Source organism: Nicotiana sylvestris, chromosome 10 (assembly GCF_000393655.2).
Source record: "Nicotiana sylvestris chromosome 10, ASM39365v2, whole genome shotgun sequence".
In the NCBI taxonomy this organism is placed as follows: domain Eukaryota; kingdom Viridiplantae; phylum Streptophyta; class Magnoliopsida; order Solanales; family Solanaceae; genus Nicotiana; species Nicotiana sylvestris.
The window spans coordinates 83478198-83550286 of NC_091066.1; the positions used below are offsets into that span (position 1 = coordinate 83478198).

General features: G+C 38.5%; 1 protein-coding gene, 1 long non-coding RNA gene and 1 pseudogene across 4 annotated transcripts; 1 reads left to right on the plus strand and 2 right to left on the minus strand.

Annotated features, from left to right (window-relative positions):
- Positions 1-16680: 16680 nt before the first annotated feature.
- LOC104237235 (uncharacterized) lies at positions 16681-22846 on the minus strand. Of its 2 annotated transcripts, none has more exons than XR_713582.2 (7): positions 22571-22846; positions 21221-21347; positions 19721-19855; positions 19361-19405; positions 18879-19011; positions 18685-18792; positions 16681-16920 (listed from the first exon to the last, which is right to left on the minus strand). It is a non-coding gene; the product is annotated as an uncharacterized lncRNA (long non-coding RNA). The 2 variants fall into 2 exon arrangements; XR_713581.2 differs by having other exon boundaries at positions 16683-16920; positions 21221-21322; positions 22571-22845.
- Positions 22847-23352: 506 nt separating this feature from the next.
- Positions 23353-29093, plus strand: LOC104237233 (uncharacterized; annotated as a pseudogene).
- On the minus strand, positions 26778-36258 carry LOC104237234 (WAT1-related protein At4g19185). Of its 2 annotated transcripts, XM_009791339.2 has the most exons (8): positions 36058-36258; positions 35679-35920; positions 33257-33319; positions 33023-33139; positions 31707-31992; positions 30776-30931; positions 27704-27855; positions 26778-27140 (listed from the first exon to the last, which is right to left on the minus strand). In XM_009791339.2, the coding sequence occupies exons 2-8, from the start codon at positions 35885-35887 to the stop codon at positions 26957-26959; spliced, it is 1167 nt and encodes a 388-aa protein (XP_009789641.1). In that variant the 5' UTR covers positions 35888-35920; positions 36058-36258; the 3' UTR covers positions 26778-26956. The 2 variants fall into 2 exon arrangements, with proteins under 2 accessions (XP_009789641.1, XP_009789640.1); XM_009791338.2 differs by having other exon boundaries at positions 35679-36258.
- Between the last annotated feature and the right edge of the window lie 35831 nt (positions 36259-72089).

Consider the following 72089-nt stretch of genomic DNA (forward strand, 5'->3'; position numbering starts at 1 on the left):
ACAACAACCACCACCCAGTATGATCCCACTTAGTGGGGTCTGGGGAGGGTAGTGTGTACGCAGACCTTACCTCTACACTAGGGTAGAGAGACTGTTTCCAAATAGACCCTCGTCATCCTTCCCTCCAAGAACTTTCCCACCTTGCTCTTGGGGAGACTCGAACTCACAACCTCTTGGTTAGAAAAAAAAAAGAAGTTTTAAAAAAAAAGTAGTTTCCTTCTTTCTAAAGTCTTTCATATGGAAAAAAAAAAAGAAATAAAAAATCAATCAAAAATCAAAATCCAACACGGGTTTCCTTTATTTTGAAGTATTTTTCCTAAAAATTCAAAAAAAAAGAATTAGAAAAAAAAATTATTTTTCTTGTTTAAAAGTCTTTCTTTCGTAAAAAAGGTGAAAAATTGAAGTCTAAATATATTTCATTTTTCTTTAGAAATACTTTTGTAAATTTAAAAATAAAACCAAAAAAAAACTCAAAAATCCAAAACATTTTCTTAAAAGTCCCTCTTTCAAAAATTAAGAGGCAACATCCAAAATTCAAATACATTTTCTTTATTCTTTAGAAAAAGGGAGAACAAATGAAAATTCAAAAAAAAAGGCTTTCTTTTACTTTTGAAATTCCCAAAGTTTAAATCAAAAGAAAAGGAATTTTTAGAAGTTTTTTTAAAAAAGAAAAAAGAAAAAATCAAAATCAAAAATCCAAAAAAATATTTTCTTTCTTCTTTTAAAGCATTTCTTTCGAAAATTCCAAAAGAAATAAACAAAAAAAATCAACAAAATATTTTTTTTCTTTTGCCTTAAAGCTTTCATGGTCTGAGTTTTATAAAAAGTAAAAAACAAAGAGTTAGTTTATTTACTCCATTCTCGATCTTCCCGAACTACGCAAGATCTGATTTATGCGGCGTCATGATACGTAGGCAATCCCCATCGGATTCGACCATAGCCATAAATAAATTGAGTAAAAAAGAAAAAAAGGAAAAAGGGAGTGACAAGAAATAAAAGAGTGACAAACAAAAAAAGAAAAAGAAAGTGCCAAAAATAAAAGAGCGGCAAAACAAAATGAAAAAAAATCAAGAGTGATTAAAGAGAGGCAGAAATGAAGAAAAAAGGTACAGAGTGAAAAGGGTTAGTTAAGGTCGGGATGAAACATGCAACCGTTCAAACACATGGTAGAAGCGTTTAACTGTTAGGTGCATTACATCCCAACGTGCGATTTCCTATATGTTAAATGTCTCAAAACTAACAAGGTTGTTGGGTGTGCAAATTAGCCAGGTTTTGGTTGTTGGTTTTATTGGTAGTCTAGCCTCCTCTCCTTCACAAGATCCAAAGAAAAGGTTCCTATGGCCTCTGAAAGCCATCTACGAATCATCGATCCTAAGGATAGCCCAGCATCGGCTATTCCACAACTAGAATCAGCAGCTGCTTAAGAGAATAAGATGTTGCGTCTCCGCATATTAGAAATGTGGGACGCCTGGTCTAATGGTAGAGAACTGCCAAGTGCAATCCCTGGGTTCCCTGAGTTGATCCCCAGGTCAGGTGAGGTTACCAACGCCCCTGTGCCTAACCTGCTCATCCCATGCGAGCACCCTCCAATACCGTCCAATGTTCCTGGCATGCCTTCTGTGGTTCGCCCCCAGGCAACAGTTTCTAGAGCACCTCCAATATTGTTCTCTGCAGCACCAGTCTGCACCAGAACACAACTAACTTTACCACGACCGTATGTTGAGCCTCCAATGTTCACCTTTCAGAGTCCACAGCTTCAATCAGAAATAGCATATGTGAACCCGTTCTCTTTCACTCAACCTCCACAAGATGATTTCTCAGTGGAGCAAGAAAAGGATGTTAAAAGCCTCGATCAGGAGGAAATGGCTCTGAAGATGAAGAGCCTGGAACAAAGCCTGAAAAACATGCAAGGTCTGAGTGGCTAGAAGAGTGTCTCATACTCTGACCTCTTTATGTTTCCCCGTGTCCACTTGTCAGCTGGCTTCAAGATGCCAAAATTTGAAAAGTACAACGGGCACGGAGTCCCGGTCACTCATCTGAAATGATATTGTAACCAGTTGAGGGGTGCTGGTGGAAAAGAGGATATGCTAATAGCCTATTTTGGGGAAAGCCTTACCGGAATCACTTCTGAGTGGTATACGGATCAAGAAATTACCCATTGGCACGTGTGGGATGATATGGCCCGAGATTTTATTCGCCAGTTCCAGTATAATGTGGATATCGCTCCCGATAGAAACTCTTTGTCCAATTTGAAAAAGAATATCACGGAAAGCTTCCGCGAATATGCTGTCAAATGGCGTGAGCAAGCTGTCAGGGTAAAGCCTCTAATGGACGAAATTGAAATGGTCACGGTCTTTCTACAGGCCCAAGAGGTGGACTACTTCCAAAACATGATGTCCGTTATGGGAAAGCCATTTGCTGAGGCTATCAAAATGGGGGAGATGGTAGAAAGTGGGCTAAAAACGGGTCAAATCTTGAGTCATGCTGCTTTTAAAGCCACAACACCAGATGTTCAAAATGGTTCAGATGATTTGATAAATGGAAACGGGAGAGAAGAAGGAGCCATGATGGTTTCCAGCTCGAGGGGGCTCGCAGTCCATTCAACCAATCATATATGCTTCCTGAGGTCCCTCAACACTATGATCTCCTTCAAGATGTTACTTATGATGTGGCACCGCCTCCCTATGTTGTGATGAATGCGCAACCCTACCCGCGGCCACAACATTATCCACAAACCGAGCTCCACCTCCCAGAAATGCACATCATTACCAAGCTCCATATAATCCTTAACCAAATGATCCCCAATACAATCCTCGCCGAAGAGAGCCTTTCAAAAAGAATCAGTTCACCCCTATTGGTGAATCGTATTCAAGCTTGTTCCAAAAGCTAATCAGGCTAGATCTATTGCAGCCAGTGGCCCCGAACAGGCCGAACCCCAAGTTCCCCTCGCACCGAGCTGATGCTAGATATGAATACCACTCTGGAGCAGTGGGCCACAGTACAGAGGACTATTGTACCCTTAAAAGGGCAGCTAAAGATTTGATTGAAGCTGAAAGAATTGTTTTTCAGGATGAAGAAGCTCTTGATATGATGAACAATCTGTTGCCTGCTCCCAACATTGAGCCAATAGTCGGAATGATTTGTGAAGATGAGGAATTTGATTCAGCACTGAAGGCTATTGCAGCCATTGCCGAGATAGGATAAAATCCAAAAAATGGTCGCCAAGCATGAAAGTTCCCTATCAGACGGGAGTCTCGGTAGCCAGTCTTGCTATCCTTTCTGCGTCTGGATTATCTTAGGGTGTGATCCAGATGCTTTACTTTATTGTCTTACTTTTCGATGTAAACCCTTCTATCTTCAAAAATTGAAGAAAAAAAATCAAAAAATTCAACTGAAATTAATATTTCATTGTACAAGAATATCTCTTTTCTTAATCTTGTCGTTTTCCTTATTCTCTTTTTAGTTCTATTAAATGCATATTTCAATAACATGACATGCTTGCGGACTTCATGCCCAGATCCTAAAATACTGTCAGACTTCGAAATAATGAATCAAGAATTAGATTGCAACGAAGATAAGTTTAAGGAAATAAAACAAAGAGTTGGAACATCTAAAGGAAAATTGGTTTCAGTTTGGAAAGGTCCGTACATTGCAACAAGAATACTACCAAAATAGTGTGTTGTACTTGGGACACATCGAAGGAAATATCCCTGTAACAACTGTCAATGCAAATGCAGCCAAAAGTTACTATGTTTGATCCTCCATATAGTATTAATATTCTCCGGTTGGGATGACGAAGGCTTTTATTCTCGCTACTCAAACACTATCAACCATTTGCAAACCCTTTGAGTCGGTTACTCTTCTTTGATTACCCTCTTTGGAACCTGAAAGTGTTATTAAAAAAAGTATTGGAAAAAAATGAAAAAAATGAAAAAGAGAGAAAAAAGGTGGAAGAAAAAAGCAAATGAAATGAAAAAGAGAGGAAGAAGAAAGAGAAAACAAACAAAACAGAAAAAATCAAAATCAAAAAAAAAGTTCCCTGAACTACGTTCGACTTGATTCCGAAAGGATACTTAGGTAGCCTCTCTGGGGTTCAGTCACACCAAAATAAAAATCCAAAGTCCCCCAAAAAGTGAAACTGGGGCAGAAGTTATAATGTTTCGGCGACGATCCCACCCAAAATGTTCCAAAGTTGTAACTCAATCCAAATCATTTTTTACCCAAACCCTGTTCAAGTCCTTCTGATCAATCGGTGAGAATGTTCTAGGACCGAAGCATACAGTTACTTGGATCCGATATAGTCAAAATGAGAGAAATAAAATGAGAGTCTTATTGGTGAAAACTCACACGGGCACCGTGAGGCGACAGTAAGCAAAGAAATCAAAATGAGAGAGTCTTGTTAGTCAAAACTCGCAAAGAGCACTATAAGGCGATGATGAGAAGAGAAATGAGAGAGGTCAGCTCGTGAAAACCTGCAAAGGTTGCCCCTGATCGAAAAGAGGATCCTTGCAACCATCGCCACCGACAGAGTCCTGGCAAGGTTTCCCCATTTCGAGGCAAAAGTTGTGATGAATTTCTGAAAGTCGAACGGTTTACACAGATCAGGCATCCAGTTCAAAAGGCATGTCATGTTCATTGAAGTCCGCATGTACTCCAGATAAGTCCTTTCCTTTTCCTGAAAGGGACACTTCTTGCTTTAAACTCATTCTCCATTTCCCTTGTTTGTTTTCTTCGAATCCCTTTCAGTCTAACTCTATTCCGAAACTAAGACAAAGAAGAGATAGCAAGATTGATTTACAGGGTTTTCGTGAGCCACGTGGGACTCAACCTTTTCAACTTCATTTGCCTTTATAGGAACTTTAATTTGATTTTCTCCTTCCGAGAGTTTTAAATTCGAATCATCGGCCGACATGGCCAGTCGAGGTCGACTTGATGCCCCTGACGAGGCCGGGTGCCTTTTTGTACATGAGCTCGTATCAAAACCATCTCGGGAAAAGTTTGAAAGCCAAGGTAACCAAATGATCTGAAATTAAAGTTGGAAGAAAGAAGCCAGAAATGAAATGCCCACAAAGGCAAAATAAAGTTGGAAAAGGTTAAGTCCCCCGTGACTAGCCGTTGCGACAAAGTTTGAGGAGCCAAAAGTCCCCCAATGCTCCGAAGTTTTAAAAAAAATAGAAAAAGAGAAAAAAAAGGGAAGTCAAAAGGGAAAGGCCTACAAAGGCAAAATAAAGTCGATAAGGTTGACTTCCACCGATCAACCGTCATGGCAAAGTCTGGAAAAACCAAAGGTTCTCCAGGGCCTGAAATGAAATCGGTCCTCAAGGAACAAGCAGTCGTAGCTGAGATCTTCATCAAAGAAGCCGGGCCAAGATCAAGTGATTGAAACAATCAAGGCCACAAAATCAACCACCGTTTCAAACTAACAATTGTTCTTTGTTTGAAAACATGAAACAAGTGCAATCCAAAGCAACCTTGCAAGAAGCAAGTGCAACCAAAAGAAACTGTGCAAAGGCTAGAAACAGTGTTGCAGCAATAATCAATCCAAAAAGGAAGTCTCTTCCAAATTCTTTCCTGCATTCTTAGTCATTTTTTCTCAAAAAAAAATAAGAAGAAAAAAATAAAAAACAGAGAAGAAAATTCAAAAACATGGTAGCCTAGGGTCTCCAATCTCTAGTTACATTTTTTTCCAACATAGGGTCTCCACTCCCTAGTTGATTTTATTTTAGACATAGGGTCTCCACTCACTAGTCTCTTTTTCCAACATAGGGTCTCCACTCCTTAGTTGATTTTATTTTAGACATAGGGTTTCCACTCCCTAGTCGCTTTTCCAACATAGGGTCTCCACTCCCTAGTTGATTTTATTTTAGGCATAGGGTCTTCACTCCCTAGTCTGCTTTCCCAACATAGGGTCTCCACTCCTTAGTTGATTTTATTTTAGGCATAGGGTCTCCACTCCCTAGTTGTTTTTCCAACATAGGGTCTCCACTCCCTAGTTGATTTTATTTTAGGCATAGGGTCTCCACTCCCTAGTCTGCTTTTCCAACATAGGGTCTCCACTCCCTAGTTGATTTTATTTTAGGCATAGGTTCTCCATTCCCTAGTCACTTTTCCAACATAGAGTCTCCACTCCTTAGTTGATTTTATTTTAGGCATAGGGTCTCCACTCCCTAGTCTGCTTTCCCAACTAGGGTCTCCAGTCCCTAGTTGATTTTATTTTAGGCATAGGGTCTCCACTCCCTAGTCTACTTTTCCGACATAGGGTCTCAACTCCCTAGTTGATTTTATTTTAGGCATAGAGTCTCCACTCCCTAGTCTATTTTTACAACATAGGGTCTTCACTCCCTAGTTGATTTTATTTTAGGCATAGGGTCTCCACTCCCTAGTCTAATTTTCCAACATAGGGTCTCCACTCTCTAGATGAAGTTATTTTAGACATAGGGTCTCCACTCCCTAGTCAATTTTCCAACATAGGGTCCCCACTCCCTAGTTGAAGTTATTTTAGGAATAGGGTCTCCATTCCCTAGTTTGCTTTTCCAACATAGGGTCTCCACTCCCTAGTTGAAGTTATTTTAGACATAGGGTCTTCACTCCCTAGTCTGCTTTTCCAACATATGGTCTCCACTCCCTAGTAGAAGTTCTTTTAGACATAGGGCTTCCACTCCCTAGTTACTTTTCCAACATAGGGTCTCTATTCCCTAGTTGAAGTTAGTTTAGATATAGGGTTTCCACTCCCTAGTCTCTTTTCCAACATAGGATCTCCACTCCCTGGTTGATTTCATTATAGATATAGGGCTCCACTCCCTAATCTCTTTTTCCCAAGGATACACAATCCTGATTTTATCGCTTTCAATAAAGAAATAGTTTAGATTTTTTTGTTACAAATAACTCACGATATTTTCCTAGTGAAAACTAAGGCAGAAAATTTCGTTCATTTGTTTGCTTTGGTGCCTGAACAGGTTTTCACTGTGAGGCACAAGGTTCGAGATGACCAAAAGAAGAAGTCTCAACCAAAATAAAAGAAAAGAAAAACAAGAAAAGAAGTTTAACTCTAAGTGTAGAAGAGTAGAAAAGATGCAAACTGCCCAAGATATGATTGAAATCACAAGCTTTGCATGTCCCGCCTTGATCCGAAAAGTTGAATAAAAAGGAACCGGCGGTTGCAGCTAACGAGCATCAAGATTCAGATCGCAGTCTGCATGAAGAACCAGCCAAGACTCAAGATCAAGCTTTAGAAAGTTTATAGATAGGAATCTTGTAACTCGTAGTTGATAGGCTTAGCTAGTTTAGCTTTTCATCTTTCATTTTGGTATAATAAGGAGCTCAGCAAGAAGAAACAACAACAACAGTAGTGAAATCACAGTTTCTCGGTAGTCTCAGCTACCAAAACTTCCAGAACTACACTGACCTGATTCCTTTATAGCCAAAGATATGTAGGCAACCTTTGAAGCAAGGTTCGGTCAGACTTTTTCAAAAAGATGCTTCTCATGGAGTTTCAAACGGGCAAAAATCGCTCGTAATTGCTCATTTTATCTTTGCCCGAAAACCCTTCGTGTTTCCGAGCAAAGAGGGGCAGCTGTGAGCATGTGATTTTTGTCATATATGAAATACTCCTATAAAATCCAAGAAAATAGATTTTTTCCAATTATTTGCCATTTTATAGGATTTTTATTAATTGTTTGCATTTTTGTGCACGTTTAATATTTATTAAAATTATGAAAATTTCAAAAAATAAACACCATGCATTGCATTTAGATTTTTGTTTTTATAGTTTTAGGATTAATTAGTTAATTATTTATTTTATTAAAGTTGAAAATAAAAAAAATGGCTCATTTTATATTTTTTACTTTTTAATTATTAGATTATTGATTTTTTCTCTTTTAATTTAGGATCAAGTAATTTTTATAATTATTATAAATATATAATTAGTTAAATTTTACAAATAAAAATAATTTAGGACTTAGTTTAGGGTTTATTTAAATTAATTAGTCTTTAAAAAATTTTAAAAAAAAGGTTTTTGGCCGAATTGGGTCATTTCTTCCTAAACTAGCCCAATCCTAATTTAACCCAAGACACCCCAAGCCCAAAACCTTAAAAATATGATCTCAACCCATCTTCCCCCCTTTTAATCTTGGTCATTGATCTCCAACAAGATCCAACAGTCCGGAACTCATCCCCCCCCCTTTAATATAAAAGTGTCCTAAAATCTCCATCCCCCTCATTTCCAAACTCCCCCACTCTTCCACTTCTCTCTCAACTCCCCAAACCCTAAAGCCCTCATCTTTCTCCCTTCTCTCTACCCCACTTCCGCCGCCGCCCCTCCCCACGGCGGCGGCGCCCGCCGAAAATCTTCACCGGCGGCAGCCAACCTCCAAAAAGAATATTTTAATTGGGCCATTTGAATTTTGTAATTTTATTTTCATCAAATAGGAGTTGAGTTAGTTGTATGTGATAGGAGTAAAGAACACAACAGTATGTGATGTGTCTGTTTTTTCAGATAGCTCGAAACCTATAATATGTTTAAAGTCTTTCACCACAACGCATTTGTTATTTATTTCCGTCATTTATGCACTTTTTTTAATTCCGTTAATTTCTGCATTATGTTCTGTTATTACGCATTTTTTTTAATTTTTTATATTCTGCCCGTATTTTTTATTTTATTTTATTCTGTTTACGCAATTTATTTTTTTATTTTCTACCCGTAATTTGCGCATTAAGTAGTTGTCATTTTGATTGTTAATTAAATAAACAAATTACCCAGAAAATTTAAAAAAATAATAATAATAAAAACAAACAAAAAACAGTGTTACATTTCTTGCTTGATGTTTCATTTTTATTATTGTTGTTAATTTGTGGGCCTGGCTAAATAGACAGGCCCATAGCCTTGTTATTATTGTTTATTTATTTTTCGTTGTTAAAATTGGGCCTGGCTAAATGGACATGCCCGTGACTTTGTTAAAGTTTAAGAGCCCAAGATCTTTAGGCCAAGAGTCATCTGATTCAAGCCCGGAACCAACCCGATTTTGAGGTAATTCCAAGAAGGGTCAATTTTGGAAACCTAAATTCTGAAAATCATTCAGAAAGTGCTAGAACTTTCTAGAATATGAACAACTATCCCAATGCTGAGTAGGAAAAAGGATAAGATCCAAAAAATATCTGAAAATAGGACACTTGTCCTTTTTATGAGATAAGGAAGGTACTAGAAATTGGGAAGCAGTCCATTTCTGTAAAGAAGATGCCATTTTTCCTAATTTATAAGGAATTCTGACAGATTCTTTGTACCTTAATTCTAATTTCTTTTCATTATACATTCTATAAATACACTCCTTCTTTTAATTATACACAGAGCTGGATATACATTTTAGACCTAAAAATACACTGATTCTGCACTACTTCGGAGTCTCTTTCTTTCACTATTAGCAAAGAACTCCTACGAGTTTTTCACACTATCTTCTGGATTTCTGGGTTTTTGGAAGCTGGTTTTGGTTTTCTGTTTGGATTTGCTGCTGTTTCACGCTCAACTTTTCAGAGACCTATTTTCTTTCTGTTTGTTTTCTTGCTGCTGTCAAGGTACTTTTCTTAACAAAATGTATAAAGTTTCAATCTTTTGTTGAATCATGATGGGGATTTGTTGATAAATCTGCAATTAGTTTGAATATTGCATGAACCATGTTAGTTTGAAGCTTGTTTGTTTGTTATGTTGCAAATTTGTTTACAATATTTTAGGCAAATGTAATAGTTTAAAAGTGTTCTGAAAATTATAGAATCTGCTTAAAGATTCATACATTTATAAAATTTGTATGTTCATATGTAGTAGTATCACATAAATCATTTTCCAGAAATTCTGTTAGAATAGCAATAGGCAATTTGGTTATTCAGTTAGCAAAAAATGTATTAATTTTACTGCATTTTATTGTGTGTTAAACCAGCTTAATAGATTAGTAATTTACCATACTATTTTTTAATAGTTAAATAATGTTGGATTATTATTACCTTAAAGTCATAAAATCAGATTTTTACAAAGTAACTAAGTAATAACCATAATACATTTTCAGGCCCAAAGCCAATTGGGTTTATGAATTTGTGTTCTGATTTTTACAAAAATAAAATGAGTTGATCAATAGCATTTACACTTCAAGATTTTTGAAATACAAATAAGCTTCAAAATCAGCATTTCGAAAATAAAGACTTAGGCAAATTAGTAGGAAGATTGTTAAAAATTTAACAGATTTTGATTTATTCAAACCCTTTTTGTTTTCTGTTTCAAAAGATAAACAAAAATATAGTTAAAATCCTGCATTTTGTCATTAGGAATATTAATTTTAAATTTCCTTCAAATATGTGTTGGACTAGAATTCACTTGGACTCATTATTAAGTTTATTTATTTGTCCACAAATAGATTTTAGGCCAGAGTTACTTGTACTCATTAGTAGGCTCAAATCTTCTTGAATGTATTACGTTTAAATTGAGTAATTACTTAACAATTTATTTGGGCCAGATTCATCTGAATTAAGTCGGGCCCAAGTTCTTTTAGAATTAATTTAGCTGTTTGAATAATAGACAATATATGTCTTGAGTTAGATTTCATTTGGATTCAACCTTTGTCAGGCCCCAAACTTCAAAATCTTGGCTTGTTTGGCATTTAATAAATAAAGTTGCCACATTTAATAAATATCTCATGTAGTATTGTACCTTTACACCTAGCTACATGATGTAGAATAGTTTAGTGATATAATCACTTCTTTAGGTGCACTTCAAAATTACGCCTTAATCAAATACTCGTAGAAATGCTTTAGGCGCGATTAATTAACTATCGTGACTATGGGTACGGTTCTCATGGCATAGTCATGATACCTAATTCCCAAATTCGGGGGTGCATTTCATGTAACCCGATCATAACAACTTCGAATATTGATAAAATACACATGTCGTAAATCACGGGTGCATTTCATATAGCGTGGTTTGCGGCGTGTTCCAAAACAAACAAGTGTACGACAATCGTAACTTGTTTAAGAAATAATTTCATAAATCCTAAAAGTGGTTAAAATAATTAAAAGGCGGTTATAAATCTAAAAAAATGCACAATAGATTTAAAATGTATAGTAAATTAGATAATAGGCCAATGTTAATAGTTTAAGTGACCGTGCTAGAACCACGGAACCCCGTAATGGCTAACACATTCTCCTGGGTTAACAAAATACCTTATCTAGAATTTCTGGTTCACAGACTTATAAAGTAAAGTCGAAATTTCCTCGATTTGGGATTTTAAAATAAATCGGTGACTTGGAACACCAAATAAACTATTTCAAGTGGCGACTCTGATAAATTAATTAATCTCATTTCGATTTATGTCACTTTAATTGGAAAAACTTCTTTATACCCTCTCAGGGTGTAAAAAGGAGGTGTGACACACATTAGTGCAAATTTTTGTCAGAAATTTCCAAAGTTCAGAGATTGGGTTTTTTATGGTCTGACCGAAAAAAAACATTAGTGTGACTCACTGGGCGACACACAGTGCGACACATGGAAAGCATTAAGTTTGCAAGTTTTCTTATTTCGGCTAGGAAAGGGAGATTTCGTCTAGGTCTGACCGGTATAAATACATGGAAAAACGTTATTTTTTGAACTTTTGACACACTTTAGATCTAGAGACACACGAGTAACATTCGGGAGCAAGGATATCTCAGATTTCTTCATCTTTTCTTAGTATTTTCAATTATCCAAAACTTATGCATTTGTTTGATACTATCATGAGTGGCTAAACCCATAGTTCTAAGGTTGTGATTTAGCCATGAATATTGTTGTTTAACGTTGACTTAACCTTGATTATAATTCACCATTATATTGTTATTTTTTTAATTTGTGATTAATTGCTTAATTGTCTGGCTAGCAGTTAGGTTCTATTTACTATTTATGCTATTCTTGGGAAAGTCATATTTAGATTAGAGAAGAGTTGAAGAGAGCATTGTGATAACCTAAGAGGTCATCACTTGTTTTTAATAGGAATTCTGTGTTTGAGGCTTTAAAAACCTCTTTTAGTATCACCTCGATTTGCGTGCACAGTCCGGGCATGTAGCCGGAAAGCCTAAATGTGAAAATCTGTGAAAATGATAAATTTTGACTATAAAATGAATTAATTTGACCTCGATCAATGTTTTAAGTAAACGAACTCATACCCGTGATTTGACGGTCCCGAAGGGTCCGCAGGAAAATATGGGACTTGGGCGTATGCCCGGAATCGAATTCCGAGGTCCCAAGCCCGAGAAATGAATTTTTAAAGAAAATTATTTTCTGAAATTGTTTAAAGGATTTGGAAATGAATCTTGATTAGAACATGTTGGTATCGGGCCCGTATTTTGGTTTCGGCGCCCGGTACAGGTCTTAATGTGATTTAAGATAATTCTGTGAAGTTTGGTGAGAAACGAAATTTGTTTGACGTGATTCGGACCTTAAATGCAGATTTGATGTTTAAAGAAGTTTTGAGAAAATTTCATTGATCTGGAGGTTTAATTCGATGTTCATGATGTTATTTTGGTGATTTAAGTATACGAATAAGTCCGTAGGATGTTTTTGAGGTTGTGTGTATATTTGGTTTGGAGCCCCGAGGGCTCGGGTGAGTTTTGGATAGGCCATGGGGTGCATTTTGAACTTAGAAAAATTGCAGGATTTTTGCTGGTTTGATCAGGACTGTAGGCTTCGCATTTTCGAAGCCTGGCTCGCAAATACGATATCACAAATGTGAGGGCTTGGTCGCAAATGCGAACCAGCCCAGTCCTGCCTTATCTCGCAAATGCGAGTTGTGCTCTGCAATTCCGACCTCCCAAATGCGAGGGTCCCTTTCGCAAATGAGAAAAATCCAGATTTCCTAAGGGTTCGCAAATGCAAGCTTCCTTTCGCAATTTCCAAGCCAGCAGAGGTCGGGGTTCGCAATACGCAATTCCCACATCTGAGACCTGGAACTTTTATACTTAGATGATTTTAAACTCATTTTTCATATCCTCTCAAAACATAAACACACTAGAGCGATTTTTCAAAGGCTTCTTCTTCTCCAAATCAATTGTAAGTCGTTTTTAACTCATTTTCTTCAATCATTAACATCTTTTAACATGATTTCAACTTAAAATCAATGATTTTCATGGGGAAAATTGGGTGTTTTGGGTAGAACCTAGGTTTTTCAAAAATTGGGGATTTGGACCTCGATTTGAGGTCCGAATTCAAAATAAATTATATATTTGGGTTCGTGGGGGAATGGGTAATCGGGTTTTGGTTCGAACCTCGGGTTTTGACCATGTGGGCCCGGGGGCAAATTTTGACTTTTTGGGAATAACTTTGGAAAACTCATTTTTATGCATTCAAATTGATTTATTTAGCGTTTATTGATATAATTAAGTAACTTGTGACTAGATACAAGCGAATTGGTGGTGGAATCACGAGGTAAAGCTATAGTTGGGGCTTGAATTATGTTCGTGGCATCGAGGTAAGTGTTTGGTCTAACCTTAGCTTGAGGGATTAGGAATTGTGTCCTATTTGCTATTTGTTTCTTGTTGAGTACGACGTATAGGCATTGTGACGAGTATCTATACGCTGGTGTCGAGCATGACCGTGAGTCTTATATTGTGATTTTCATGACTTCATTATGTTATTCATGCCTTGGTGATGGTTTCTATTGTTGTTTTAAGTTTGTGGAAAGAATTGTGACCTATGAACATTGAGGAGCGTTGGCTCAAGTTGTATAACGAATTGTTAAAGTATAAGTGATAATTGAACCTCTAGAGCATTGGCTCGAGTTGTGAAATGAATTGTGAAGTAAAGGTGAGAAAGAGAAGAGACCATTATGTTTCCCCCTTGCCGGGCTATTGTTGAGTTGTGGTTCCCTTGCATTGTGTTCTTAGTTGATATTACAGATGCTTAGGTTGATGATTCTTTGCGTTGGGTAAGGATTATGGTTATTCTCGAGGAACAAGTTTGGTTATAGTTGTTTCACCATTGCCGGGACGTAATTACTTATGCTGTCGGATCTCTTGCCGGGGTAGTGTAGACCTTATTAATCCCTTGTCGGGACTCTCATTATAATTGTAAATATTATATGTGGATCGGGTTGCACGCCGCAACAATGATAAATGATATGGATCGGGTTGCACACCGCAACAAAGATATTTGTGGATCGGGCTGCACGCCGCAACAATGATAAATGATATGGATCGGGTTGCACACCGCAACAAAGATATTTGTGGATCGAGTTGCGCGCCGCAACAATTATTGATAAAAGTGTGTTTAGCTTGGATATTAGTTTCTTTTGTTTTGCTGTGAATTCTAAGCTGCCCTTAGACTGTTACTCTTGATTTACTGTTAATACTGGTATACCCCCATAGCATGCCCCTCTCATCCTTACTTGTTCATTTCTGTTTTATTTTCCGATGTACATTATATACTGCACAGGTTTATTTGGTAGTCTGGTCCTAGCCTCGTCACTACTTCGCCGAGGTTAGGCTAGGCACTTACCAGCACATGGGGTCGGTTGTGCTGATACTACACTCTGCACTCTTTTGTGCAGACCCTAGTGTTGTAGACTTCGGACCGCGGTGGGATTGCTGATTCTTGTTCATCAGGCGACCCGAGGTAGCCCTGCAAGCGCCCGCAGGCCTTGGCGTCTCCTTCCATCTACTATTCCTGTTTCTTTCATGCAATTCCAGAGACAGTGTTGTATTTATTTCTTTCAGACCTTTATTTGTAGTGTTCTTAGACCGTCTGTGAAAATGTAACACCAGTTCTGGGTAGTCGAGATTCAAACAGTTGTATTGGATTCATGTTCTGATAGCTTTTTTTTTTCTTCCGCTTATGTTAAATTCCGTTGTTTAAATGTTATTACTCCGAAATTGTTAATGAATATAAAATGGGTAAAAATGTAAATTGTGCAAATAATTGGCTTGCCTAGCTCGTATTAGTAGGCGTCATCACGACTCCCGATGGTGGAAAATCCGGATCGTGACAAGCACGATCTTAACTCTTGGGGGGGAGCGAAATTGTGGTTAGGATAGGAATATACCTAGTCATTGTGCTTAATTAAATATCATAATCTCAATGCATTCTTAATAGATTAATTTCATAGGCATATAGGCATTAATCTATTTTGAATAGGCGAGTAGTACTTCGGGAGATTGACTATGAGAGCAATTGTTCGATTAATTAGCAACCATGAGTGAATTGTGTGAAAGGGAGAGTTAACTAGAACACAATAGGATTGATAAATCGATCACAACCCTGGAATATTGTCTCTACTGAATACACAACAACCATTTTGTTGCTTGATAATTTAGTTACTACTTAGAATTACAGTTTAATATAATTAAACTCTTGAACTCGAATTGGCTAGACTGAATAACAATCTTGGTGAATTTAATGGGTAGTTGATACAAATCTTTGTGGGTTCGACACTCAACTTATTATTTTATTATTTGTACGACCACACATACTTGGTTGTGCGTTGGGAGCAACAATGCTTCAATGGAGAAGTATAATGATACGTGATGGATATTTGAAATTTGTATGGTGATTTAGAGGTTAATTTATTCACAGAAGGAAAAAGAGTTCATAATTTTCTGACTATGATGACAACACAATTTTATTCAGGATGACTAAAAAGTTTAATCATGTATGTTACGTTTTTTATTGATTAATGTTTGTTACTTTAACCAACAAAAAAAAATTACTAAATGTTTGTATATGTAAAATAAGAAGTATATATCGTTATAGTTTAAATATGATGCCCTAAATTCAATAGTTCAGTATAAATCAAAGACTTAATGGCTAATGCATATATTTACGTAAATAAATGAATATTTCTTCTCCAAATTTGTCAAAATACTCTACTAGAATTGCCGCAAACGCTATTAATACCTTAATCTTCATACTTAATTAACAAATGACTTTTCTATCAAACAATTAGTTGGTTAGAGAGATTGGCTAGCAATTGATATTATTTCGTAGCCTAGTAGGGTCACCTTTAACTTGGCGGCTCTAAAAGTCTCGTGTATTCTTTTACTAACTTTTAGGACACATTTTTTTTCATCATTATCGTCATTATTTAATCATCATGATAAATGTCATGGAATTTTTATTTTAACAACGAGCAGATATATAGCATAGTACTATTCTCATACTACAAGAAAATAGGTCTTCAGCGAGGGAAAATTTGGTCGATAAAAGTCCAATTTCGGTCGTTATAAGTTGATAACGACCGGAAAAAGTTCAGCCGTCACCGGTCGTTAAAAGCTCCGTCGTTACAAGTTAACGACCGGTTTTACAATCCGGTCGTTAAAGGTTCTTTAGCGACAGTATAATTTTCGGTCGTTATACATGCTTTTTAGCGATAGGATTTTTCCCTCGTTAAAATGTTATCCGGTAGTTAAAAAACTCTAATCACGACAACTAATTAAGTCAATTCAAGTAATTTAAACGACCGATATTCCCTTCGTTGATTGTATAATTGCTTTTAATAGCCAAAATTCCCTTCGTTAATAGTCATTTATCTGTTAGAGAAATATGTCGTTAAAGAGTTTTAATAACCACATCTTTCTTCGCTAATATGAAAATGTAATAAATATAATTACTAAAATTTAAATTACATGAATAGAAATAATTCTTTATATGCTTTCATACACGTTGAACAACATTAGAAAATAAACCAAATACTTGATATCTTGTTAGTATAATGAACTAAAGTATCATATTTACCAGAAACCAATCTAAATTGTAAGAGATCATTTTTAACAATTCCTAAAGAGAGAAAAAGTAAAATTGCATCATATATATGTACATAAGACAATGTCTTTAATCATCCCCCACAAACCAAAAACCTCTTATACTTCAATATGCTCTACACTTTCTTCAAGGATAGGTTCTTTGGACTTCAAATTTTTAATCTGTTAAAATAACAAATTTATGTTAGTTTAGTAACAAAGAATAAACAACTAAAGAAGATCATACTAAAGTATAATATAAAGATGAAAAATTTGAAGTGAAAAAGTACATGTTGAAATTGATGAACAGGCCTATTCGAATGACTACAAAATCTTTTTCTATGTTGATCCTATAGGCATATTGCTCAACTTCTAAAAATGTAGTCTAAAGCTGAAAATTTCCAGAAAAAGAAGAAAGGGAAAGGATGACTCACAATGCAAGACTTCATTTCGATGATCGAGATAACAAGTGGGGGTTTAAAGAAATACCGACTCTTAGACTTCAATCCCATTTTCTTGTTGGAATCAAAATTTAAAACTTCACTCACAAACAAATACTAGTACTACGTAATGATATATTTATTTCAAGAATTCTATTCAATGGGATTAGAGTTTAAATTGGATAAAACAGAACAATTAAAGGCCTTACATTATATCAAGGATATGACATCAATATAGGAATATCACTGAATGTGATCCAACGATCCTTAGTCTGCAAAAATACTTCTTTTTTGGTAAGGAGTCTCCTTAAGTATTTATATTAAGGATAAATACCTTTTTTTGGGGCAAAACTATCACTGAATGTGATCCAATGTCTTTGTGATGACAACTGCCGTTATATTGTACTTGTTGTAGGCGTCAAGGGCATGGTGAGAATACATGTCATTTGATTTTGTCAAGGACTTGAGACAGTGTAAGGAATGGGGAAGACGAGGATTGTGATGATCAAATTTTGGTGGAGAAGTTTCAAGGTGATCTGAGGCAATTGTTGGATGATAAATAATGGCAGCAGGTAGTTGAGGGAACATGTTTGGATGCTGCTAATAATAATGGGAACAAGTCCATTGTAGTTCATCAAGGATTTGATGTTAATAAGATGCGAAATACAGCAATTGTTGCTAAGAATGCATCTGGGCAGCAGGAGGTCACAAAACCTGGAAAAGAACTAGCTAATAGTGGTCCAATTAATCCTGTAGGTGATGTTTCAAAGGTGGTGAAGGATCAATCTAAACCTATAGGTGATGTTCGTGCTACTACAGCCTTGGCGAGGCTTTACAAGGCTGTGAACTCAGTGTTACAAACTAATCCTAAGCTGGATGGTAATGGGGAGGTGGTAGTCGCAGGGATGCAGCTGGTGAACCATCTGATAAATCAACAGGTTTTAAAACTTCTATTGTGGCTAATGAGGGGCAAGAATCAGATGTTGTAGCTAAAGGATCCGATGTTTGTAAGCTACTGCCTATAACAGCTGGTTCCAGTGCTGCTACAGGTCTTGTTGACGCTACTGTAGTTAGGGGTTCTCAGGTTTTACAACAACAACAACTCAATATAATCCCACAAGTGGGGTTTGGGGAGGGTAGTGTGTACGCTAACCTTACCTCTACCCCGATAGGGTAGAGAGGCTGTTTCCGATAGACCATCGATTGGCATGGCACGTGTAGCTTCTGGCAAATATTAGTGTTTTTTGAAGAATTAGAAAAACACCTATGCCCAATGTCACACCAGTTTGACACGAGTACATTAAGGCAATTGAAGGATCCATGTAACATGAGGAATGACTATAGCATAGACCATTAAAAAAACGCAAACAAGCAACAATGTGATTCTTAACTGAATGTCGACATATGCTTTTATAAACTAATCAGCATAAAGTAGTGCAAACTGCATAAAGATGTCATTTATTATTTATATGACATGAGAGAGAAAAAAGCATGAGATTCTCCTAACCTTAACTTCTATGGTAAAGTCTCCAGGAATAACTTTGTGTAACTCTTCGCTATGAACAGACACTGGTATTTTGTGGACAAGTAGCTTTGCCACCTAGGGCTCTTGCACCTAAATTCAAAGGAGTAGATGACCATCTTATAATCAGGACACAAGAAAGAAAATAAAATTTAAAATAAAAGGCTTTATGATATTACCTCCTCATGAACTAACGGTATGATACAATCAACTCCACACTAATCTTGGCAAGAACAAGTTTCATCGCAGTACATGCATCATCCAGACAATTATGTGGAGAGTCCTTCTTTCGAAGTTCAAAACCTAACACAACTATTTGGAAACTATTGTAAGTAAACAATAGCATTCACCAAGCAGAGCTTGTGATAAATAGTTAAATACTTGTTAATCTTCAGTTTATAAAAGGAACCATAGTTGGAAAAAGAAGAACAGGGGGACAAACCACAAAGACTGCTAAAAAAAAAGCAGCACAACTATTTTACTAAACACAAATAAAGTTATTTGGAGTGTTCAGATAAAAGCATTTGAAAAAATGTCTGCACTTATAAATTCCCAAATAAAATAGGAATCCAAAGTAAGGGTTGATATGGCCAACAATTCAACAGAGTGGACATACCGTAGCATGGGAAAGAAATACTAAGATTAAAAAAGCACAGCTTACCTTACACAAATTACTTAAAGAAGGTCTTCTATTAGAAGGCTGATCCTGATATTTGAAGACATAAGATGTGTCAATCACTCTTGCATGATCTATCTTCAAAGTTATTAAGAACAACATAACAGATCTTTATCAAAAAAAGAAAAAAGAAGCGAAGGACATAACTGAGGAAAAGCACGGCATAATACTCTACGGACAGGGAAAGAAAAGAGAAAAGGGAGTAGAAATAACATTAAAGCCTGGGGATATTAAAAGGAGACACGTGATCATAAAAGCCATATCATTTCCATTTACCAGTAGATGTGCACCAAAGATTTGAATGTTAATTAAAGACCATCACTTATGATGCAAGATGTAGCTTACCTCGAAGGTCATTGTGTAAACTGTGGCCAATCAATATGGTTTTTAGCTTCTTCATGGACATCTGTGCATCAGCCAATGAACAAGAAACTCCATCTAAATCTCCGGCGGTTATTCCAGTAATCTCAGTTTTGTAATCTGCAATTGGTTTATTTGGATTTACAAATTCATTGAGTCTAACCTCCTCGTGTGAAGAATGCAAAAGCACATGTGGTTGATCGAAAGGACTGCTATATAATTATAGATGCTGAGCAATACGCTAACGCAGCTGGACAGTTGATCACTAAGGAACTTGAACAATCTAAGATGCAACTCTCAACAGATCGGAAGGAGAAAAGAGTTGGGCAGGTACTTGATGCTCCAACTCCTAATGGGAATCGAGCTCAATCATCTCCTGAAACTATTGCTGCTTTGAAGGATCCTAAGGCAACAGATGGTACAAAGGTTTTGGAATTTCCTACTGAGATTCCAAAACATTAAGGAAGTGTCCCGAGTGTACATTTTTCTCTGTTTGTCTAAAGAATTTGCTATACGCTCTGTTTATTCCATCTCTAACAAAAGTGATAATTTTATCATCTTACTAATTATAAAAAATTAAAAGCAAAAAAGAGAACTTATCCCATCAAATTGTACAAAAAGAAGAAGAGGATAACTAGGAGCATGGTCCCTACCCCAAACAAACCTTCTCCATCATATACAATAGAACCAGTACTGCCTTCCCAATAGGTAGCAGATGATATACTTAGTATAGGAATGAATATTGACAGCAAGTATACAACAAGTGTCAAGGAGATAGGAAATAACAATGTTAGAAGAACAATGGTGGCACCTCCACCTATGTTAGAAATTGTTGGACAAAAAATGAGCAGACTAAGAAACCCAACAATTAGTGAAGGAACCATTGGTGATGGCTAGGGGTGGCAATTTGAGCCCAAACCCATCTAACCTGCCCAATCCGCCCAGAGATAAATGGGTTGGGTTACAAACATTTTAGCTCATGGGTCAATTTGGGCTGAGCCCAAGTTAACCCATTGTATTTTATAGCTCATTCTGACTCATTAAGTAGCCCAAATACAACCTATGAAACTCATCCAAAATAAAAGGTATCTCAACCCAACTTATATAAAAATTTATTTAGTTGCCCCAATTTTACTCTTTTTTTTTGTATTTTTAATTTTATGTTCTTTTATTTTTCTACACCATACACCCACCCTACCCCCTCCCCTCAAAAAGAAATTTTTTACTTTTTTTTTTGTATTTTCAGTTTTTCTTTTTTTCTGCACCACCAACCCCCCTCACCCCCTCAAAAAAAAAATTACTTTTTTTTATTTTTAATTTTCTGTTTTTGTTTCTGCACCCCCCACCCCCGCAAAACCCCCCTCCCCTAAAAAATATTTTTTTACTTTTTTTTTTTTGTATTTCAAAACAAAAAATTTATGTTTTTTTTATTTTTAATTCGATCTCATACATCACAAAGTAAAATAGGATTTTCAATCTACTAACCTGTTAAATGATTCAATCTATTGATCACTTGAAGATGGTGATGAATGCTGATCAAACACTATCTTTGCAAGTTGTGTGTATTTACTCCCTAGCCCATCCATCCTGAAAGAGCATGATACAATATGTGCTGGCAAGTCAAAACAAACATATTGCCAGTACGATTAACCTGATGAACTCTTATGGATGAAATACCTATTCCGAGAATTGAAGTTTGTGCAGATTAATCAGACAACTATGTACAATAATCAAACTGCAATTCGTACTGCATCTAATCCAATATTTTTCAAGAGAACCAAGCATATACAAATGACGATCGTTTTATCATAGAGACACAATCACCAAGTCTGCAAAGTCAGAGGACTAACTTTCTTACGTACTAAGTTCATTGCTAATCCATAAACTATATATGTAGGTTGAAACAAACTTTGGTATGACATATATACACACACCCCTTGAGGGGGAAGATAGCTAGACTTAGACCAAGTTAAATACGTACAGAAGTAACAGTGCACATACTAGTGTCTCACATCAGATAAATATAATATACACATTGTAAAGTATGCCTATGAAAGACTCCATCATACGACATTCAACTTTACGCATTCTCCCAATCTTTTCTCCTTTTTTCTCTTCTCATATACCTCTTCACCCCTTCTAAATCAATCCCGAATGAGCATGACATTTTGGTACAATGTATAGTAGCTAAAATCAGTGCATCGATGCTTCTCTGGTCACTCAACACAAAGTTTTCTACTAGTATCATTTCCATCATGGGTGTTATATAATAAAATTATGAGGATTACATAAGATTGTTGTATATTAGATAAGCTATGATGGAGGAAAGGACCAAAAGAGGACAGTGCATCCACCCTCTTCTCTAGATTGCTTCTAGTTGAAACACAACATTTCTCCCCTTTTCCCATCCATTTTGGTTTTACATATTGATTCATCTTATTGTCCAATCAATATATAGATAGAAATAATTTTTGTATTTTGTGTCATTCTTTCACCAAAGGGAACACCAATATCCATATACATACAAGTGTGTTCGCAACCGCTAAAAATTATCAACTTTAATTTTAGGAGGACCAATATTTCGACAGTTATACTTGGCACTCAGTGAAACTGATAGCACGAAATTGACATTCAGAATAAACTGTTAGAGAAGATGATTTAATCGTGGCATGAGATATAGCAGTTGCTCGTTAAAAACAGATATCGCTCAACAGATGGGGAGTCAAATCACAATCTATGCTCTGGCCTCTCTCATCCCTGCTCCTAATTGAGATGCCTTTTCTAGCAAAATTATCACTCAATTCACGTAGAAAAGGGTAAAATTTTGAACCTTACCTTAATGAGAAGAAACTCGAAGATGAGCAGCTGTTGTCAATGAAGGTGACGAGTAGCTGCGTTCGCTAATTGCTGAATTTTAGGAGTAGATCAGTTTCTTTAATTATTTGAATTCGTCGTAGCAGATCTCTGCAAATTCGTTCAAAACTGAGGTTATGATGGAACTGTTAGAGAAGTTGACGTTTCTGGCTTTTTAGGTTTATACGAACTGTCTAGAGAATTAGTCGACGTCTTAGGGCTTTTCCCTTTTTTTAGGGGGTGGGGTGGGGGTGGGAGTGGGAGATTTGGCGGAGATGTGCGAAAAAAATGAGGGAAAAGTTAGCGCCTTTTGTTAATTAATAATTATTTAATGACCGGCTGTGTTATATTTAACGGCCGAATATTATCTCCTCGTTAATATTGAGCTAAAAATTAGTTTTAACGACTGGAAAAAAAAATTTGGTTGCTATAAATACACTTATAATGACCTGATTTATGTCCCTTCGTTAAGAAATGGTCGTTAAAAATCAAATTTCTTGTAGCAATGTCATGGAATCTTAGGAATTAGAGTGTAATAAAATATTAACATGTCAGCTTCGGGTTATGCTATTATAATTTGAGTTAACTTGCATTAATCATCGTCAGCTCATGTCTTGTTATTCTTAAGTCATCTTCTTGAACTATTCTTTTGACTCGTATCTTTGTTGCTTTTTGATAGTGCTTTTTTTTTTAAAAAAAAAAAAGTATTTATTTCATTAACATTCTGTTTTCGAGCCTTATTGGTTATCTTTAAATCTTAGAAAATGCTGTATGCATCATTGCAAGGGGTGTGTCATCAACCCATGATGGTGAGCAGAGCAATGCTGTTAAAGCATATTCTTGGCTTCTTTAGATATTTTCAGAAGGTTATTTTTCTTGTAAATTCAGCAGGATCTTGTTGATGATTTTTGGTTCTTGTTTTACTTTTACAAGGACATTTTCTCGATTTGTGTATGTTATGCTAATATTCTCTGTATCATTGGTGCTAGTACTAGGCAATTCCCAAACCCTTTGTTCTTTACAATCATCAGGTATAATTTTGGTGGTCGGATTGCGAATGAGAAAGGAAGATGGACGAAATTGGCTACTCCAACATGAAAGCAAGATGTTAAGCATTTTTCTTCTAGAGCCAAAATTTATCAGGAGATCAGGACTATATATGTTTCTTCTGAGAATTTGGAGCATTTTGTCTCTTATATTAAGTGCATTGATTGAGGTTTCTAAGATTTGGCAGGTTCAAAAAGGTGCAAGGAAAAAGTTTATTCAGGAAATTTCTTTCCAGTCAAAAGACAAAAGATATTTGGCTGGATTATATATAGGATTTAAGTTATATACACTATTGGTGCGAAGAGTTTTTACTTCATCAGTATAGTTTAACCTATTATAGCTGCATGTTAGTTACTATTTTTATCATGTTGTCAATTATCATAAAGATTTACCTGATTGTGTAAACATTTATTTTTTATGCATAGAACTTAAACTGTCTACTATGGGATATAGACCTTGCTTTACGTTGCCACTGGGGATGAGGCATATATATATGGCTTTTAACCGTGAAATGGATGCTAATTCAGTCAAAAAGGAAAGAAGATGTACTTCATTGCCATCTGAATCACTAGAGTGGAACATGCCTCTAGCTGGAAAGAAGATGAATGAATGTCTGAGTTGAATGCTATTGCAAGGGAAGTTGAAGCAGAGTTAGCTCCAAGAGAAATAGGATGCAATTTGGCTGACCTTTTGGATGCAGTGAACACAGTCCTTTTCAAGTCAATGGCTTCAGATATCAATAGCAATTCACAGACAGAGCTTGAGATTGCAATTATTGGGAAATCGATCAACTCTCCTAATAAACTGCCAGCCAGGTCGCGTGACCAATAATTATTACTCTACTACATTCTTTTTTTCAGAGGCTTCACTGGAAATGTGCTTCTAGAGCAAATCATGGTTTAATGCCGACTTCTCCTCTCCACTTAGGTCTACTGATAATTTTAGTTCAAATGCATATTTGGTGCGGCCTCAAGATTTGAGGTAATGATCTTATATTCTTTTGTGTCTTTGTTTCTACCATTGATATGCTATCTTGAACAAGCAGGTGCCGCTTTGTGTTGTCCCTACAGGTTCAAGATGCTAAATTGCAACCTTGGAATGGGGAGAATTGTGATTTTGGCGACACAATGTTATTCTTAAAGATTTTAACTTTCAACCATTTACTCTGTGATACTGCAGCCATCTTTCCTGGTTTTGAAAAGTTCCTCTCCATATTTTAACTTCATTTATCAAAGCCAAAAAGCATACAGATATGCAGATTGGCTTTTTGTCACATTATCTATCCTGTTACAGAATGATATATATATACAAATTATATAGCAGCCAACAATACTAGATCTCACACTGCATGTAGACTTGATTTTTCCTTTGTAGTATCCACTGTCTTCTGACCAAAACATCTGATTTAGTTTAACAGACTTATTTAATTATTTCTGTGCATACTTATAATGACATAACGTATGAGATGTTATTATACTTTTTTAGGCTGGCTATTATGGCTTCAGAAAGATTGCTGATTCTGCAGCCACACAATTGGTCTTTGAGGAGAGATCATGGCATGATGTTGTACTATAGTAGGTAAGAAACGCAGATCATCGCCGCAAAATTTTCTTTTCTTTTCCTTTATTTTGTAGGACTTTAGTAGACTAGTAACCTGCTAAAATATGTTACTAATTTACATTGATAATGTACCAATTTTTACACTGTTATCGTACATAAGTTAAATCCTTTTAGTATTGTACCATTATAAAAATCCAATCTTGATAAATGAACTTGTATCAGGGAATATGAGGAGGCAGTGAAGGAGCTAAGCATTTGAGAAATTACACTTACTGTGTTTGGAATCATCATGGAAATCACTTGGACATAAAGGTCACTTATCAGTTCCTTGACTTGTTTTGTGAAAATCTTGGTGACTTCTTGATCCAATATACAAAAAGAACACACGACCAGTAGGACTTTATCTGTAGTATTTATTTATTTATTCATTTGTTATATTTGACTTTTGTAAATAGTTTCCTTGGACCAACCTTTTTTGCATTGTTTCAATGAATGGACTATTTTGAACAGCTCCCAGCAGCTATCTTAGCTCTCATAGCTGGACATCCTTCAAAAATAAGTTCCATCTTCATGCGAATAAAGTCCTATATTAAAAGTTGATATGAAAAAATAGGCTATATATAAGGTAAGGTGATACTTCTGATGCGTGGAGCCTTTTGGGAAAATCATCCAGGTTTGGTCCAAAAACGGAGACCATGTTAAGAGTGTCTTTGGATTAACTTAGCCCAATAATGTGGTCAGCAGGCCTAAAGAATACTAAGCATACAGTTTGAGCCATGTTGTGCAACTTAAACGTGATTATGGCTAATTAGTAAAAAAACGTAGCTTTTAACTAAGCTTATTCTAGCTTATTAAGCTACAAGGTACTGAGCTTCTTAACTACGTTATACAAAAGATTGAATATCTAGAATATTTTGATAATAACGTTGCAGATCAATAGGATATAGATACATTATGATTATACACTAATTTAAGTAATATGCCTGTCCTTGAAAGTTTGGCAATTCAATTTGCTGATGGTGTTTAACTAATATCCTTCCATACTATTTCTGCATTCTGGATTATGCTTGAACTAATGGATTAGGTACTTTGGTAGATGAAGTTATCTATGTGGATTTTAAAGCTTGTTGCTTTGGTTACTCAATTGTCAAATGCCGATCATTAGCAGGAGACAAGATTAAAATAGCCCCACCCACCACCACCCTAAGCAAGGGGCCTTGAGTCAGAGGCGAAGCCATGATTCCAACTTTATGTGTTCTGAACGACGGCTTCAAGTGCTAATAACTAGGTTCTATATTTAATGTGTACATAATGGATTTGGCCGAACCCATATTTGAGCTTCTACCTTCTGCCTTGAGCATCCTTTGCCGCAGACAAGATTAAGACAAAGCGACAGCTTTTACTAACATTATTAAATCAAAAACTGAGTTATCTCACTAACACTCTTGATATTGAAACTAAAAGCATGTTGAATTGTCCAACTCTATTTATCTAAAAGAATCAAATTGCTCTCTCCTGTTCTAAAGTAGATATGGTAGACAATGCCATGTTGGCTTAAAATAAAAGTGGTCAGACTGCAGGATTTGATGAAAAGAAGTATTTATCGAACAAAATAGTTTGGCAGAATTATAAGACTGTTGACTTAAAAACTGAGATGAAAGATTTTCTATATGCTTTCTGACTACTGCAAGAAAAAAGTTTGATAAAATTGTATAAATGATCATGAAGGTGATCAAGTAATATGAATATCCACAGCACTATCTAATCAATGATCTTTGGTATTGAGGAAGTAGGAAGGGAGAAAAGGTGTCCTAGCTGATATTGAATTGGAGGATCCGACGACCGTGAAGCATGAGAAACAGTTCCAATGGCTGCCTGCCTCTGTCTGTAAGATGCCCAAGTTACCAAATAAAGCCCAGCTATAATGAGAAGCCCTCCCAATATGCTGCAAATAACAAATTCATGAGTTCTTAGAGTAAAGGGTTCGTCTAAGAATAAGTAGAAGGTAGAAGTAGAAAAGAAGATTATATGAGACAGTCAAATGTTCGAGTTTTTAGCCAAAATTATCCCTTATCTTTCGGTGTAGGCTTGACTTTGTCCTTTAAATATAACACTGAGCGCTATTTATCCTCTAAGTTTGCAAAACTTGAGCACTTTTAACAAGAACCATCTCTAAATAAAGAAAATTTGATGTAGGAATAAAATGATTAAACGAATATGCTCATTTTCCCGTGAAGGAGCTTTCAAAACTCTTTCGCTTTTGTAATCCTCATTGTGCCAAAATTGTGAAGCATAACAAAGAGGAAAATGATAATAAGCATGGATATTACTTAAGTTTCACTTTTAGGGGCAGTATACTGACTCAAAATTCCCGGAAACAACCTCGCTATCCCTCCGAGGTAGGGGTAAGGTCTGCGTACACTCTACCCTCCCCAGATCCCTACTTGTGGGATTCTACTGGGTTGTTGTTGTTGTTGTATACTGAGTCAAAAAAATTAGAGCACTAACCTTCCAAGATAAATAGGGCTCCCAAGGAAAACTCTTGATAGGAATGCTGAAGCAGCAGGTTGAAGTGGATTATACAGAGCAACCATAGAAGGGCCAAGAATCTTATTGCACCATGTCAACATTCCATAGTTCAGGGCAGATGCAACAATACCCTGAAAAAATAGAAATTATGGTAACTCAACTATTTTGTTTTTACCGCTAACTAAACGACTGTTCCTTGTAAAAAATAAATAAGAATGCACATCCTAACCACAAGGGATGAGATATACAGATGAAGGAGAGAATCCACAATGAATCAGTTAAAAATAAGCTTAACTAGATGTTTTGGCATTCATTTTTTATTTCATTTTTTTTGAATAACCGTGGTGTCCGGGCCAGAATACCCGCGCCTTGACTAATTCCACGGGATATTTTGGCATTCATAGTAGACATGGTTGGCAGTAAATCTCTATCACTAATTGCCATTGCTAAGTGGTCAATGACGATTGGAACTCTAGATAGCAACGCCAGGGAAGAAAAGCATGAGGAGCGTTAAAGTGTCTGTTTTACACTATGTATGCTATAAGGCGCGCAATATATGCACATCAGTGATAGACCAGTATAATTCAAGGCATCTCTTCTGCTTGTAAGATAGGAAGGAACTAAGCTTCAAGTTGAAAGAAAGCCACAACTTGAAGCTTAGCTCCTTACTATCTTGAGTAGAATCCTTATTCACGTGGAACAGAATGAGCTTTGTTTCATAACATAGGCAGTGAGAATGTAAGTGCTTATGTCAGATTTACTACACCAGCAACAGTTGCGCCTCAATCCCAAGCTAACTGGCGTCCACTATATGAAACCTCAATATCTATTTTGCTCCATTTGGACCACTTTCGTTCCGATATTCAATAATTTGGGTTCTCTAATACTACAGGTTCTCTACATTTTCTAATGACATACAAATCTATAAAGAGGCTAGAAGGACTCCAATCAAATCTGGACTTAATGTAAGCATGCAAACATGACTAAGCCTTAATCCCAACTAGTTGGTATTCGCCTATATAAATATTTTGCTTTTATTGTGTTCTATTTTTCGCTATCTCTGCATGGATTTCGAGATTGGAGATCCCTAAAAACAACTTCCTTTCATGTGATTTTAGATCTACCTTATTTGGTTTTTAACACTTTCAATGATCATGTTTCCCACTTGTAGGCCAGCACATCTGGAGATCTATAAAGGACAGAGTCAAACCATCTCAAGTTACTGTTATGTTCTCTCATATTATCAGCTATGAGTGATCCTCATACTGATGCTAATTATACTGTTTTGTTCCATCCACAAGATGAGCCAGGTTTCCTTAATGAGATTACATCTTTGTGATTGATGACATAGTGCCTTGCAATAGCAGCAATATGGCTGAGAGAAGTACGATCAAACTGAAATTTGAGGACAGCTAAATTGCCTTCTGCTTGAGTTATCCTCTCACCTACCTTATTTTTAGAATTAAGGAGCAAGCCTTGATATTGCGTCGTCACAACTTTATCACTTACTACCACGCCTTACAGCAACTTCCATAAGTTAAGAATACAGCATTTCCACTTTCTCCTAAAAAAAGGCATTGTTCTAGAAACACTGTGACAAGAGGGGTTGCTCTGATGGTAAGCAACCTCCACTTCCAACCAAGAGGTTGTGAGTTCGAGTCTCCCCAAGAGCACGGTGGGAAGTTCTTGGAGGGAAGGATGCCGAGGGTCTATTTGGAAACAGCCTCTCTACCCCAGGTTAGGGGTAAGGTCTGCGTACACACTACCCTCCCCAGAGCCCACTAAGTGGGATTATACTGGGTTGTTGTTGTTGTTGTTGTTGTTGTTGTTGTAGAAACAAACTGCGTTGAAAATGAAGATCGCTAATTTTACTTGATTTGTCTTCCTATTGTAATTGAAGACATATTGACCTCTTCAATTTATGTTTCTCCTCTTAAACAGAAGTATTTCCTTGATAAATAAAATAAAATAAAATAAAAAGGGATGCATGTTGCTTAAGAGGAATCGAAACTAACAAAGTCACTTATGGTGGAAATGTTATTAATGAAAAGGTTAGATGGAAACAAATGAAATCGTACTCTGATATGAAGGGACTCGTATTGCATAGGTTGTAGCAAAAGTTAAAAGGACAATTATATATCTACAAACTTTTGATTCACGAGAGATCAAAGTTGAAGATCAGGCTCAAGAGCTATGATAAATTGGTGAATTGATATAAAAGAAAAAAGAAAGGCAATAAGAGTAATCATCACTTTTTGGGTGTGTTTGGTATGATGGAAAATGTTTTCCACGGAAAATATTTTCCTGGAAAAAAAAGTGGTTTCCTTACTTATTTTCTAATGTTTGGTTAGCGAGGAGAAAATATTTTTGCAAGACCATTCTGATATAAATTAGGCAAACACTATAATCCTGAGCCCTGGACCCTATCCCCCGACCATGACACCCGTCCCGAACCCCGACCTAGACCATATCCCGACCATGGCCACAACACCTCGACCCCGACCCTGATACCTGGTCCCAACACCGAACCTCAACCCCACCCTCGACCTAGACCCCAAACTCGATCTCGGACCCCGACACAACCCCAGCCCCAGCCCCTGACACTCGGCCCCCGACCCCAACCCCGTCCTCGACCCCGACCCTGGAACCACCCCGGCCCCGAAATATGGAGAACATAAAAGAGAAATAGACCTAGATGCCAAAGAGAGAGAGAAACGACTGATTTAGGAAGTCTTTGCCCTCCGAAATCCAATGCATTTACTTTCTAAGACATTCTGAAGGGGAAGTGGGAGGCAGCAAGCTGAACACTTCTCCATTTGGGGGCTGTGGCGAATTTCACTGCTACTCCTTCGACCCATTGAGCCAAATCATAGCATATTCAATAATCCATTTAAATAATATATCGATCAGGCATGATATTCTAAAAATTGCTGCAGCTTAATATCTAATATCTTTCTAGTTGACAAGTCATTATAATTTGAAACTAGGAAAAAAATAGTAATTAAAACCTGCTTCAGAACAGGAACCATAAGGGAATGAAGAGAATCTTACGGCATAGCACACAGCGAAAACTTCTGATTGTGTCAAGTTCCAGTCTGTTGACTCATTGGTCATCGAGAAGGCCGTTGCTATCATTAAAAGACAACCAAAAAAGTAGGAATATGCTGTCACTGATATACTCGCAGGGTATTTTGCCAAAACTGGAGCCTGAAAAATTCTTAAAGTTCAGCCAACTCAGCGCAGTTGAAAACAATACAAACAGAAATAGTTTATCAGACAAAGTCAAGGGTCTTCCAGACAATGCTTCAAGATATGCCAAGATCTAAACTATCAACTATGTCCCAAAAAGAACAATGTGCACCAACCAAATACAGATTACTTTGATTAGAAACTAATGCTGTTATTTTTTCAAATAAAGTTATTATTTGTTATTAAATTATATTTTTTTTGAGAAGGATTTGTTATTAAATCATATAATAATCAAACATCTCAATACTCAGAATCCCTTGGAATCAAAAGAAAAGAGGCCTAAAATTAAGTTTGTCAATTAAGTGTTAGGTCTGATCAGTAGACATTAATGGTTAGCTAACCCTATTCTCATTGAAATTCATGAACAATTTACCGTATTTTCAATCACATACCAAATTTTCATCCCTAAAGTAACAAAGTGTCAGGGGGTCTCATTGAATTCAGATTGTCAATCATAGGAACGAGCATGTACTCAACAAAAGCATGCCAAATCACATTCAGCCGCATGTTCGCGGAATTGGTCATTGATGCTAGAAACTGTTGTATATCTATCTTTTTTTTATAACCGAGAAATCCCCAAAGGCCAGTGGTGCACGGTTCAAAACTCGGTGGATAATGGGCCCAAAATTGTTATACTATGTGTGAAGCCTTTCAGTTTAGTTGCTGAGGAACAATATCTGGTTCTCATCTGAGTCTTATGGAATCAATGAAAAGGAAAAATTCACCAAATTACCTGGATGGCTAAGTATGCCGCCATGCACATACAGTTTCCTATTAAGCATAAAACTCCAAGGTGCCAATCATCGAACCCCAACTCCAGAAATCTTGACATTAACCATCCAGTAGGCTCTGGCTGACCCCTAGCACTTATATCACTATGTGCTATGAATTCTGAGTCCCTGTTTCCAAAAACCACAGGTCCACGGAAGACGGCCATTAAAATAGCCCCAGAAACACAAACAATTGTACCTCCAACCTTTGCTTGACCTTCCACTGTAAAGAGCTTCACTGTTTCTGTACTGCATAAAATAACATTTAAGAGTAAAGTTGAACAGATCATCAACTACAACAGACAACTGGATGTGCAAATACATGAAAATTACACAAAATAGAAGGTGCTAGATTGAGGATGGCAGCCACTTTGTGGACAAGATTGCCAAGCAGAGAAGAACAACAAAGAATCTACAGATGAGTATCAAGGGCGTCAATTTTAGCATGCTTTTAGTACTAAAACTAAATGATAAAACTGCAAAAGTCACAAGTAAATATGTCAAATAGCAACAAAAGAATGGATACCTTGATTACCACTCTCCTTAGATAAATGAAATGCTTCAAGACAAAAATAGTTAGCAGGTCTTCTCTTACATCTTCAGAAAATATCCCAGAAATAATTTGTTCTGAAACCAATTTTTTTGGTGAAAAATGTAGGAAGCAATACAATGTGCATAGCTGCATAGATTCCTTCTTTTTTAAGAAGCAGTCAACGGCGAAAGAGTTTAGCATCCCTTTCAACAACTATGTTCATAGTTTCCTGTAAAGTGCCCCTATATCTACCGATTATGTGGATTCCCACCATCTTTAAAGTTACTGAACTGGTTCACCTATACTACTTTGACTGCAATAGAACTATAATAGTGGAACTTCATATAAACACCAAACATGTTATCTTACTCTGTACGCAGAGCAGTCTCATCCGATGAACCTGTTATATAACTTTTTTATAGCTAATCCTTAATAAAAGTTTGCAGATATCCAAAAATAATATCACAGAGTATCATATTTATCGAAATCCTGATTCTCATTCGAGGTGTGAAAATTAGTGTCGTGTATTACTAATTCAATTTAGACAAAGCCATTTCAGGTTTTCTTGAAGGATACAATAATATCAGCTTATAGCATTTCATCCTAAAGAGACACAAGATTCCAAGTCCCCTTTCTCCAACTTCCAGTACAAAATTATCCACAATTGATTACAGAAATATACATGAATTCGGAGTGAAAGAGACACAGATACAGAATTCAAAGAAAAGGGGTTGATTTCTTACTGACCCCATCAATACTGCAAATATGAATGTAAAGACTGGTACTGCAGGTTGCACGGCCGCAGCATAAGTTGGATTTGTGTAGCCAAGACCAAAAAGAAACAAAAGTTGGTTCCCAAAAATACTGTTGCAGTTGCCAAGAAACAAGAAAAATATCAAAAAATCAGGTTTTTGTTCAGTGTAAGAATTATACAAGTTAATAACACAAATCTACTCAGAACAGTAGGCACATCAAACTTACCCGGTAAATCCTAGAATGAAAAATGATAGTAGAAGCCGCTTATTTAAAGGAATTCTCGACCGCCTAGACATAGAATGGAAGGAAATATTATTAGTGTTGCACCATGTACTTTCTGATATTGCAATTAATTTAAAAAAGAACTTCAAAATTTTGAAAAATGCTTAATAAAAATTAAAAAAAAATGTTTCAAGTAGTGCAAAGAGGACTAACACAAAGCAAGAAATGAATTTCACATTTAAACAAATATGTATAAACAATGATATCAGATAATAAATGAGAGAGCAAAAGCTAGAGACATGAGCAACAATTTCAAGTAAAAGAGATATTACTCATAATATCAACAAAGAATTCTTTATGTGAAGTCCAAGACCGTATACACATGATATGAGTATTTTTAAAAAGAATGTATCCATATGTTATGTTTGTTGAAGAAAATTGCTTCACTAAAAAAAACATTCTTGAGCAGCAAGACCCTCAATCGGGCTTTCGTTGCCATTTTTACTGAATCTAATAACTCTTTCTTTAGATCCATCTCACACACCAAGATAAGCAAGTCAGCATTCATTTTGAGAGCTTGTGATGAGTTCATACTATTATAGGGTTGTCATTCTCAAATCTTCAAATGGGAGAATAGCAGAATAATTTCAGGTGTAATCATAGTGGATTACCAAGTCAATTAGCAATGGAACACAATAAATTCAAACTGAATTCAGAAATTATCTTAATCCATCAAAATGGTCAACTAGAAGCACATAAAGGAAAGATGAAAATAACAACATAATTCTTTTATGAAACATTAACTAACCAAACTTTTAAGACAAAAATTAGCTTTTACTACAGAAACTCAAGATGCAACACCGGGTTGGCGGTAAACCAGCTCAGGCGACCAGACTCTCATAAGTCATAAACACATACTAGTAGACATTGTAGCAAAACGAGTTTCAGTAAATCTAGAAATAATATTTTCTAACATGAATAGTAGAAAGGACGGAACATGAATTAACTGTGAATAACATCTGTTATTAAGAATGCATCTGCCTGCCCATGCCTTCCACAACTTTTAACATTCTTTAATATAAAATCAATGCAACACCTTTTGAGGAATATTATGAAGGGATGAAAAGAGTTTCACGGTTGTATCTCATTAGGGGTGAGGGAGGGTGCAGGGTTAGTTTAGGGGGACAGGTAGTATGAGGACAACCTGTTGCTGATTACTTTTCCAAACATCTACAACATTTCGTGCCAAAAGGAGATGACAACGCAACAAGCTTGGAGATTACATGAGGGGAGCGTTACATGGGATCTCAAATTTAGAAGGAACCTTCAGGATTGGGAGATAAGGGAGTTTTGCTCCATAAACAAACTTTAATGGTAGACAATCAGTTCCTGGAAATGGGTGTTTGCGAGCAGTGGACGATTCTCAGTAAAAAGACTACTGCAAGTTGCTAGCTAGAGAAAAATCGAGTTGCCCTCATTTATTGGTTTGGATCCCTAGGGTGCCAGAAAAAGCATGTTTTTTTGGCTTGGTTTGGCATCTAGAGGTGCAATTCTGACGGGCAAAAACTTGAGGAAGAGTGAGATTACATATGTTAGTTGGTGTTTATGTGTAAACACTCAGGAGAGGACGTGGATCATCTAACTGCATGTAACATTATGTCTATGGTAGGAGATCTTAAGATGGTCCGTGGTACAATGTACCAAGCTAGGTACTATGAAGGATGCACTATTCAATTGGGCCTTTAGAGGACCAGAGAGAAGACAACGGGCTTTGAACATTCCTCCAGTAGCACTTATGTGGACAGTATGGAGGGAGAGAAATAGGAGAGATTTCAATATGAAGAGCTTGATTTTACACATTTGAGGAATACCCTCCTTATTTTAATGTCTTTCTGGTGCACCCAAGAGGTTCCTATTTGTCTATAAAATTGGGTGTCTTTCGTAGAGAATCATATCTCTCCGTACATTCTCTACCTTTCTCATATGCCTCTTGGATACTGGAGTTTTTTCCCCATTAATAATAAAATTGCATTTTACTTGATCAAAAAGAAATAAATCAATGCAAAAATCTTCCACCAAATATAATTGCAAAAATTGGCTCAATGTAAAATCATAATCCATGCCCCCAAGAGTATGGCTAAATAGTCGAGGCATAGGAGTAACAACCTGGGGATCCTAGGTCCAAATCTTAGCTACAAAACTTGGTGTAAGCTCATTTGCTCCATCTTAGTAAATAGGTTAACAAAATACAAGACTGATTTACCCGATACCAATGCTAATGAGCAATAACATGCTTAATGAATTAGTCAAAATCTACTCAAGCTTACCCAAACACCACAGATTAGAACTAAAACTATATGTCTGCATAAATAGATACATTCTTGGATAATAGATTCAAGAGCAACATAGAGAAAAAGGGACTAACTTTTCGCGAACATAGGCGACAGGGGCAAGAATGGAGAGAGCAAGAAGATCCCGATATAAGCAGAAGACAATTTGATTCATTCCAACATTGAGAGCCACTTTGGTAATAACATGGTACCCACCATACAGGAGCTGTATCATAGCCATTGTTCCATGAGCTCTCCATACCTCATTCCCATTCCCCACTGAAACTGCTGTCATCTTTATCATTTCATCCCACTGTATAAACACTTTTATATATTCCTATATATGTATAGAAAAGAAGTTATGGGATTGTGATTGTGGAATTGGTGAAAAATAGTGATGTTTGGTGTGATGGGGCCTTGTGATTCTTGATAATAAAGGTAAATAGAATGAACAGAAGGCGTGAATTTTCTTACAGATTTCAGTTCTCACGTTGTTGTCCTGATTTGGGTTTTTGTTTTTGCTGTTTGGTCAGAACCAAGATTTAAGTTGGTCTTTCAACCAATTGCAGTGCCCCACATCGTACATCTGCATCTCTCTTGCCAAATTTCAAGTCTTTCACTTTCTTAAAGCTAAAATGTCAATCATAGACATAGAGTGGGGCTAAATGTACTCCTCGGAGCATAAAGAATTACTCCTACTTTGTTCTATTTAGGGATTACTTGGACATAAGGAATATCTAGGTTTCTGTAATTAGTAGGCGTTTCAACATAAGAATTGTAAAATTCTAAAAAAAAAAAAAAAAAAAAAGGCAAAAATCTTTTGTAAGTGAAAAAGTTTTTTGAAAATTAGAGTTGTGTTTGGACATGAATATAATTTTGTGTTGTTTTTGAATTTTTACGAGTGATCCGAGTAAAAATTTTGAAAAACGGCTTTTTGAAGTTTTCAAATTTTTGAAAAATTTCAAAATTCATTTTCAAGTAAAAATTGGAAATTTTATGGTCAAACACTGATTTCGAAAAAAAAATGAAAAATTTTCGAAAAAAAGTGAAAAAATTCTTATGTCCAAACGGGCTCTTAGATTCTGCCAAAGGAGAGAGAAATAAACTTTCTATTTGTCTTTGATATTTTGAGAGACGAATATACATTTGCTCAAGAAAATAAGTTATATGTTGACATAGCAATGAATTATTTATATTATTAATATAATTTAACATGTTATAGCATACTAGTACTTATTATTTATTCTAAGTTATCGATCAATATTACTTACTCAATATATTTCAATTATATGTTTTACTTTCCTTTTTAATTTATGTGAAAAATGTCACTCTCTTTATTTTGTAGTAACTCTTTTGATTCCAAAAATCCTAGATTATGTGTTTAATACTGAGTGGCAGATTGATACAGTATACGCATCTCTAGTAGGTTTATTACAATTAGTAGAAGAGTGAGTGAGATCCAAGAGATGAAAATGATAGTTTGTAATAAAAAAAAAATTCTTAATAGCTTTGAACATTTTTTGTAAGATTTTCTTGTGTGATGTTCTTTAGAATTGTGTTGTATTTGCTATATTTTCCTTTTCTGATGATTTTTGGCTATGATCTATTTGAAAATGCTTTAGATTTGTTTGTAGATGATGACTAAACTATCAATCGCCCAAAAACAAGGTTAATAGTTGATCAGGTTGATTCCCTACAATTTTGAGATGCACAGAGCTTTAACGTATCTGCAAATCTTGGTTTACATCTACCTTACAATGCTACCTAGAGGTCTACAAAGCACCAACCCAATAATTCGAATCAAACTGAGAAAAAAAAAACCTTGACTATAGTTTGGTTTGATTTGGTTTGGGGTTGGGAAAAAAACAGACCATAATTAGTTTGGTTTGGTTTTGTTTTAACTAAAGAAAATCAAATCGAAAGCAAACCAACCCGACATTACATATATAGAAATTTTAGATATATTTAAAATATACTTATTGTGATGTAATTTATAAATATTTCTTAAATTTTTTCATAATTTTATCTTTTAAGTTATTATTTCAAGGTTAGACTTGGAACTTTTGAACGTTCCAATAAGTTTTATAGCCATTAATATTAGTAACTTAAATAATGCTAACAAAAACCTAAACTGGTCTTTTATACTTCAATACCACACAAGAGGGGGGTGATTTGCGTGGTGTCCAATTTTTCACGTGCACAGATTACAAAAGGATTTGGTTCTTCTATGTGTTTTTTATACTACTGTTGCGGAATAATAAATGCATAAATTAAAGAACACAAGTATTTTACGTGAAAAACGCCTGTCTCAAAAAGGTGAAAAAACAACGACCTACTTTCTAGTAGGATTTTTCCAAACTCTCCACTAAAATCATTGAACCAAAAACTACATTTACAAAAACTCTTTTGTAAACCTAGGACTAACTCTAATCTCGTTGTAGCACACAACCTCTAACTGTTGCGACAACTTCAAATTAACTCTAACTTGAAAACTCTGAGTACCTATTACAATTGCCTCTAGATAAAGCTGCAAGGTACAATATGAAAACACCTACTACAATTGAACTAGAATAAAATATAGACACTTGGAACTGGTTCTTCTATCTGGTTCATGTAGCTTCAGGTTTGCACAATTGAATCACGCGCGAATTGCTTGCAAAATTGCCTTGCTATTTTGCTCTCAATTCACGTTTAACTTTTGCGTTTGTGCAACACCTGTAAAGTGAGAATATCATGCAATTTATAGAGTTAGTAAATGAAGAGAATAACTAGATTTCTAATGCTATTCTTCCTTGGTGGAAGAGTTCTAGTTGATCTCAACTTCTAACTCCTTCCCTATCTTGGATAGTGTTCTCTTTGAGTAAGGAGTCATTCTCCTTATCAATTATGCAACCTTTTCGATTAGGAGATACTAAATACACCAATTTAAGCTTATCTCCTTCACGTGCATCTCACGTACTCAAATCTGCCCGTTTTTATGAACCTGAGGGATGGACCTGGTTCATGCGTGAGCTTCCTTTGCCAATCCTCAAAACAAACCTTTACTTGGGCTAACAACTTCCTGTCACACCTCCTTTTTCCGCGCCCGGGAGGGCGCAGAGGGAGTTTTTTTCCAATTAAAGGACAATCGAAACGGGATTGGTTTAATTATTTCAGAGTCGCCACTTGGGAGATTTAGGGTGTCCCAAGTCACCAATTTTAATCCCGAATCGAGGAAAAAATAATGACTCTATATTACAGTCTGCGTACCAGAAATCCGGATAAGGAATTCTGTTAACCCGGGAGAAGGTGTTAGGCATTCCCGAATTCCGTGGTTCTAGCACGGTCGCTCAGCTGTTATATTCGGCTTATTTTTCTGATTTTTAAATACAATTATGAACCATGTGCAAATTTTATCTTTTAACCACTTTATTAATTATCATTATTAGGAATGTGAACGTCGCTTAAAACATGTCTTTGGATTGCGTCACATGAAATGCACCCGCAATCCGGAACATATCTTACTTGACGTTTTGGGATTTGGATTTGGGTCGCATGAAATGCACACCCTAAGTCTTAAGAAAATAAATTATTAAACACGCGCCTAAAAAGACTATCGCGTTATTATTTTTGGAAAGGCCACGGAATTCACTAAGCGGCCCTCCTGAATTCTAAGTAATTTAAAACAAGTATTTACTGAGGGCCCCGCAATCTGTGTTTTTATTCGGCGAGGCTCATCTCATTCTTATTTTTAAAGGATATCCTATAGCAACTACGTTTCTTGTCGTGTTTGTCTCTATCAATCGAAAGCAGTAGATAATCCTAATTAATTAATGCTTGCAAGTTATTTTATGACAGAATTCGGAAATGCTAAAATCAGGAACAAGGCTGCGCGCACAGTCAGTCGAATAAGTAGTCATGGGCCCAAATTCGACCCATGCGTGATGGGCCAAACCTGGGCCCCTGCTTGCTCGAAGCAGGCCGGCTAGGCCTGTTTTGGTCTGAACTCGACCTTTACGGGGTTGATATTGCAAGTTTGGTATTCTTTGTCTTAACAGGTGGTTTACTAGTTATATGAGACCATCAATCCGAAAAAGGAAGAACTTAATCCAGGATGTACAGTGTTCATACTTGGTATACATATCAACATATACTGCAAAGTAAACTAGAATCTGAAATGCAACATATCTCATTGAACATATTATCACCTATCAGCATACATATGTAAGCTACCATTTAGCTAACTTATATTAATATACATTAGGCATATAGGCTGCTTCGATTGTCAATACAAGAATGAAAATTATCATACAATACATGATATCTAATATAACAGTATATATATGAAAATCAACTTCAAGTCTTTTTCCTTTCTTTTGCATTCATGCTCAATGTTCTAATTACATTTGATAGTGCCTTGGTTGTGTACCTGATGTAGAGGAACAGAAGAAGAAGGAAAAGGGTCAGCTGAGTAGCACACAGCAAACAACAGCAATCAGCAGATTCACAGCAACAACACAGCAACAAACAACCAGCCAATAATGATGAAGCTCAGCAAAGAGTCGAACAACAAATGGACAATCCCAGTAAAACAGAGTAGGAAATAACAGCCCAGAATGTTGAATGTAACAGCAACAGAAATCCAATGACCACAAGAAAACTTGGCAAACGACAGAAAAAGCAAAGCCACGAAGACAACCTGATCAAACTGGATTCTTACACAGTTTCTTCTAGGCAATACTCCTTCACAATGTTCTGAAATTTATTCCTGTTTTTTTCCTTTTCCAGTTTTCTTACTCATAGACTCTCTCAAGACTCGAAAATCAACCCCCTTTTCTAACGGATGGTCTCCTCTTTTATAGCCTAACCTTAACACTTTACAGTCTGTTTTACAACTCAAAATTGCCCCCCCCCCATGTTGCTTTTCCACTCACTTGTTTTAAATAACCAAGCCCCCATGAAATCCCTGACAGCCCCTCTCTCTTTTTGGTTGTTAAAGTGTACTGATCACTTGTTTGTTTAAACAAAGTATGGGCAGTAGGAATATAATCTGACAGCACATGCTGTCCGATTATTTTAATTCCTTAAAGCAAACCATACACATGCTGCCCACAGTCCAAACCAAATGGCATTGTGTTTAAAAACCAAAATCTGAATCTGCCATTATAACCTTTCCCCTAGATGTTCTTTTAATTTAATTTGAACAAAATCAACAGGCAATACAATTCAGTTCCTAATGAGACTCAAATACGATCACAGCAGAAATAAGCAATACGAATCAAGTTGTTACCATTAACGATTGAAACTAATTGACGACATATATCGACTCGACTATATTAATCGTAACACATAACAATCAATCGTTCATATAAACAACACGTATAGAGTCCCGAATGACCTCAGATAAATTTGTTCAAACACTGGGAACTTATATGAATTAAACTCGCTTGACGATTAATCTAATTGATGAACACGTATATCACAGGGTATATTCAGAACACAAACAGAAGACAATTGGCCAAATAAAAGGCCTTTAACAGAGATGGAAGAAATCCGAATGAAAAATAACAAAATAACAAACAAACACAAAGAAATATGCTGACAACTTAATTAGAACCAAACAAAGAGAAAAGGAAACTTACTGAAAAAGTTTGAAATCAAACGGACTCAAATCAAACTCGACTTCGAACTTTTGAGGCCGAACAAACTTTAATCAGGGTGTTCTCACATGAGAACACCTTGATTAAGGTCTATTAGACCTCAAACCTATGTCCAAACCGGCCGGATTCCCCAAGTGCATGTGTTCTAAAGTCTGGATTTCCAGATCTGGATTTTTGGGAGTTGTGGGTAGATTCGGACCAAACCAAGTTTGGTTTGGTCACGAGGAAGGTCAGGGGAGTGTCTGGTATGAAGATGGGATGATTTGGCATAGATCCGGGTTCGACTCAAATCTTCAAATGAAGATTCGAGACGAACGAAAGTGATTCGAGGTTCGTGGTTAGTGGATTCGTGTTCAGGGTGGTTGGATGCTTTAGGGGTGTGAAGGGGGTGGTCACCGGCGTTCGTGCCGCCGGGTTTTGGTGGAAAGGAAACCAGGGCGGCGTTAGGGTTTGGGGGTTTCAGGGTTCGGGGAAGGAGATGACTGAGAAGGGGGGGTTCGGATAGGGGGTGCGGGGTAAAGGGTCAAGTTTATATATGGAAGGGGAAGAGAGATTGGAGCCGTTAGATCAAGTGATCTGAACGGCTTAGATCTATTGGTGGGTAACAGGACGGGGTCGTTTGGTATGGGAACGGGGTCGTTTTGGTTTAGGTGAGGGGTTGGGTTAAACCGGCTAAATAGGTCGGGTCATGAGGGAACCAGGGACCGTTGGATCAATGAGGTTGGACGGCTCAGATTCAACTTGCCTGAAACGGCGTCGTTGAGGTGAGTTGGACAACCTGATCTGGACCGTTCCTTTGAATCAGATCAACGGCTTCAAATGGGGACGCCGATACGACGTCGTTTGAGTCCGTGCCTGGGCAGGCTGGGTTTGGACCGGGTCAGATCGTTGGTTTGGGCCTGTTTTTGTCTTATTTTTTGGGCCCAACTGATTTCAACTTCTTTTAAAATAAAAATAAAAATAAAAATAATTAATAAAACAAATGAAATTAAAACAAATAACAATATGGCATTTCAACATAATTATCATACCAAGTAAGTTAAATCACAACCTAAAACGGACGATGCACGTATATTTATATTTTTTTTGAATTTTCTCTTAACGCCACATATATTTTTTGTATTTTTGTTTGATAAGGACTAGATGCAAAATGGACAGACTCACAAACGACTAACAACACATGTCACGGAAAGATCGAAAAATTGTACAGCGAAATCATTTGTCACTATTTTTATTTTCTTTTGGAGCGATTGCTCGTAAAGCAAAAAATCACGTGCTTACAGCTGCCCCTCTTTGCACGAAGACACGAAGGGTTTTCGCGCAAAGATAAGCGAGCGATTTTTGCCCGTCCGAATACTCCGTGTGAAGCATTTTTGAAAAAGATTTGACCGAACCTTTGCTTCAGAGGTTTCCTACATATCCTGGGCTGAAACAGGAATCAGGTCAATGTAGTTCGGGAAATTTTGGTAGCTGGGACTACCGTGTGACTGTAGTGTTTGCTGTTGTTGTGCGCTGTTGTATGCTGCTGTAGGATGCTACTGCTCAACCGATCTCCCTATTACATTGCTCTAAAAGGAAAACAAGAAGCTAAGTTAAACTGAGGATCCTGAAATTTCATCCATCTTCAACTTGTTCTTGTTGCCTTGCTTTCTTGTCGGCTAATGCTTTCCTCCGACGCCTTTATTTTGTGAACTTGGAGATGATGCTGGTCCTTCACCTTTTCTGAATGTCAGTTCTCATCACTTTGCTTGATTTGCTGGGGACACGGCTTTCTTCTTTAGATCTTCCAATGGTTTCTTCAGTGGTATGGCTTTTCATCAGAATTGTTATACTGGGCATGCTACAACGTTCCCAAACTACTTCTTTTGAGACGCGTTCCTTCTTCCCTTTGAATGTGCGCTTGCTTTTGCAGTTGTCTGCTTCTTGGTGCTGGGGATTTTATTGTTTCCCGTTTGGGGATCTCTGTTGTAACCTTCTGTCTTCAGGTGGGGTGACTGATTCCAAAATCTAGAGCTGAATGTATTCCCGCATTATACTGGTGGGCGACCTAGAACTTAAATGTATTCCCGCATTATACTGGTGGGCGACCTAGAACTTAAATGTATTCCCGCATTATACTGGTGGGCGACCTAGAACTTAAATGTATTCCCGCATTATACTGGTGGGCGACCTAGAACTTAAATGTATTCCCGCATTATACTGGTGGGCGACCTAGAACTTAAATGTATTCCCGCATTATACTGGTGGGCGACCTAGAACTTAAAATGTATTCCCGCATTATACTGGTGGGCGACCTAGAACTTAAAATGTATTCCCGCATTATACTGGTGGGCGACCTAGAACTTAAATGTATTCCCGCATTATACTGGTGGGCGACCTAGAACTTAAAAGTATTCCCGCATTATACTGGTGGGCGACCTAGAACTTAAATGTATTCCCGCATTATACTGGTGGGCGACCTAGAACTTAAATGTATTCCCGCATTATACTGGTGGGCGACCTAGAACTTAAATGTATTCCCGCATTATACTGGTGGGCGACCTAGAACTTAAATGTATTCCCGCATTATACTGGTGGGCGACCTAGAACTTAAATGTATTCCCGCATTATACTGGTGGGCGACCTAGAACTTAAATGTATTCCCGCATTATACTGGTGGGCGACCTAGAACTTAAATGTATTCCCGCATTATACTGGTGGGCGACCTAGAACTTAAAAGTATTCCCGCATTATACTGGTGGGCGACCTAGAACTTAAATGTATTCCCGCATTATACTGGTGGGCGACCTAGAACTTAAAAGTATTCCCGTTCTTCCGAGAAAATTTTCGACAATTGGCAGAAAATTTTCTGCCCCGGTTTTTGGTGACTTCCATGGCGGTGCATCTTGCTGCCATCATCAATCCTTTGTTTTCCTGCAGCAGACAAAAGGATTTAATCAGTTTTAATCGTGGTGGTAGAGGGTGCCTTTCTGGCGAGCCATTTTTCTCTCTTCCCCTTCTCTTGCTCTTTGTCCCCATAATTGGTTGGCGGGCAAAGTTGCCTGTTGGGGGGGTTTCTAGCCTGCTGGGGATCGGTTTTCAGTTTATCCCCTTTTCTGCTTTCTCTTTAAGCATATTCTGTGGGAGTCTGCTTCTACCTCCCGAAACCACTCCCTTTTGGAGCTTACTTCTTTCAAAATTTCCGAGCACAATCCTTGCATTGCCTGGGGCCGGCTTTTAGGACTATTTGTATTCTCCTGCATTGGATGAATTCCCCTTCGATTTCTGGTAGTAAGCTTTGAAAAATCCTTTAAAGACACATTTTAGGAAAAGAAAATAAAGATATGGAAAAGAGAAAAACTTTGTGAACCAATATTTTGTGGGAGGAGCTAATCAAAAGAACTTATCTGGAGGACATGACTGGTCCCCGTGATCATGGCGTGCACCATAGATTCCCGACCCAGTCTATTTGTATCAATCGATTTGTCCGATGGTCTGACTTGCTGGGGATGATAAATGGATGTTCATCTTGTTGCGAATGTGGTAGCTTTTGCTGCTCTATCTTGTCGCCTCATAGTGCCCTTCGAGGGGTTTTCACTAATGAGACTCTCTCTTTTCTCTCATCTCCCGGCGCCTTATGGTGCCTGTGAAGGTTTTCACCAATAAGACTCTCTCATTTCATATCCCTCGTCTTACGTCGCCTCTCGGTGCCTGCGAAGGTTTTCACCGATGAGACTCTCTCATTTTATTTCTTTCGATGAATCGGGGCGTTGTAGATACGACCCTCTCTTCTGGAGATTCCTTTGACTATCAATTCATTCCCAGTCTCACGATCCTCTTCTTTGCTGGGGATCAGTGTATCATTCTCGGTCTTATTTGCCGGATTTGGCATCTCTCGAACATTGATCGGGAGGTCTTTTGGATGTCGATGTTGGTTTTGGTGTGGGATTGAAGAAAGGCTATAAAATGAAAACAACTTGAAGGGTGATGTGCTACAACTTTTGGAATCAAACCTTTGTTGGAACTTAAAACATAACCTCTGCCCCAGTTTTCTTGCTTGGGGGATTTATTTTTTACGCTTATGTTGAGTTACGTGCGTTACGCACATTGTGCTACATTGTGCACACTATGTACATTATGCATCCTATATTTGCTATGATGCATACTATGACCGAGCCGTGAGGCGCCTACGTATCCTCTTTGAGGAATCAGGTCAAACGTAGTTCCCACGGTTTTGTCATTTGTGATTTTATCTTCTTCCTTTTTCTTTTCCTTCTTTTCATTTTTCATGTCTTTTTTCTTTTCTTTTCTTTTCTTTCTTTTTTTTTTCATATCTTTCCCATTAGTGATTCCAAAAGAGGGGTATTGAAAGAATTTGCTTAAGGCTCAAAGGGGGAAGCGAGGGTTAAAAGTGTTTGGATAGAAGAAAGAATTGCCTCCGTCATCTCATTATTCAATAAATGCCAAATACAAACGAATAAACCAAAATTGCCATAATTTAAAGAAATTACACATAATATCTCTTGACTGCATCTGAATTGATAGCCATGTCGACACATCTACCTTCGACATCTGTCAAACACAAAGCACCGTTGGACAATATTCGGGTCACGATATAAGGCCCTTGCCAATTTGGGGCGAATTTGCCTTTTGCCTCGACCTGATGTGGGAGGATCTTCTTTAATACCAACTGCCCTACTTCAAACTTCCTGGGGCGCACCTTCTTATTATACGCTCTTGCCATTCTCTTCTGATACAGTTGACCATGGCACACTGCTGCCAATCTTTTCTCATCTATCAGGCTCAACTGTTCCAAGCGAGCTTTGATCCATTCATCATCATCAATTCCGGCTTCAGCGACAATTCGGAGGGACGGAATTTCGACCTCCGCTGGTATCACGGCCTCAGTTCCATACACCAACAAATAAGGAGTTGTGCCTATGGAAGTCCGGATGGTAGTGCGGTAACCCAACAAAGCAAAGGGTAATTTCTCGTGCCATTGTCTGGACCCTTCCACCATTTTTCGCAGTATCTTCTTGATATTCTTATTGGCTGCTTCGACTGCTCCATTTGCCTTAGGACGATATGGGGTGGAATTGTGGTGTATAATCTTGAATTGTTGGCATACCTCTCTCATCAAGCTGCTATTAAGATTCGCACCGTTATCCGTGATGATCACTTTTGGGATCCCAAATCTACAGATGATATGGGAGTGAACAAAGTCCACCACTGCCTTCTTAGTTACTGATTTGAAGGTTTTAGCCTCAACCCATTTGGTGAAGTAATCAATGGTCACTAGAATGAACCTATGACCGTTGGACGCTGCTGGCTCGATGGGCCCAATGACATCCATGCCCCATGCTACAAACGGCCAGGGTGCTGACATCGTATGCAACTCTGTTGGCGGAGAGTGAATCAAGTCTCCATGTATTTGGCACTGATGGCATTTCCTCACGAAAGTGATACAGTCGTGTTCCATGGTGAGCCAATAACACCCTGTTCGAAGGATTTTTCTTGCCAATACATATCCACTCATGTGTGGCCCACAAACTCCAGCATGTACTTCTGCCATAACTGTCGTTGCCTGCCCGGCATCTATGCATCTCAACAATCCCAAATCCGGGGTTCTTTTGTACAATACCCCTCCACTGAGGAAGAAACCATTCGACAACCGCCGAAGGGCTCTTTTTTGGTCTCCAGAGGCATGTTCTGGATATATCCCCATCCTGAGGTATTCTTTGATATCATGAAACCAGGGTTCGCCATCCGCTTCTTCTTCTATGGCATTGCAGTAGGCGTGCTGATCACGGACTTGGATGTGCAGAGGATCAACATACATTTTGTCAGGGTGGTGCAGCATTGATGCTAAGGTGGCTAAGGCATCCGCAACCTCATTGTGAACTCTCGGGATGTGTTTGAACTTTACCGATCGAAATTGCTTGCTCAGATCATGCAAGCATTGTCGGTATGGTACGAGTTTTAGATCTCGTGTTTCCCATTCTCCCTGAATTTGATGTATCAAGAGGTCCGAGTCTCCCAAGACCAAGACGTCTTGGACATCCATGTCGGCAGCCAGGCGCAGACCCAGAATGCAAGCCTCATATTCGGCCATATTGTTGGTGCAATAGAAGCGCAGTTGAGCCGTAACAGGATAATGCCGTCCTGTTTCAGAAATGAGTACTGCTCCTATTCCAACCCCTTTTGCGTTTGCAGCTCCATCGAAGAAAAGCTTCCAACCCGGTTCCTCAGGTAATTCCAACTCATTCGTATGCATCACCTCTTCGTCAGGAAAATACGTTCTTAAGGGCTCGTATTTTTCATCAACGGGATTCTCTGCCAAATGGTCTGCCAGTGCCTGGGCTTTCATGGCCGTCCTCGTTACGTAGATGATATCAAATTCTGTGAGCAGAATTTGCCATTTTGCCAACCTTCCCGTGGGCATAGGTTTCTGAAAGATATACTTCAACGGGTCCAAACGGGATATGAGATAAGTAGTGTATGAAGACAGGTAGTGCTTCAACTTCTGAGCTACCCAAGTTAGGGCGCAGCATGTTTTCTCGAGTTGAGTGTACTTGACCTCATGTACTGTGAATTTCTTGCTAAGATAGTAGATGGCCTGCTCCTTCCTTCCTGTGTCATCATGTTGCCCCAGTACACAACCAAATGAATTTTCCAAGACCGTCAGGTAAAGGATTAGGGGTTTCCCGGGCTTAGGCGGGACCAATACGGGTGGATTAGACAGATACCCTTTGATTTGGTCGAAAGCCTCCTGACACTCTGCCGTCCAACCTACCGCAGCATCCTTTTTCAGCAGCCGAAATATGGGTTCACAAGTTGCTGTGAGTTGAGCGATGAACCTACTGATGTAATTGAGTCTACCCAGCAAACTCATTACCTCTGTTTTGTTCCTTGGCGGTGGCAAATCTCGGATGGATTCAATTTTGGATGGGTCTAACTCAATCCCCCGTCGACTGACGATGAATCCCAGCAACTTTCCTGATGGGACCCCGAATGCGCATTTGGCCGGGTTAAGCTTGATATCATACCTCCGGAGTCTTTGGAAAAATCTCCTTAGGTCTGCTATATGGTCCTCCTGACGCCAAGATTTGATGATCACGTCGTCGACGTACACCTCAATCTCTTTGTGTATCATGTCATGAAACACAGCAGTCATTGCTCGCATGTACGTTGCCCCGGCGTTCTTTAACCCGAACGGCATTACCCGATAGCAGTAGGTTCCCCATGGCGTAATAAACGCTGTCTTCTCAGCATCCTCTTCGTCCATTAGGATCTGATGATAACCCGCATAGCAATCCACAAAGGATCCGATCTCGCGCCCAGCGCAATTATCGATCAGGATATGAATGTTGGGTAACGGGAAATTGTCCTTGGGACTTGCTTTGTTGAGGTTGCGGTAGTCGACGCACACCCTGATTTTTCCATCCTTCTTTGGGACTGGTACCACATTGGCCAGCCACTCGGGATATCGAGTGACCCGAATGACCTTCGATTGCAACTGCTTGATCACTTCTTCTTTGATTTTTACACTCATTTCTGTTTTAAATTTCCTTAGTTTTTGCTTGACCGGAGGGTATGCCGGGTCAGTGGGTAGTTTGTGAACCACTAAATTGGTGCTCAATCCAGGCATATCATCATATGACCATGCAAAAACATCTTTGAATTCCCTGAGAGTTTCGATCAATTCTGCTTTGACATTCGGCTCAATGTGGATACTAATTTTGGTCTCTTGGATGTTATTAGCGTCTCCTAGGTTCACAGCCTCAGTGTCATTTAGGTTAGGCTTGGGTTTCTCTTCAAATTGGCACAGTTCTCGGTTTATTTCTTCGAAGGCTTCCCCTTCGTCACCTTCGGATTCATTATCACAAACGACCTCTTGCATCATTGAGTCAGATTCAAATTGATTTATTAGACTAGGTCGAAGATCCGATGTGCATGCCATGTCATTAGGACCAGTAAAAAGAGAACTGTTCAGAAAGAAAAAGAACAAAACAAGAAATTAAAATGGGACAAAAGAAAAGAACTTTATTAAATTTGCAGGATAAAAAGGGTTCACACTTTTACAAAACGAAAGTAAAATTTGGATTACACCCTTGAATAATCCGATCAAACAAATAAACAAACAAAACATTAATCAAAGCCTACTACCAAGACTCCCCTCGGACAGGAAGAGGAGTAACCGTCCAATTGTTGGTCTTGGCCTCAGGCCCCACAAATTTTATCTCTGCTCTGCTGGAACCCTCTCCAGCTTCCACCATACTGACATCCGCGAATAGTCTCTCAAAACTCTGATTCAGGTCTTCACTTATGCCGATCAAAGGTCCTCGAATCTTTGGGATCGCTGACCCCTTGGCACTAGCTTTAACAAAAGACCTTGAGAGGCGTGGCACTGGTTTAGGCAGAAACCAGACTCTCTTCTTCATTTTTCGTGCTTGCTTCCTGTCTGCTGCGGTTGGTTTGAACCCCAACCCGAAAGTTTCCAGATTCTTAGGAAGGGAGACAGGTTGGACTATCCCTTGAAGTTCAACTCCCAGGCCTTTTCCCGGCACAAACCCATTACCCAGCATTTCTGATATCATCATGACTGTTGCGGCAGCTACCCTAGGGTGCGGGATGATTTCTCCTTCAGAAATTTTGTTGGCCGACCCTGTATCGAGAATCTGGTAGACCCAGGGACCCTTGTCATCAGTGGTCTCTATGAAAGGCACAATGGTTCCGCCCATGGTGCATGTTGTATCCTCGCCGTGCAACACGACCTCTTGTCTTTCCCACTCGAACTTCACTGTCTGATGTAGGGTGGAAGGCACCGCTTTAGCTGCGTGAATCCAGGGTCGTCCTAACAGCAAGTTGTAAGATACCGTGGCGTCCAATACCTGGAATTCCATGGTAAACAGGACCGGGCCAATGGTTAGTTCAAGTACAACATCCCCCACAGTGGCTGTTCCGTTTCCGTCAAACCCTCGGACACAGATGCTATTCTCCCGGATTCTTCCACGGTCAATCTTTAACTGGTCCAGGGTGGATAATGGACAAATATTGGCGCTTGAGCCGTTATCCACCAATACTCGAGTTACTACCGAGTCTTCACATTTGACAGCTAGGTATAGAGCTTTGTTATGCTCCGTACCTTCCACCGGCAGGTCATCATCTGAGAATGTTACCCTGTTCACCTCGAAAATCTTGCTGGCAATGGTTTCCAGGTGGTTTACAGAAATCTCACTGGGTACATGGGCCTCGTTCAATATCTTTAACAGGGCCCGGCGATGTTCCTCGGAATGGAGGAGTAATGACAATAGTGAGATCTGGGCAGGTGTTTTTCTCAGCTGCTCAACCACAGAATAGTCTTGCACTTTCATCTTCCTCAGGAAGTCTTCAGCCTCTTCTTCTGACACTGGCTTCTTGGTTGCCACTGGGTTGGTTTTCCTTAACTCCACCGGAGCAAAACATCGACCTGATCGAGTCAGCCCTTGCGCTTCACAACTGACTTCTTCCACCTGTTTTCCTTGGTACGTCACCACTGCTTTTTCATATTTCCAGGGCACAGCCCTGCTGTCAAGCATTGGCAGTTGGACCACCGGCTTTATGGTCACCCGTTCTCCACATACCCCTTTCAACATGACTGCCGGTGTGGGCAGGATCCCTGGTATTACCAACTTGCTTGGCTCGGGTTTGCTTGCTATGACGGACGGGCTCTTCCCCCATATTACTACCGGCTTGACGCCTTCTTCCTGCGACTGTACATTTGTTCCTCCACTGGTTAAGACTTCTTTTGGGGCAGCCTGGATCATCATCACTGTTTGTGAGGGTTTTCTTAATTCTCCTCCCTCACACACCAACTCAATCATGTGAGTTTCGTGGTGTGCTGGCAGTGGGTTTTGGTTGATGTTAGGAGCCTCCGGTGTCTGGACCTCGATCTTATTGGTGTCAATAAGATCCTGTATGGCATGCCTTAACTTCCAGCACTTCTCGGTGTCGTGCCCGAGCATCCCTGAACAGTATTCACAACTGATTGAACGATCCAAATTCTGAGGCGGGGGATTTGGTTCCCGAGTATGGACAGGACTAACCAAACCTAATTGCCGCAGCTTGTGGAACACAGCGGTGTAGGTTTCTCCCAGTTCGGTGAAGGTTCTTTGCTTCCGCAACCTGTCATTTCTGGCATCTGGATTTCCCCGGAAACCTGCCCCTGAAGGATTTCTATATGCCCTTGGTGGAGGGTAAGTGTTTTGTGGTGGTGCATATATGTTCTGGGGAGCCGGTGCGCGCCATTGTGGGCGAACCGGAGGCTGAGTGTATACCTGGGCTTGGTGTACGGAACAATGTGGTTCTCGAGGTGGATAGAAATTTTGTGGTGGGTTGTATGGGTAGTTTGACCTGTGAGGCCTGGGTTGGTTGTAGTGTGGCCTGCCAGCCCTGGACCAACTGCCTGCCTCGATCGTGGCAACCTCTTCTTTCTTTCTTCTTAACGCACCTCCCGTGCCGCTTTGAATAGCCTGGGTTGTGGCCTTAAGTGCCGAATAGTTTAAGATCTTGTCCGACCTCAAACCTTCTTCTATCATGACCCCTATTTTGACCACCTCGTTGAAAGATTTTCCAACCGTTGTCACCAAGTGACCAAAGTAGGTTGGATCCAATGTCTGCAAAAAGTAGTCTACCATCTCTCCCTCTCTCATGGGAGGATCGACCCTAGCTGCTTGTTCTCTCCAGCGGAACCCGAACTCGCGAAAACTTTCCCCGGGTTTCTTCCCAGTTCTCAGTAACGTGAGACGGTCAGGAACTATCTCCAGATTGTACTGGAAATGACCTGCAAAAGCCTGCGCCAGGTCATCCCACGTGTACCACCTGCTGAAATCCTGCCTGGTATACCATTCCAGTGCAGATCCGCTCAGACTTTGGCCGAAATAAGCTATCAAAAGCTCATCCTTGCCTCCTGCCCCTCTCATTTTGCTACAGAATCCCCGCAAATGTGCCATGGGATCACCGTGCCCTTCATATAAATCAAACTTGGGCATCTTGAACCCAGCCGGGAGTTGGACATCTGGGAAAGGGCACAGATCTTTGTATGCCACGCTGACTTGATTGCCCAACCCGTGCAAGTTCCTGAAGGACTGCTCCAGGCTTTTGAACTTTCTTAACACTTCATCCTGTTCAGGGGCCTTAACCGGCTTCTCAACCTCTGCCGGTATTTCCAAATGGGGATTGTAAGCCTGTGGTTCCGGTGCGTGGAATGTAGGCTCAGGGGGATAGTATTGTGTATCGTGAGCCTGAAACAATGGCTCACTGGTCGTTCGCTGCAAAGGGGCTGATGCAGGTCCCACAAAAATGGGAATATTGGGTGTTGGGAGAGGTTGATGGGGTGGTGGAGCTTGGGAATCATGAGGGCTTCTTTCTTGATGATAGAGGGGATTTGGGCGGCTTGTGGAAGGGCCAGAGTGAGGGTACTCCGGCACGTGTCCCACTGTCTCAGGGCTCTTTTGCGTTTTGGCCAGGGCTAGCTGCATTGCATGCATCTCTAGTCCCATCCTTTCAATCTTTTCCATTGCCTCTTTTAGCAACTGGCTCATCGGCCTTTCTTCCTCATTACTATTCTCTGAAGTAGTCATGCTTGTTGCTACCGGTCCTTTGGATCTGGTTTGGTATGAATGTGTTGCCAGAATTCTTTAACAACTAACTGTCTGATGTCAGACAACAACAAACTTTGTTAGTGTTAGAGCTTAACAGATTTGATCATAACACATAGAGGATGCAATGCACCTAAGCAGTTAACCGTTTCTACATGCTTTGCTTCAATCCACATGCGTCATCCCGGTTTGTTCATTCGTCTCTTTAAAGTATTTTGCGAAACCCTGCGTTTTATTCTATTTACATTTTTTTTATTATTATTTATTTATTGAAAGCGGTCGAATCTTATGGGGATTGCCTACGTATCACGTCCCCGCGTGAATCAGACCAGGCGTAGTTCTGCCTCAAAGCAAAGACACACAGTAATTCTTCTGGAGTCACTTAATTTCATTATCAAAATTTGCTATTACACAGTACTTAAAATAAAAATAGCAGAAGTACAGACTCCACGGTTTTAAACTTGGTTTGATGAAAAGAAAACAACATATGGAAAAACAACCAAAGCCAAATAAACAGGACTCGACCAAAACTAATTCTCCAATTTAAGGGCCCGCGAGGCATCATTCGGCCTTTCCGCGGCTCTAGGTGTAAGGTCTCTTTGCAGGTTCTTCAACTCGCTCATAATCCGGCGGACGCAGCCCATGATGGAAACAAGGAGGGTCTTCCGAGGTGTTTGCTCACATGCCAAGCATTTCATGTAGATGTAATGCCCTATTTCATCAATCCTTGCTCGGATGTCATCTCTTTCACTGAGCAACTGCCTGATTTGTTGGTTTTTTAACCCCAGTGCCTGAGCATCGTCAGCAATTCGATCCTGAAACAACCCCATTTGTCTTTCCATGCAGGCCATTGCATCATAGCACTGTCTTCTGTCGGCCTGGGCGTCTCGTGCTTGTTTGACGATCCGATCATGTAGAGTGGAGCTCGTTTCCCTTAATATTCTGACGCTCATTTCATAATCCCTTATGACCTGTTGCAAATGCTGCTTCCGGGCCATTGCGTACTTTGCCCCTCTGACCTTCATCCTTGTTATGCAAGCTCTTGATTGTTCTAATTCTTCTTGGCCTTGGATGACCTGATTTCTCAAACTTGCTATCAATCTTTCATCAGAGCGACGCTTCTGTCGGTCAACGTTACTCTTACTGGCTTGGCGAAGGCGGGCCTTCAAGGTTTGGTTTTCTTGGGCTAACTTGTTTCTTTCAGCCTGCTCCGAGGCGACTTGCACATTGTTCTCAAATACAAGCCTTTCAACTTGTTGCTTTAGCTTCCCGATTTCGACCCGGTAACCTTTCTCCCTTTTTAACCATCCCCATTGCTCTTGTGAATCATTGGTGAAGTGTTGGACGTGGGCCCTTTTAGCAGGTCTTTGCCGAGTCTGAAACCTTCTTTCGAACCAAGCATCGTACTTTGGGTCTACCTCACCTTTAGCTAGCTCTCGTACCATGGTTTTGGGCTCCAAGAATCTACATTCATGCCACAGTTTTCTAATCTTCCCCTCGGGGAATATGACTCCCGGGCTTAATTCCAAGGCATGCTTGCTCAGATTTTCATCATTAGGGACTACTTGAAACCTGCCCAGTTGTCGTAATACCCGATGAGGGGCATATGGCTGGATGCTGCGAAGCCCCATTAAGAGAACATGACATTCTTCAGCCGACATGTAGATAACCTCAGTATCAGTCAACCAACCAAATGCCCATTCAATTTGGTCAGATGTTGTTGACCTTAACCGTGTAAACCATTCTTCGACACCTTCAGGAAATCTGGCGCCTGTCATGCGCTCCTTGAATCCGCTGATACAGTTCCTCTCGGTCAACCCGTGGTTCATGTATCCTACTCGGTGATGGAGGTGTTCCTGCATCCATAGCTGAAGTAACAGGTTGCAACCTTGGAAGAACTTGCCTCCTTCTCGGCATATAGTCAGAGCCCGGTAGATTTCGGACAAAATTAAAGGAACCACGGTACTATTGGTTCTTTTGATTGCCACGTCGGCCATCCCTACCAGACCTATCTCTATCTTTTTGTCCTTCCTTGGGCAGACCATGACTCCCAAGAATGCTGTGATAAAAGCCAAAGTACGTCTTGCTTCCCATTTGTTTCTGTTCCCGCCGTGAGTTAGCCCAAGGTTCGGTTCCTCGAAACCCTGCGGGGTCCCGTACCGCTGATACAAGAAATGGAGATCACAACACCCTCTCGATAAATCGTCATGTTGTACCTTCCGACTAATGCTTAGTAGATCCAGAAACGCATGCGGGGACACCGGCCTTGGCGAAAGCAAATATTGCCCTCTTAACTTCTCATTCAGTCCCGCATATCCGGCAACTTCCTCAAGTGTCGGTGAAAGTTCGAAATCAGCAAAACGGAATACATTGCAGGTGGGGTCCCAAAATGGTATTAGAGCTTCAAGAATATCTGTCCTCGGCTCAACACCCAACAAATTTACAAAACCTCCCAATATTCTTCCTATTACCCCTTTGCTATCGGCTTCCAAGTCATTCCACCACATGTGGAGTTGTAGAGGGACCTCGCTGAGGGCTGAGAATGGTTCATTTTGCTCTGTGTTCATCCTGCACACTTATTAGGGTGACCTTTTAGGTGAAAACAAAAACCTTTATTTTGCCTCTAACCAAAATCTTTGGACAAAAAAAAAAAATTATTTATATACATGTGTATACATATATACATATATGCTTTATGGTATATCATTTTTGGTAAAAATGGAAAAAGAGTTGGACCCGACATTTATTAGGGTGACCTTTTTTCTTTTTTCTTTTTTTTTTTTTTTTTTTATATATATATATATAATTTTTTTGTAAAATTTTCCCAACATTCAAAACCGGTCATCATGCATGTTTGAAGCAAATAAATGCACAAGCAGTGAGTAGGATGCATCAGGATGGCCCTTTTCTATTTCAGGTTGCTATTCCTAGACGGACCCAACCCCTGTGTTGAGTCCCCTAAGTCAAATGCACGTGATGCAAATAAACGCTCCTACTAGGGATCCGGCATGTGGCTTTGTTATACTAGGTTCAGAACCTGGGTGTTTGTTCTAGACCTGGCTTACCCGAGCGGACAGCTCGAGCCGAGGGGGGGCAGCGTACCGGGAATACAGAAGCTTCACCGGCTTAGCAACTTATCCGAACCTCGTTCTAAATTGGGATTTGACACTATACAGAAAAGAAGTCATACGAAGTATGCCCTTCTTCATGATTTAGAAGACTCAGAAAGTATAGGGGTTTCGGCACAGTTTATATACAGTTCAAATAATATCAAAGCGGTAAAAGCAGCATTTAACACATTAGGCTCAAACATGTAAAAATCAGATAATAGATAAAGCCAAATAATAACAATTATTTTAAGCTCGAATTCTTAACCCTGAACCAGTGGTTCTGGGTCCTGTCCCCAGCAGAGTCGCCAGAGCTGTCACACCTCCTTTTTCCGCGCCCGGGAGGGCGCAGAGGGAGTTTTTTTCCAATTAAAGGACAATCGAAACGGGATTGGTTTAATTATTTCAGAGTCGCCACTTGGGAGATTTAGGGTGTCCCAAGTCACCAATTTTAATCCCGAATCGAGAAAAAAATAATGACTCTATATTACAGTCTGCGTACCAGAAATCCGGATAAGGAATTCTGTTAACCCGGGAGAAGGTGTTAGGCATTCCCGAATTCCGTGGTTCTAGCACGGTCGCTCAGCTGTTATATTCGGCTTATTTTTCTGATTTTTAAATACAATTATGAACCATGTGCAAATTTTATCTTTTAACCACTTTATTAATTATCATTATTAGGAATGTGAACGTCGCTTAAAACATGTCTTTGGATTGCGTCACATGAAATGCACCCGCAATCCGGAACATATCTTACTTGACGTTTTGGGATTTGGATTTGGGTCGCATGAAATGCACACCCTAAGTCTTAAGAAAATAAATTATTAAACACGCGCCTAAAAAGACTATCGCGTTATTATTTTTGGAAAGGCCACGGAATTCACTAAGCGGCCCTCCTGAATTCTAAGTAATTTAAAACAAGTATTTACTGAGGGCCCCGCAATCTGTGTTTTTATTCGGCGAGGCTCATCTCATTCTTATTTTTAAAGGATATCCTATAGCAACTACGTTTCTTGTCGTGTTTGTCTCTATCAATCGAAAGCAGTAGATAATCCTAATTAATTAATGCTTGCAAGTTATTTTATGACAGAATTCGGAAATGCTAAAATCAGGAACAAGGCTGCGCGCACAGTCAGTCGAATAAGTAGTCATGGGCCCAAATTCGACCCATGCGTGATGGGCCAAACCTGGGCCCCTGCTTGCTCGAAGCAGGCCGGCTAGGCCTGTTTTGGTCTGAACTCGACCTTTACGGGGTTGATATTGCAAGTTTGGTATTCTTTGTCTTAACAGGTGGTTTACTAGTTATATGAGACCATCAATCCGAAAAAGGAAGAACTTAATCCAGGATGTACAGTGTTCATACTTGGTATACATATCAACATATACTGCAAAGTAAACTAGAATCTGAAATGCAACATATCTCATTGAACATATTATCACCTATCAGCATACATATGTAAGCTACCATTTAGCTAACTTATATTAATATACATTAGGCATATAGGCTGCTTCGATTGTCAATACAAGAATGAAAATTATCATACAATACATGATATCTAATATAACAGTATATATATGAAAATCAACTTCAAGTCTTTTTCCTTTCTTTTGCATTCATGCTCAATGTTCTAATTACATTTGATAGTGCCTTGGTTGTGTACCTGATGTAGAGGAACAGAAGAAGAAGGAAAAGGGTCAGCTGAGTAGCACACAGCAAACAACAGCAATCAGCAGATTCACAGCAACAACACAGCAACAAACAACCAGCCAATAATGATGAAGCTCAGCAAAGAGTCGAACAACAAATGGACAATCCCAGTAAAACAGAGTAGGAAATAACAGCCCAGAATGTTGAATGTAACAGCAACAGAAATCCAATGACCACAAGAAAACTTGGCAAACGACAGAAAAAGCAAAGCCACGAAGACAACCTGATCAAACTGGATTCTTACACAGTTTCTTCTAGGCAATACTCATTCACAATGTTCTGAAATTTATTCCTGTTTTTTTCCTTTTCCAGTTTTCTTACTCATAGACTCTCTCAAGACTCGAAAATCAACCCCCTTTTCTAACGGATGGTCTCCTCTTTTATAGCCTAACCTTAACACTTTACAGTCTGTTTTACAACTCAAAATTGCCCCCCCCCCATGTTGCTTTTCCACTCACTTGTTTTAAATAACCAAGCCCCCATGAAATCCCTGACAGCCCCTCTCTCTTTTTGGTTGTTAAAGTGTACTGATCACTTGTTTGTTTAAACAAAGTATGGGCAGTAGGAATATAATCTGACAGCACATGCTGTCCGATTATTTTAATTCCTTAAAGCAAACCATACACATGCTGCCCACAGTCCAAACCAAATGGCATTGTGTTTAAAAACCAAAATCTGAATCTGCCATTATAACCTTTCCCCTAGATGTTCTTTTAATTTAATTTGAACAAAATCAACAGGCAATACAATTCAGTTCCTAATGAGACTCAAATACGATCACAGCAGAAATAAGCAATACGAATCAAGTTGTTACCATTAACGATTGAAACTAATTGACGACATATATCGACTCGACTATATTAATCGTAACACATAACAATCAATCGTTCATATAAACAACACGTATAGAGTCCCGAATGACCTCAGATAAATTTGTTCAAACACTGGGAACTTATATGAATTAAACTCGCTTGACGATTAATCTAATTGATGAACACGTATATCACAGGGTATATTCAGAACACAAACAGAAGACAATTGGCCAAATAAAAGGCCTTTAACAGAGATGGAAGAAATCCGAATGAAAAATAACAAAATAACAAACAAACACAAAGAAATATGCTGACAACTTAATTAGAACCAAACAAAGAGAAAAGGAAACTTACTGAAAAAGTTTGAAATCAAACGGACTCAAATCAAACTCGACTTCGAACTTTTGAGGCCGAACAAACTTTAATCAGGGTGTTCTCACATGAGAACACCTTGATTAAGGTCTATTAGACCTCAAACCTATGTCCAAACCGGCCGGATTCCCCAAGTGCATGTGTTCTAAAGTCTGGATTTCCAGATCTGGATTTTTGGGAGTTGTGGGTAGATTCGGACCAAACCAAGTTTGGTTTGGTCACGAGGAAGGTCAGGGGAGTGTCTGGTATGAAGATGGGATGATTTGGCATAGATCCGGGTTCGACTCAAATCTTCAAATGAAGATTCGAGACGAACGAAAGTGATTCGAGGTTCGTGGTTAGTGGATTCGTGTTCAGGGTGGTTGGATGCTTTAGGGGTGTGAAGGGGGTGGTCACCGGCGTTCGTGCCGCCGGGTTTTGGTGGAAAGGAAACCAGGGCGGCGTTAGGGTTTGGGGGTTTCAGGGTTCGGGGAAGGAGATGACTGAAAGGGGGGGTTCGGATAGGGGGTGCGGGGTAAAGGGTCAAGTTTATATATGGAAGGGGAAGAGAGATTGGAGCCGTTAGATCAAGTGATCTGAACGGCTTAGATCTATTGGTGGGTAACAGGACGGGGTCGTTTGGTATGGGAACGGGGTCGTTTTGGTTTAGGTGAGGGGTTGGGTTAAACCGGCTAAATAGGTCGGGTCATGAGGGAACCAGGGACCGTTGGATCAATGAGGTTGGACGGCTCAGATTCAACTTGCCTGAAACGGCGTCGTTGAGGTGAGTTGGACAACCTGATCTGGACCGTTCCTTTGAATCAGATCAACGGCTTCAAATGGGGACGCCGATACGACGTCGTTTGAGTCCGTGCCTGGGCAGGCTGGGTTTGGACCGGGTCAGATCGTTGGTTTGGGCCTGTTTTTGTCTTATTTTTTGGGCCCAACTGATTTCAACTTCTTTTGTTTTCCAATTTAAAATAAAAATAAAAATAAAAATAATTAATAAAACAAATGAAATTAAAACAAATAACAATATGGCATTTCAACATAATTATCATACCAAGTAAGTTAAATCACAACCTAAAACGGACGATGCACGTATATTTATATTTTTTTTTGAATTTTCTCTTAACGCCACATATATTTTTTGTATTTTTGTTTGATAAGGACTAGATGCAAAATGGACAGACTCACAAACGACTAACAACACATGTCACGGAAAGATCGAAAAATTGTACAGCGAAATCATTTGTCACTATTTTTATTTTCTTTTGGAGCGATTGCTCGTAAAGCAAAAAATCACGTGCTTACACTTCCCCCTTTTTGATGATGACAAACTTTGTGCTTTTTCATAAGCTTAGGCCCTGTTTCAACTCAGCTCAACATCAACACAATGTTAGAAATATTTTTCCTTTTTATCACTTATCATCAAGGACCAGGTACATTAGGTTATAAACATCACTATTCAAAGTGGAAAGCATGTAAAGCACAACCTTTTTCTCCCTTTTGGCATCATCGAAAAGTTGTTAAAAATGTGAGATAACCAGATTTTAAAGCTTACTCATGGCCACCGGGCTACTTCAAATGCAATCATGGATTAATCATCATAGATCAAGCTAAGAATTTTAACCATCAAAGAAATATAAACAAATAGTAAGAGCAAAAAAAATTTCATTGATGATTGATAAGATTCTACCACAATGCATAAGAAGAAATAAAATACTGGAAACATGAGCAAAAGAAACAAAAAGTCCTGAACTGGGTCAATGGTTAATCTACACTAGGCTAGGAGGCTTAAGGCTGGGAAGAACTAGGTGCTTAGTTTTTAACTTGGAGGAGTTTCAGCATATCTTGAAGAATGACATTATTCTTCTCTTTTTCTCTTGCCAGCTCAGTTATGAGAGTATCTCTCTCAGTCTCCAACTCAACCAACCTCTTCTTCAGGCTCTCAATCTCAGCATCTTTTGCCCCACTTTCTTGCACCAAGGCTCTGACTTTGCTTTTAATTGGTACCTTCTTGGATGAACCAGTTTCTTTAGGAGTGGCATTGACTTCATAGTAGCAAGCAAGCAGAGTATTAACCCCAAAGTGATCCTTGCTTGTACTAATCTCCCACTTCTTCATAGGTACCTTGAAATGTGCAAGTACAGTTATGAGAATTAAGCCATAGAGAATGGCATGAGCTTTGGTGCCATTGATAACCCTATCAGTAGGTCCGCGAGGGCTTCCTGTTCAGATGGAATAGGTTCATCTATCTTTTTTCCAAGTTGAACCAACCCCTCAGCAGCTTCGCCAGACCCACTTCCCCCTGTTTTGCACACTCTCTTCTATTTTAGTAAATTCCTCTCCCCAAACAACCATTGCACTAGTTTCTTTTGTTAGACCAGCGGGAGTGGGTGAAGAATCAACCATTCTTTTACCCTTTCCTCTCACAGCACTCCTAGTACCCTTGCTCTCTTTTTCTTTTCCCTTTTTATTTTTACCACCAACTTCTTCAGATTCTGTAGTCTCAACACCTACTATAGACCCTACCAGTACAAATCTATTCTCCAAATCTGTAGCAACTTCAGAAATTGTCTCGGGAGTAACTTTAGGACTAGAAGATACCTGTTCAGTTTCGGAAGAACCATTTTCTTCCCCCTCAGTAACCGACTTAAATGAATCTTCATATTTTTGGGATTTTTCTTCCCTACCTTCTTTCAGTTGCTTGTTTATTTTCTTGATCTGCTCTCCTTCAGCGACAATCTCACGAGCCATCATCTTTACTATACTTTTGTTAGAGATTGGTGTGGTTGAAGGAATGGTAGAAGGTGTGGAAGTGGTTTCCTGTGGTGGTGATGAAAGATTTTTAGAGATGTTCGACATATTTGGGCTAGGGTATGGAAGAGAAGAGAATTAGATTGTGTTTGGAAGATGAAAGAAGAATGAGAGTTTTTGACGGCTTGAGAGAGATGAAGTAAGGAATACACTAAAGCTGATCAATATACAGAAGAATAATTAATGGGGTAACTACAGCTTTTCAGACTCTTAGAAGTCTAATCAAACTGAAATTCAGTTTTGAAGAGACGTTGGAGTGTATCCCTTGAATCTAGGTACTTCCATTCGGTTGGGACTTTTTTGAACGGAACTGGTTCACTTGTAATGGATAAGTCCAAAAGGAGTTTGGCTTAGGTAGGACTCTGCTCATGATCCAAATATTATTATTTCAAATTATGCAGAGTGTAGAAAACATACTGTGTTATCTCGATGAACCAGGTTCTTCACTGATAATTCTCTTATGTAAGTCCAAATTTGCAAAAATAGAGAAAATATCATTAGAGATTAATGAGTCATTTTAACACATGGAACAAGAGTATACTATTGAAAGTATGATACTGAGCAAGATTTAGTCTACTTATGTACAATTTACACACTTTCTAACCAAATTTTTTTTTCATCAAATAATTTATTTATTTTTTCATTTTTTTCGTTTAACTTTGAACTGGTCTTTTAGGTGATCTTAATCATTCCTAATCCAATTTGTTTCACTCAAAGTGATTGTAGCACGTGATTTTTGCCCTATATGAGAATTACTCCCAAAAAATCCAAAAATAAAATGATTTTTCTTTGGTGTGCAATTTTTTGATATTTTGTGATATTTTGAATAATTATTTGTATTTGTCTGTGCGTGTTTATTTGATAAATTAATAAAAAATACAAAAATATGTCGCATTTTGCATGTAGGATTTAATTCTATAGTTGTTAGTAATTAAATTTGTTTTACAAAAATTTAAAAATTACAAAAATAAGCATCGTTTGCATTTTTAGCATTTAATGTCCAAATATACAATTTTATGCTTAATTAATACTTAATTGTGCGTTAATTGTTATTGGGAGTTAATTTGCGCTTTTATAACTTAATTTAATTCTTAATAATAGTTTAAGTATTTTTATAATTTAGTTTTAGAGAAATAAAAGAAGAAAAGAAAGCAAAAATATAAAGAAAGTCGGAATTAGGCCTCTTCTTCAATTTCAAGCCACAAGCCCAAAAAATGGCCCAATCTTCCCTACGACCCAGTCCATTTCGAACTGGGTCGACCCAGTCCATAACCCAAAAGACTCAAACCCCATTTGTCTTTCATTTTTACAAAACAAAAACAAAACAAAAAAAAAAGAAAGAAAAAAACCCTAAAAGACCTAAGTCATCCGCCCCCCCCCCCACCTTTGCTTCTTCTTCTCCAAGTTTCTCCCTAGCATCAATGGCTTCCCTTCCATCCTCCTCACTGCACACACACACATGTCGTCTCCAAGCTGCCCTCCCATGAACAACCTCAGAAACCATGAACGACCTCAAAAACCACCAACGCGACTTCATCCTTCTCGCCGTGTCGCGTCGTTTTTTTACTGTTGCTGCACCCTTTTCTCGACACATCTGCTGCTTCAGTGATTGCCATGGCCGTGCTTCAGTTCCTGGACAACTACGCAGTCGATGCCTTGTCGCCGCTACAGCTCCGCTCGTTGCCATGGCTGCTGTCGCGACTGCGTCTTCTCTTCGTCGCCGGTTGTCGCAGCTACTCCCTCCATCGTGCTGCTGCCGATGCTGCTGCTTCTGTTTCAATCAAATGACCAAACGAACACAGCCATGGACGAGCTTCGACGTCGACCATGTCGTCGTCCATGGCTGTCCGCGACGTGTTGCTGCCTTCGCTGCCGGATCGCTGCTGCCTATCGCCGTGACCGCTGTCTTGACGTCGCGTTGTTGCTGCTCGTCGCAGCAGGTGTTGGACGGACTGCTGCTGCTGCTCGTCGCGGCAGTAGCTACGGGCTGCTTCATCTTCTCTTCGTCTTCATCGTCATTTGTTCGAGCTTTGGGTCGAGGCTCGGACAGATTTGTTTACAATCAAAGTTCTTCGTTGATTCATCTCCGGTTAGTTGTTTTGAGTTTTATTTTGTCCAATATTTCGTTTTTATATTTCTAAAAGTTAAAATCGTTAAATATTTGATTCTTGTTTTGTTCGTTGTTGATCGTTGAAATCATTTTTTTTCTAGTTTGTTCATGTTCATGTGCTTTGTTAAAATTAATTTTCAGATTTCAAAATAGAAGTTTAATTAGTTGTTTTCATGTTTATTTCATGTTTGTATTATTGTTTAAGTAAGTATTTGTTAGTTTGATGTTTGTTAGATTCAAATTGAAATTTAATCAACTATTTCTTCAATTTGTTTCATGTGTTTATGTATTGTTAGAAATTGTTAATATTGTTAAGTTCAAGTTTAAGTCCATAATTGTTTCTTCGTCGATCTTGTTATTTGTTTAAAGAATTTAGTTGTATTAAAGGAATATATTGTTTTAATCGTTTAATCCGTCATGTTTGTTGTCTTAAAATAGATTCATTCATGTTCATACTTTGTTTGGATGATCTTGAATCCGAATTTTGTATAGTTTGATTTCTTGTTTACCATTTATGATTATTGCTTGAATTGTTCTCATAATCTTGTTTAAAGTTTAATATAAGAATTGTTTGTTGTAATGTTGTTAGAGTTGATTTTAAGTTCAATATGATTGAATTTAGAAATCTTCATACTTTGTTTGTTGTTGTTGTTGAATCCGAAAATAGGATTGTTTGTTGCTAAACTATTGTTCAATCAAATTTTAGTTATTCTTGGTTGTTCAATTTATGTTCATATGATTTGTTGTTGAAATGTTGTTAAAATCATGTTCATGTGATATTGTTGTTATGATGTTCATCCATGTTCATATTGTTGTTTGAACATTGTTAGAAATTGATCATATTGACTATATTTTGGTTATGTTTGATTAAATGATGTGTTATAGCTGATGGGTAGTTTGGTAAATTTGTAATACGTTCAGGGGTAGTTTGGTAATTTCAGTAAGGTCGGAAGGGGTAGTTTAGGAATTGTACATTTTGTAATTATTTATTTGAAGCATGGGGGACAAAATGAAATGGGGTGGGTTGTGATATGATTATTTAATATAAAGGGGGGACAAGATTTAATTTAAAGGGGAATCTTGCATTATTTTAAATAAAGCGTGGGGGACAAAATGAGATGGGGTGGTGTGATATGTTATTTAATGTAATGGGAATGAGTGGGAAGATAATGGGTTTGGTAGAGAAAATGGGTTGATTTTAATTAATGGAAAGATTTTATGAGAGGGGTTATAAGAAGTCTTGAAATCAGAATAAAAAGGGAGGACAAGAGAAATACACAGACAGGAAAAAAACGGGAGAGAGAAACAAATCTGAAAATAAGAGAGAGAAAAGGGCTGAACATTTAAGAGATAGAAAATTCCGAAAAATATTTAAGCTTTCAAATATAAAAAAAAACTAAAAAAAATATTCTGTTTTCTTTTGTTGTTTGAAATCAGAATTAATTGTTGTTTCATAAAAGTTGGAAGTTTTTTTTTTTTTGGATTACTACTCCACCGGTCTGTTACTGGGTTGTTACTGTTGCTGGGCTATTGTTGCTGTGTTGTACTTGTCACACCTCCTTTTTGCGCGCCCGCCCCGAGGGGTTAGATGCGCGGGTGGAGTTTTTCCAATTTAAGTGACAATATTCGAAATGGGATTATTTATTTAATTCAGAGTCGCCACTTGGGAAAAGTTTGGCTTTTGGTGTCCCAAGTCACCGGTTTATCTTGAATCCCAAATCGAGGAAAATATTCGACTTTTCCAAATGAAGTCTGCGAACCAGAAATTCTAAGTAAGGAATTCTGTTGACCCGAGGGAAGGTGTTAGGCACCCTCGAATCCCGTGGTTCTAGCACGGTCGCTTAAATTGTTATAATGGCTAAATATCTGATTTAAATACATGTTATGACTTGCGTGCTCCCATTAAGTTTAAACCGCTTTTATCATTATCATTTATTTTTATAGAATTGCAACGTCGTGAAGATGCGTCTCGAACCACGTCACAATCAATGCACCCGTGATCGTCAACACATTTTGACTTCGCTGAGATTTGGATTTGGGTCACATCAATGTGCACCCGAATTTAAGAATATATTTTAACTTAAAGTCGCGCCTAAAGAGTCTAAACGCGTTATTATCTTTGGGGAAGGTAGTGGAATTCTCTAAACAGTCCCTCCCAAATTCTAAGTATTTGTCGTGATCAATTATTGAGGGCCCCGCAGTTTGCATTTTTATTCGGCGAGGCTCGTCTCATTATTTAAGAAGGGTACCCTACAATGACTACATTTCTACTACATTTATCTTTAAAGAGAAGGATGATGCCGAATTTTGCGGGTTTGGACAAATACGGACTGAATCCTTATTATGTTTGCCGGAACTAAACTTGTTTGATTACCTGATTGATTGTTCATAAGGTGAGGGTTACCGCATGCTTTGTCTTCATCGAGTGGATAACTTATTAATTCGCTAAATGAGATTGCAAACAAACTAACAACATACATTGAGTTATGTTTAATGACCTCCAAGTTCTATTTTTTAACACTTTAACCTATTTGAAGTTGATAAACGAAATCGACTGTTTTACCAGGGGAGTTACTACTAAGTGAACTCAAAAAATGGTTATTAGTTTTTCTCAACAATCATCACATTATTTCGAGACAAACAACCTATACCGAAACTCAGTATCGAACCTGCATTGGAGCGAATGAACTGACAGGAGAACTGGCATTCATAGCCAGACTCTTAATGTGACTGCATGGGAGTTTGTTTGGGATACATTTATCCCGGACCCAGTACCACAATTTTGTTGATTCAGTGGTCTAGGCAAAATACATACAAGTGCCTATGACTCTATGTTATACAGTCATAACTAAACCAAACAAGTGTTATACTGAACTGAATGTATACTAAATCAAAACATGTTGTCTATGTCATACTGTCATTACTATTGAACAATGCTATCTGACAGTCCATCTCAAACAGAATGTATGCTAGTTTATACAAAGTGTTTGCAGTTTGCAGTAAAATATACAATCCCAAATAACATTCGACCTATTTTTTAACACCAATGTTATAACATGAACAACTGTTCTTTTCTTTATTTCTGCTTCAACTTCAAACTTTCAACCATACAAAGTTTCAGAGGTTGTGTACCTGGAAATATTTGACAATTGAAGGAAAAGGGGAAGTCAGCAGAGTATGATGACAACAAAAATGCAGCAGCAATCACAGCACTATCAGTAGCAGCAGGGCAGAATAGCAGCAGACAAAGCAATGCAGCAAGAAACAAGCTCGAATGCAGTGATGCAACTATGGCCAATAGAGAACAAATGGCCAAATAACAACAGCACCCAGTGGAGTAGAATCAGAATTCCAGATAGATCAAAACAGTAGTAAACCAATGAGAGCACTCAACTAATAGACACAACTGGGATTTCAGAGGATCAGAATTGGTTTGAACAAATTGAAACAACTGAAAACCCAATAACAATAGGAGGAAGAAAGTTTCTGATTATTGGTTGTATCCCTTCTATCCCTTAATCTCCCTCTATCTATGTGTATCTATTTTGTATGTATTTCAGCTCTCCTTTTCAAACTCCTCACAGTATGTCTATATTCTTTTCCCTTATCTATTCAGCTCTCTTTCCCCAGAAATTCCTCACTGTGTGTGTTTATTTTCTTTTACAGCCCTCAAGGTCCAGTGTCTATCCTTTTTTTTTTCTCCTGTTCTGTATATCTCCCCCCCTTTTATAAACCTCAAAACTATCTTTTTTAAACAGCCTTTTTTCAGAATACCCCAGTCCCTCCCATGTGCATTTCCATTTCAGATTCCCATTAGTTATTTAAGTATTAACAAAATCCCCCCATGATATTCCCTGACAGTCTTACTCTTTTAAGTGAGGTTTAATACTTCTTAAACTAAAGTAGAGCATGGGCAGCAGGGGTGTGCTTTGACAGCACACGCTGTCAAACTATTTTTAATTCAAAAGGGGCCTTTGTGCAGGAACCAGGCTGTGCACAATGCACATGCTGTGCACAAGTGCACAATGCACATGCTGTGCACAAGTGCACATGCCCTCAATTCAGATTGCAGCTTAACAATCTATCCTTTCAGATTCAAATACAACTATAAATGACCCTACTTGATTCTTACTTTGATTCAAACAAAGTTGCAGCAGGCAAAATGTTCAATCGTTAACATTCGAACTACTGAAACTAATTGACGACATTTGTCGACTCGACTATATTAGCATTAACATACACAATCGTAGCCAAAAATCAAACATTCAGAAGTATGGGACACATGACTCAACTTATACTGATTAAAACAGAATTGTATTTTGAGGAATCAGTTAGTCAGTACAAATTCGGAATACCACCAGTACGTACGCCTTATCAGAATAGGAGGGGAGGGATTCAGACAAACACAGAGGCTCAAACAAAGTGGCCAAACAAAAGTTGATAAAATTAAAACAAATATGAACAAACTTTCAAAGACCAATCACACGGACTAAAAAAAAAGGAAAAGAAAACAAGACTCACCTCAAATCTTTGAAAAATCAAAACCTCGACTCGGATTTGGACAGACCTTTCTTAAGGCTGAATGGATTTTAATCGAAGTGTTTCTCAGATGAGAAACACTTTGATTAAAGTCCATTAGACCTTAACCTCTTCGGTTGAACCGGTATAAACCAGTGACGAAGAAATACAAAAATTTCCAAAGCTCAGATCCGGGATTCAGGCTTCCTTGGTCAGATTCGGACCAAACCAAGTATGGTTTGGTCATGAGGGGGGTCTGGGGAGTGTCTGGTGTGAAGCTGGGGTTGGTTGGTGTAAAACGAGTTTTAACTCGAATCTTCAAATGAAGATTCGAGGACCTAGGGGATGGTTCGGACTACATGGTTAGCAGATCCATGTTCAGGATGGCAAGGGGGTTCTAGGGTGTTAAGGGGAAGGTCACCGGCGTTCAGGCCGCCGGGTTTCTGGTGAGAGTGTGCAGGGGCGGCTCTAGGGTTCGGGGGTTTGGGTGAAGACGATGAGGCCTGGGGTATTGGATAGGGGGGGTAGGGTAAGGATTTGGGCTTATATAGTTAGTGGGTGGGTTGATCTCAACCGTTAGATCAATCTAGATCTACGGTTTGGATCTGATGGTCTTAAGTGAAACGGTGTCGTTTCAAGTGTTGAGGGTTTGGGTTTGGTCCGGGTGTAAACGGGTCGGGTTTGTTGATGGGTTATGGGGATTGATCTTGGACCGTTGGATCGGCTTGGTTTAAACGGTTGTGATGGGTTGGCATCGAAACGACGTAGCTTTGGTGTTAAACTACGTCGTTTCATGGCCTGGGGGTGGGCTGTTTGGACTGGTGGCTTGGGCTGTCCGTTTGGGCTGAGTTTGTTGGGCCAATTTTAACAAATTGGCCCAAGTCCGGAAGGGGTCTTTCCTTTCCCTTTTTTTTTTTTTTTTATTTCTTTTCTTATTTATTTTAAAACAAAACTAAGCCAAAAATCAAATTAAAATACACACTCAAATACAATTATTTGCACACATACTAAAATATTTCAAAACAGGTAAGGTCAAACCAAATAAAATCACGGACGAAAATGCCTAATCACGATTTTCTATTTAACGACCGAATTATGGTTTGAATTACGCAGGACACATATATATTTTTGAATTTTATTTTAATAAAGTAAATAAATAAGAATGGGCCAAAATCACAAATAAATCCACAAGGTGCCGCACAGAAATCCGAAATTGTACAGCGGGGCCAATTATATATTTTTTTATTTCTTTTTGGAGCGATTGTCGTGTGAAGCAAAAATCACGTGCTCACAGCTGCCCCTCTTTGTTCGGAAACACGAAGGGTTTTCGTGCAAAGATCAAGTGAGCGTGTATGAGCGATTTTTGCCTATAGACCACTCCGTATGAAGCACTTTTTGAAAGATCTGACCGAATCTTGCTTCAAAGATTTCCTACATATCCTGGGCTAAACAGGAATCAGGTCAATGTAGTTCGGGAGGTTTTGGTAGCTGGGACTAACATGGGATTGCAATGCTTGCTGCTACTGCTGCTGCTGTTGCCACTGCTACGTTACTGACCGCCTTATTACAACCAAAGGAAAATTGGAAACTGAACTAACTACTTATATGCATGTCAACTGCTAGTTACAAGATTCCTATCTATGATTCTTTTGCGACTTGATCTTGGGTCTTAGCTGATTCTGCTTGTAGACTCCGATCTGAATCTTGATGCTTGCGAGTTGCAGCGACTTGTTTAACCTCTGGGATACTGAGTGAGACGCGATTGGCAGGGTTCAGGCCCTTAATTAAACGTTGGAGTCAATCCTCCTTGCATTTACTCTGATATCTCGGGACATCATCTTTTTTTCTTTTTTCTTTTTTTTTCTTTGATTCCGAACTGGGATTCATCTCGTGGGTCATTTCGATTCATGTGGCTCGAGGTCAGACCTGCGGGAGAAAACTAACGAACGAAATTTTCTGCCCCAGTTTCACTAGGAAAATTTCGTTAATTATTCACCAGGAAGTTCATAAAATTGATGAAAGAGGATATGCGTGCTCAGTTCGGGGTTGGAGCCCTAATATCGACTAGCTGAGGAAAGGTTCAGTGTAGGGTTTAAAACCCTAACGCCGAACAAAGGAAGAATTCAGTTTAGGGTTTAAAACCCTAATGCTGACTAAAAGGAAAATTCAGTTCAGGGTTTAAAACCCTAATGCTGATTGCATTAAAAAGCTCAGTTTAGAGTTCAAAACTCTAATGCTGGCTAAAAGGAAAATTCAGTTTAGGGTTTAAAACCCTAATGCTGATTGCATGAAAAAGCTCAGTTTAGAGTCTAAAACTCTAATGCTGGCTGAAAGGAAAAAGTTCAGTCTTAGGGTTTAAAGCCCTAATGCTGACTGCATGGAAAATTCAGTTTAGGGTTTAAAACCCTAATGCTGATTGCATGAAAGAGCTCAGTTTAGAGTTTAAAACTCTAATGCTGGCTGAAAGGAAAAAGTTCAGTTTAGAGTTAAAAACCCTAATGCTGACTAAAAGGAAAATTCAGTTTAGGGTTTAAAACCCTAATGCTGATTGCATTGGAAAAGCTCAGTTTAGAGTTTAAAACTCTAATGCTGGCTAAAAGAAAAAGTTCAGTTTAGAGTTTAAAACCCTAATGCTGACTAAAAGGAAAATTCAGTTTAGGGTTTAAAACCCTAATGCTGATTGCATTTGAAAAGCTCAGTTTAGAGTTTAAAACTCTAATGCTGGCTAAAAGAAAATGTTCAGTTTAGAGTTTAAAACCCTAATGCTGACTAAAAGGAAAATTCAGTTTAGGGTTTAAAACCCTAATGCTGATTGCATTTGAAAAGCTCAGTTTAGAGTTTAAAACTCTAATGCTGGCTAAAAGAAAATTCAGTTTAGAGTTTAAAACCCTAATGCTGACTAAAGGAAAATTCAGTTTAGGGTTTAAAACCCTAATGCTGATTGCATGAAAGAGCTCAGTTTAGAGTTTAAAACTCTAATGCTGGCTGAAAGGAAAAAGTTCAGTTTAGAGTTTAAAACCCTAATGCTGACTAAAAGGAAAATTCAGTTTAGGGTTTAAAACCCTAATGCTGATTGCATTGGAAAATTCAGTTTAGGGTTTAAAACCCTAATGCTGATTGCATGAAAGAGCTCAGTTTAGAGTTTAAAACTCTAATGCTGGCTGAAAGGAAAAAGTTCAGTTTAGAGTTTAAAACCCTAATGCTGACTAAAAGGAAAATTCAGTTTAGGGTTTAAAACCCTAATGCTGATTGCATTGGAAAATTCAGTTTAGGGTTTAAAACCCTAATGCTGATTGCATGAAAGAGCTCAGTTTAGAGTTTAAAATTCTAATGCTGGCTGAAAGGAAAAAGTTCAGTTTAGAGTTTAAAACCCTAATGCTGATTGCATTGGAAAATTCAGTTTAGGGTTTAAAACCCTAATGCTGATTGCATGAAAGAGCTCAGTTTAGAGTTTAAAATTCTAATGCTGGCTGAAAGGAAAAAGTTCAGTTTAGAGTTTAAAACCCTAATGCTGATTGCATTGGAAAATTCAGTTTAGGGTTTAAAACCCTAATGCTGATTGCATGAAAGAGCTCAGTTTAGAGTTTAAAATTCTAATGCTGGCTGAAAGGAAAAAGTTCAGTTTAGAGTTTAAAACCCTAATGCTGATTGCATTGGAAAATTCAGTTTAGGGTTTAAAACCCTAATGCTGATTGCATGAAAGAGCTCAGTTTAGAGTTTAAAATTCTAATGCTGGCTGAAAGGAAAAAGTTCAGTTTAGAGTTTAAAACCCTAATGCTGACTAAAAGGAAAATTCAGTTTAGGGTTTAAAACCCTAATGCTG

Bases quoted from the DNA above. Each gene is read 5' to 3' on its own strand.
- LOC104237234 (XM_009791339.2), bottom strand. From the start codon at position 35,887: ATGATAAAGATGACAGCAGTTTCAGTGGGGAATGGGAATGAGGTATGG. The intron at 30,932-31,706 runs GTAATTTGGTGA...AGAATTTTTCAG, and splicing joins CGGCATACTTAGCCATCCAG to GCTCCAGTTTTGGCAAAATA. The intron at 27,856-30,775 runs GTAAGATTCTCT...CTATTTTTTCAG, and splicing joins TTTTCGCTGTGTGCTATGCC to GGTATTGTTGCATCTGCCCT.